This window comes from Corylus avellana, chromosome 5 (genome assembly GCF_965113065.1).
Source record: "Corylus avellana chromosome 5, dhCorAvel1.hap1.2, whole genome shotgun sequence".
NCBI classification, from domain to species: Eukaryota; Viridiplantae; Streptophyta; class Magnoliopsida; order Fagales; family Betulaceae; genus Corylus; species Corylus avellana.
This window is the reverse complement of record NC_142494.1, coordinates 2,828,578-2,900,666: the sequence shown is the minus strand read 5'-3', so window position 1 is coordinate 2,900,666 and position 72,089 is coordinate 2,828,578. Positions and strand designations below refer to the sequence as shown.

The following is a 72,089-nucleotide window of genomic DNA, read 5'->3' as shown; positions in this document are numbered from 1 at the left end:
AATCAAATCCAAAAAGTAGCATTAAAAAAATAACCCTAACAAAATTATCACATAGTCTATAGTGCCTTATTAACAAAAACATATATAGGATATGGACATTCTTTTCATTTAAAAGAAAGAAAACATTCTCAAGGCCAAGGGAATGTGGATTAATTGTACATCTAGAGAAGGGAATTCACATTCCTAGTAAAGGCAATTAGGAAGGAATCCAAATTCACATTCCTAGCAAAACAGCACACTAAAAAAAAGGATTTTGTGACGTTTAAATAGTAAGTTTTTTTTTTTTAAAAAAAAAAAGGTCACCAATTGGTGACATTTACAAAAAGTAAAACGTCACCCCTTATAAGGGTGACGTTTTACGAATGACACGTCATCCCTCGTGACGACATGTCACTGTTTACACGTCGTTGGTTACTTGACCAATGATGTGTAAAAATTTTTCACACATCACCTGTAGGGGTGACGTGTGACTTTGTTCACACGTCACCACCAGGGGGTGACATGTGAAAATGGGCCATGCGTCACTAATGGGTAGTCACAAAAATCTTGTTTTTTTTTTTTTTTTTTTGTAGTGGCATTCCAGTCTTGAGATGCTAGGACAACATGGGCTTCATTGATGACAGCATAATATAAAAGACATTTGGTGGCAGCATGGATAATTTTACCATTAGAAAATCTAATAAGCATAACTGGGACTGATAAATCCCTCTCAACCTCAACAACAAAGCACTATAGTGGAAAACGCATCAAAGGAGTCTGAAACTGATCCGAAAACAACGTCTCCACCCAATAATGATACAATAGGAGATCAGGGAGACTTGTTCTAAAGCTTACACAAAACAAGAAGAAAACAAAAAAACAAAAAACCCAACTATAAGAACCGATACTAAAGCGGGATGGGCGGGCTGATGGTGCTGGATGGCGCGTGGCCGGCTGAATCTAATGGGGAGGCGAGAGGGCACCTATTGTATTATTATTGGGTGGAGACTTTGTTTTTGGATCAGTTTCAGTTTCCTGACGTTGCATTTTCCACTGCAATGCTTTGTTTTTTAGGTTGAGAGGGATTTATCAGTCGAGATGGCACCTACGTGCCTATTAGGCACCAATCTAACAATCACCAACCACATGGAAGGCAAGCAATAAACATGGGAAGGAAATGGACACGAAAATCCTCATGAATAGAATGTCTCTAATGCTTACTTTCCCGACAAAACTAGTCTCAAGTCAACTTAACAAGATAGAATAAGCCAAATAAATGGTCGATTATGCCCTTTTGTACAATCACAATCAGCTTACTATATATGTACGATCGAGTGAAATAAATCATCAAAGCAATAACAATTCAACATTTCCTTAGTTTAGTTCTTGAGTTACCTTGTGGTTGAAAAAGTTTGAGATTCAATTATTTGTATTGATGAATGCAAAGTAAATCTCATCTATATATTCTTGCCAGTCTAGCCAACAATAGTGCCACTTTTACAAAAGGGTCCAGCTGTACTGTTGTTGATAAGTAAGACAGGTAACAATCCTTTGTTCAGAGCCATGGAAACTCGAATGTCAGACAATTGGTTCGGTTTGCCACTTGCAAATTTGCAATTACTAGCTAGGTTTTATGGGACTTTCCAATCCTAGATCACATAATTGCTATTAAGGCCGAGTAGCCTTAAGCTCATAAATGGATTTATCTTTATTTAAAATGAAATGAAGATATATCCATTTTAGAGTAATGTTATATATCAAGTATTTCATAAATATTTTATAAAGTTAATGTATCTAGTAGTATATGGATCAACTATTACTAAAAAGAAAAAAAATTAATGACCACTAGATCTTACCACATCAGCAATTTGTTGGATATTTGTAAAATGTTTGTGTTATGTAGCATTAATTTCTATTTTATAGTACATATTAGATTTGAGAAATGTTATAAATTACATTTTTATCCCACAAGTATTATATTTTCTTTTAATATGGCAGTACTAATCAACTTTTGGATCAACACTTAAAAAAATAAAATAAAATATAAAAAATAAAATAAAATCAAAAGGCTGATTGATATTGCCACTTCAGCAACTAGCCACCAAAGAAAGAAAACAAGGATAACCATTATAGGAGGAAGTAAGAAATTCATTTCTTCCCTCCTCCTCCCCAACTTCTTCATTTTTTTGTAAAACACAGCAATGAGTTTAGTGACGCTCAAGTTATTGCAGTGGTTATTGTTTGTCTTTTTCTATAGATTTGCTCTTTGCAGCGATCTATGGGGTGAATTTTTTCCTGGTGTCTTGGGTTTCGATTACCTTGAATCAGTTTCTAAGGTTTTATTTGTATGAAACCCTCAAAGTAGCAGTTTTATATCTTCGATATGTCTTCCATTTTTCTCTCTAGTTCTTTTTTGAGAACTAATAACTGATTGATTGGTAGATGAATTATCAGACATCTAGAAGAATTTTTCATTGATGGTACAGGCTTAGAGGAAGTAAAGATGATTGTAATTGGGAATGGACTTTGTAGCGGAGATGGATAAAAGAGGAAATTATTGTCTAGTTGAAAAATTTATGATGGATCGGGTAGTGGACAGAAACTTGATTTGTCTGAATATGCTGCAGATCTAGAAACTGATTGGGATGGTGACATTCAAATAATTAGATATAAACTTGTTTCTCATGTAGTTATATATGATTGGGTTTAATTCTATCTTCTTTCCTTGGCTTGTATGACCCGTGATATGAGATCTAGCAAAAAAAGTTGTTAAACAAAGCATAGATCAAGTTTGAATGAAAGAAATTCCTCATTGTATTTATAATCATATTTTGTTAGAACAACATGCTCTCTTTTTATGAAATGAATGAAGAAAAAATAATTGTTATAAAAAAAATAAAAAGAAAGAAAAAAGAAAAAAAAATAAAATAAAAGAAAATAAAAGAAAAGCAAAGCAAAGTGAGATACTTGTAAGATTAAATTATGATTTCTGGCATTAATTATTAGATTTTAGACTTTGCCATTTCAGCATAGTAAAATAAAAATGTAGTATATAGTCTTGAGAGCGTCTTGGGTACTGAGGTTGCACGAAAGTGGGCTTTTGTGCCGCCAATTAAAAGGTGACATCTAAGTCAATCTTACCAAACTTAATTTTAGAAAAAAAAAAAAAAAAAAAAAAAAACCTGCTGCACCAGATTATACCAAGTTTGAGGAAATAAAAACTTCAAAAATTAATTTTTTTAAAAAAAAATTAGAAGTGGTGGCTCCCAACCGGCAGCCACCACAAGTGGGCGATGGGGGTGGTTTGCGTGGCCACCCCTGCAAGCCATCCCCCGCCCAGGGAGAGAGTTCTAGCGAAGAGAGGGAGAGTTCCGGCAGAGAGAGAGAGATCTGGCCGAGAGAGAGAGAAGGGAGAGATCCATGCCACAGGGGGCGGCTCGCGGCCACCCCCAAGGCCACATGGTGTGGCTTGTGTTGCCGCCCCTGGGCCGGGGGTGGCAGGAAGGCTACCCTTGATGGCCCGCCACTAGGAGTGTAAACGAGCCGAGCTTGAGCGAACTTCCCTTGTTCAGGCTTGGCTTGTTTAGATTTTACTCGAGCTCAAGGGCGAGCCAAAAAAATCGAGCTCGAGCTAATAATAAGTCGAGCCGAGTCAACTCGCGAGTTGGCTCTTATATTTAATGTTTTTGTTTTTTTTTTAAAAAAAAATTTAACTTTAAGTACTCTTAAACAGCTTAAGAAGTTAGTTTATATATGAGTATTTGCTTAATCTGGCTAGTCGAGTATGAAACCTGAGTCAATACAGCAAAGCATTTGGTTTCAAAGAGAGATGATATGCATCCTTTTATAGATAAACAAACTTAGAGATTAATATTTTCTTAACAATGTAGGACAAGTTAACAGGTTGCATTTAGACTGCATTGGGACAACGCCCCCTACAAAAAACTATCTTTTCAATGTCTCTCTCTCTCAATCCCCCTCACCAGTCACAGCACATCTTCTACCTGAACTCTCATTTCCCACTCTCTCACTCTCGCTCATCAAACAGGTAGTGATAGTGTTTGAGTCTGTATGATTCTTCAATAGTTTATACCTTTTGCAATCTCCCTCAATAGTTTCTGCTTGATTCTTCTTCCTTTCGTTTGGGTCTGCTCTAATTGAATCGAGGTCTTTTTAATAATTGCTCTCTCTCTCTCTCTCTCTTTGATCACGGAAGGTTTAGAATTTTTCATTCTCTAACGCTTAAATATTAATGCAATTTTAAGATTTTAGTAATTATGAGATTTATAATTAATTATGTATTACTTAGTATATATATATATATATATATATATATATACACACACACACACACGAGCTTGCTCACGAGCCTAGTCGAGTCGAGCCGAGCTTACTTCGTTTAATATTCGAGCTAGGATTTGTGTTCATGAAGTGTTTCATTTAATATTCGAGTCGAGCACGAGCTGAGCTTATTCGAGCCAAGCCCGAGCTTGCTTGCGAGACGCTTCGCTCACTTAACAGCCCTACCCGCCACCCCTCTCCATTGCAAAACCTTTTTTAATTTTTTTTTTTTTTTAAATGATTAAACCTGATATAATCAGGTGGTTTGGTTTTATTTTGGTAATGTGTTCCATGTTAATGTGTTAGATGGTGAATGGTGGGCATAAAAGAGCACTTTTGTGCAACCTCCTTATCTAAGTTTTCTCTATAGTCTTTCTCTAGATTTAATTGTATATCATGAAGCAAAGGTCACTAGTTCGAATCTTCCCTCCCCCTTTCCTTATGTGGACATGTAAAAAATAAAAAATAAAAAAAAAGATTTAATTGTATATATGTTGCCACTATATCATAGACACAGTTAAAAATAGGAAAATGTTAAGGTCACAATATAAATCTAACTTATGGCCAACTTCTCTCCTACTTGTCATTTAAAAAAAAAAAAAAAATTTTGATAGAGAGGATTTTGGGATTCTGAAAATTTGTGAAAAAAGACAATTTGTTTGGTTTGGTTTAAAATTCAAATTTTTTTTACACGTATGAGAGAAGTTGGCCATGAGTTAGGTTGTGTTGTGTCCGTATCAAACCTCGAAAAATTTTTTTTTTCCAAATTTTCAGAATCTCAAAATCATCTCTATCAATTTTTTTTTATTTAAATGACACATAGGAGAGAAGTTGGCCATAAGTTGGATTTATGTTGTGACCTTAACATTTTTCAAATCTGAATTGAGAGGATCGTGATCCGAGCTGATAACAATTTTCTTTAGACACTTTGTTAGCAAAAAGAAATAAATAAATTATAGCATTTTTTTTTTTGTTTAATTAAATGGGTCAAGTCTTCAATAATGCTAGGAGCCATTGTTTTTTTTTTAAAAAAAAAAAAAAAAAAAAAAATTCTCTTTTTATTTTTTTAAAATTGATGTGGTTTTTAAAATTACAATTGAATTTAAAATTGATCATTATTAAATTAATGATAATCTTAAAAACCATATTAACTTAAGACGATAAAAATAAAAATTAAAGATATAGTCCTCAACAGTCAACATTAGAATTCCTTCCTTGCGGTATACTTATATCGAAACCAAATCTTCTACTATTGAAGCTATGTGATGATAGGCAAGCTCAAGGTTTTTTGGGAAGCCCAAAGCTCAAGTCTAATTGCTGTCCAATAAGCCTCAAGTTGGGTTTGCTTGATTTTCATGAATAGCATGGTGTCCAAAAAAAAAAACCCATGATGGTTGAGGCTTATGATTTTCTTGTTTAATGGGTTATACATTTTTTGGCAACATATCAAACCCAGTTAATTTTTTAAAAATTTGTTTTCTATTCATCAAACCCAGTTAATTAGTCCAATGGCACCCTTATGATAGTCGTTGGATTTCACCACTGCTTTGCTAGCTATGATAATTGTATTAAAAATATGAGAATGTTATTTAATAGAATCTTGTAACAATGTTATATAATTATGATGATGTGATAATGAAAATCAACATTTAGATTAACAAGACGACTTACGGTCTACATAGGGTTCCAAACTCAACAATGGCAACTACATACGAGAGTTGAGTTTGTTGCGGGACTTAACCCAACACCTTACAGCACGAGTTGACGAAAGCCATGCACCACATGTGTTCACGTTCTTGAAGGCAACCCTCTTTTAAGAGAATTCACGGCATGGCAAGCTTTAGGTTCTTCGTTTTGCATCGAATTAAACCGCTTGTAAAAAAAGAAGTACCCCAATTTTTTTTTTTAAAAAAAAAACTTTTATAACCCTTTCAAAATCAAATTTTTACTCCAAAAAAAAAATCTTTTTTAATTTTACCTAATGATGTGAAATATTGAAGTGCAGTTACTATTGCTATGTGACACTTTCAGTTGACACATAACATGTCAAACGTGAATTCTGTGATAATAATTAATTGAGTTGATATGACATATTATTAATTAATTGAAAGATAGATTGATGGAGTACTGGCCTACTTAAAACTAGAGAAAAATCTAAGAATTAAATTGAAATCAGAAAAAAAAAAAAAAAAACTAATGACAAATTTTGATTTTTGCTTTCATATTTGTGTTGGTGGCTTTTTTTTTTTTTTTTTTTTAAGAAAAAAAAAAAAAAAAAAAACATTCAGAGGCAGACCCACGTTGAAGCTAGGGGGGTCCTGGCAACCCCAAAACTTTTGAAATCTTTTGAAAAAAAAAAAAAGAAAAAGAAAAAAAGCCTTGCAAAAAATGACTTCAAACCCCCCAAAGACAAATTCCTGGGTCCGCTTCTGCAAACATTGCATAACAAACCGAGAACAATAAAACAACCCATGGAACAGTTTAAGGTGGGAACATAACCCGAGTCAGTTCTTGATGCGGTCCAATAAACTACATGATGGATACATAAATTAACACTTTTTATAAATTTTTCTAGCCCTCCAAAAAAAAAAAAAAAAAAAGCTGGAATAAGTAACAACGAGTCGGTCATCACTTTTTCAATGTGCCAATCTTGAGTGACAACTGTTTGATTGAGGTTGTAATTGATGGTGTTATTTTTGTCCACTTCCTTGGCTAGCAAGGCCCATTGAGGTGTCTACATCGTGAACAACTCATGAATAATATGTCTTCTGTCATTTGGTTGTGTTTTTTTTTTTTTCTTTCTTTCTTTCTTTCAAATTTTGACTCTATCACTTACTGTTAATGTTGAAGAAAAAATTGACACTAGATATTAAAGCTGCCAACTACCACAAAGAAACTGACATAGTAGCACGAGGCAACTCCACCAAACAAGTTTAGAAAATGACATAGTCGCACGTGGCAACTCCACCAAACAAGTTTCAATCCAAGGTGGGTGGCTCATAGATTTTGTTTTTATTAAAAAAAAATTTAATTATATTGCATTGGTGAGCGGTGAGCCACCATTAGAAACCACCACACCACTTTGACTAGAATCAAAGTTTAATTTGCCATTGGACTAGGTAGTGTGGTTGGTGGTGGCTCAGAAGTTTCTCACGTAATCCGACTCTTATTTTGTTTTGGATTTTGTTTTGGTTTTTTTATTTTTTATTTTTTAGGTGATCCGAATCTTGTTGTTATCTTCATTATGAACTCAATGGCACATATCCTCAAAACAACGTTCCAAAGTATTAGGGCTGCATGTAAGAGTAACTATTAAATCCATACTAATTGCTAACTGTATAGTATGGGTGAGCGGTTTCCTTTTTCAAACTAACCACCTATGATGATAGTTAGCAGTGGTAAGATAGGCCGATGCTGTTAAATAGCCTCAGAGTCGTCTAAACACATGACCTAAAAAATGCCAAAAAGGTTAAAAACAACAAAATAGGCTCAAAAGGCTCATACTTGACATGTGGTTACTGTGGTGCGGTTTGGACATTAATAACCGCTAACCGGCGGTGAGGACAGTTGGTAAACCCCGCCCTAGATAGGCAGTGCTGTTACTCAACACTACTAACCACCTGAGGTGGTGTGTTAAAGGTGTGGTTAGCGGTTAGAAGCAATAACTGACTAAAAAGTACCAATACAATGAATCCAATCCCCTCAAATTCGTTTTCCTACGAAATTTGGACAACTCTATGTAAAGGACAAGTGTAGGCTTCACCTTTTCAATTGCTTGAGACAGGCGAGTTTCACATTTCTCTTTCTTATATAATGGTCTAAATTACACACAATTCAAATAACAAATTTGAGAAGATCATTTTTTGCAATGTAGCAATCATAACCACCCGATCAGATGGTCCTTATCACCCCCACAATCCACATGGTGGTTGAGGGCGGCACCAACTATGAGAGAGTTTGCAATTCAAACAACAAATTTGAATAAATTTTTTTGCAATGTAGCAGTCACAACTATCCAATCAGATGGTCCTGATCACCCCCACGTTGTAACACCCCGATCCCATATTGGAAAGTTGAGAAAAAGCCCACATAGAATGGGTGGTTTATAAAGATAGTCATGAGTGCTAAGTCACACATTGCCTAGTTAATATGTGAAAGTGGGCTTTATAATGAATTCTAGAGAAGCTCCAAATTGACAGTTATTTTGGAGTAATAGCAAAGATGTGGCTAGCGTTTTTTCCTGGGTCGTTACAAATGATATCAAAGCCACCTAGTAACGCCAGGTCATATAGTACTGCACCCTGGTCCCATATTGGAAAGTTCAGAAGAAGCCCACATAGAGTGAGTGGTTTATAAAGATAATCATTGATGCTAAGTCTCACATTGCCTAGTTACTAGGTGAAACTAGGCTTTATAATAAATTCTAGAAAAGCTCCAAATTGACTAATCATTTTGTGGTGATAGCGCAGATGTGGCTAGCGCTTTTTTCTGGGTCTTTATAAACGTGGTGATTAAGGGTGGCACCAACTATGAGAGAGTTCACAAATATTGTTTTGTTGACATGGCATTTCCAATTAGGAAGTAATGGAGATGTGAATATGGGTAGCATTACTCTTCACATAAACATTTTTAGGGAGAAGGAAAAAAATTTCCCTCAATTTAACACCCAATTTGCAATGTACTTCTTTTTGTTTGGTAAAAAGAGAAAGACCAAAATACCCCTATAAATTAAAAGAAATAACAAAAAAAAAAGGGCAATAACAAGGGGTTGCTGAACCATTCCAAGGCCATGCGAGTAGTTCGATCACCCTCAACTAAAGTTGGGGCTGGTTCACCATTAGAGTGGTTGGATGGTCATTACGAATGATATGATCACCCCTACATGGCCAAAAACTTCTTTTGAGGAGGTGGCTGAATCACCCAAATATGGGCGAAGGAGGTGACTTAACCACTTTTTGGCCATTTGGGGGTGATTCAGCCACCCTAGGCCGGTTAGGACGGGAGAGGTCAATCACCTATTGTTCTAGCATTCTTTTATTTATTTTTTTAGTTTTCTTTAAAAAAATTTATGGTATTTTTGTCATTTGGGGATAGATTATATCCGGAGACATTGATGCAATCTTTAGTTTGGAATAACATTGCAAATGAGTGTTATATTTTTTGAAAAAATACTTAAGATGTCTCAAAAGTACAATTTAAGTGGGTTTATAAATTATAACTAACATAAACTAATTAAGTGTCCAAATTAAATCACAATGATCTTAAAACTGTAAGATATATATTGTTACAATGAAAACTTTTTTTTTTTTTTTTTTTTTTTTGAAGCGAATATCAACAAAGTTGACATGTGCATGTAGAAGCATTCAACTGTCTCAGCCTCAGGGATAAGGTCCCCACACAATATGAGTCCACGTTTAACGCGCAGGCTGCTCAGCTAGTGAGGCCGCGGTTCAGTGTTCGAACTTCGGACCTATAAACGTGGAAAATTTTGATTTACTTGATGCATTTTGAGCAGTTGTTTCTCGAATTTTTAACGTCTCTATCTGACTTCACAGAGTATACAATCCAAGATTGAACAAGTCTTACAGAGGAGGCGTGTTGCACGACCTTAATTTTTTCACCTAATTTTCACGCGCAGTGCTTCTCATCTGCTCGACGAAAGTCCTCACCAACACTCTTAATCTTAAAACACAAGCTCCGTTTCAGTTTTTCTTGCTTTCCGCAGCATGCGCGACAAATTCCTGTTTTCAACACCATTTCTCATGGTTCTGGAATATAGCAAACGTTTTGAGGAAACATAATTGTTTTGAAGTTTTGATGGCTTTGGAGTCCGTGGTTGTCTTCGGGGGCGTTATTCCGCAATTGGGTTTGAAAGATTTGGGGTGTAAGCCATCTGGGTTTGCATTGAATTGGGTAAATGCGTCAGAGAAAGTGTGCAAGCGGATGCGTTCTGGTGGGTTTTCAGGTTTCTCAGCTTGCCGGTCAATGCGGTCTGTGGAAGACGAGAACAAGTCCAAGCGGGGAACGAAGTTGCAACGAGTAGTTGATCAGACGGAGAACAATGTTTCAAGGAGATTGCAGAAAGATTTGAGCTCGTTGCCAAGTGGGTTATTTAATAGCATTTAATCTAATTTATGGATTTTGTTTCGTTTCGTATTGATGATGTTAATACTGGATACAGATTTGAGCTCTTTTCAAGTGGGTTATTTCTTTGCAGTTTGGGTAATGCATGAATTAAGAATATTTGAATTATTCATATTGTGATGAAGTGAGGCTTAATTTTATTGGTAACTTGTGGGAGAAGTAGGTTTGAGCATCCTTGCAATGTACTTCTCATTTAGTTATGTAAAGCTGGTTTTTTTACAAGCGTTGGAGGCTAGGGTAGAATTTTAAGAACTTATGATCGATCTCAAAGATATAGAATGTTGTAAGTCAATATGGAAAAAGAGAGAACAGTTTTCTTCTTGTTTTCATAATCTTTTAATCTTAAGGAGGATGTGATGTTTTCATGTTATTTACCACATAGAGGATCTATGAGTTGCACGGGAGTAGTTTGGAAACTAGGTGAGGGGACTAAAGCCTAGCTGTTGAAGTAGGTTTGTCTCTGAAAGAAGGGAGATCTTTTACTGAAATGGTAATAGTAAGGAGCGGAAAGAAGTGTCCATCAAATAAAGATGAATTCTAGCTTTTTGAAAAAGTGTCTCTAATACAGATGAGATATTAGAAACAATACTTGATTCATTTTTCTTTTTTTTCTTTTTTTTTTTCACATGATAAATTAGGAACTGGATAAGCATACTGTACTTTATGTGTAAGGCATGCTAACTTTGTGCAACTACTTTTCAATATGTTGACAAGTGCAGAACCATTATCTGTATCTGATCTTTCTGCTACTCCTAATGATGGTTCAAAGATGCTAGTAGCATTCAAGGTATGGTGTATAGTCGTAGTCGCTGGTTTGTAAATCCAATCAATAAGATCAATATTACTAGCTGCTAAAGATTAAGTCAACTGTTATTCCTAATGTGGTTGTTTGCATTTTGTAGGGGTTCCTGGGGTCGTACAGTGAGGATGCTGCACTAAAAGCCTACCCTAAATGTGAACCTGTTCCTTGTAACGAGTTTGAAGATGCATTTAAGGTTTAGTATGACATATTGTAATATTCCATAGGCTAAAATTAGGACATCAAAACAGAAATGCAATCATCTATACTTTCTTATACAACTTCTAAAAGCACAACATTACTTACCATAACGTGTGGATTCAACATCCTTGTGATGACTCAAATCCCAAATGGGAATTGTTATGGAAATATTCAGGCAAAAACATAGCTAGTGCAGACACCTTCAAATACGAGTTCAGACTAATTTTTGCTTCATTTATTTTTGTGCTTTATTTGCAGGCGGTTGAACTATGGCTGGCTGATAAAGCGGTTCTCCCAATTGAGAGTTCTTCAGGTGGAAGTATCCATCGCAATTACGATTTACTCCTTCGTCATAGGCTTCACATTGTAGGTGAGGTGCAATTGGCTACTACTCTCTGCCTTCTTGCTCTACCAGGTGTCAGAGCAGAGCAGTTGAAACGTGTTCTAAGCCATCCACAGGTCAAGCTTTTAATTCCTCTCTCTCTCTCTCTCTCTCTCTCTCTCTCTCTCTTCTGTTTCTGCGAGGAGAGGAATTTTTTCCATATTAAAACTAGTTATACTGGCATACTTATTTGTTATCCAATCTGCATAGCCCAAATGTTTGACCTTTCCTCATTTATAGCTAAAATAATTCTTGCTTGCAGGCACTTGCCTTAAGTGATATTCTCCTGAGTAAGTTAGGTGTTGCCAGGGAAAATGTTGATGATACAGCTGAGGCTGCTCAGGTGATTGATAGATGTCTTTAGTACTTGTTATGATTTCTTCTAAATCATGCCATTGAATGATTTTAATTTGACACGCTTAACTTTGGTTTTAGTATGTAGCCTTAAATGGCCTGAGGGATGCTGGCGTTATTGCAAGTGCTCGAGCTGCAGAAATGTATGGGCTTAACATACTTGAAAAAGGAATCCAGGTAATTTACTCCTCCCCCAACCCCTATTTACTTTATGTCTAATTTTATCCCCCACTTTGTTGTCAAAAAAGTGGATAAGTAGAAAGCTTGGAGATCTTTTTTTTTTTTTTTTTTTTTTTTCTTGGTCGGTAACTTACATAATATTCAACTAAGTTCTGACTTAAACCGCAACTGTGCCTCGCCTCACTCGAGTTTAGGTAATCATCATCAGAAGCCTTGACTTCTCAAGCTGTCTCTACTCTACATATATTGCCATAAACAAACCAATAAATGGTTTATTGCGAAAGAGAGTAGGTGACAGTGCTATAAGTAAGTGTAATACTGCAGGCAACTATTTACCCATTCGTAACATTGTGCAGCAGTGATGCCAGTGATGTTCCTACTTGTGGTGTGGTGATGGTGCAGGAAATGCTGCTGCAGGGGCAGCAGTACTGACCTCCTGTGCTGCTCATTATATCCTTGTTTAATGAAGATTGAACGCTCAAAATCTTATCACCATATTTTCTTTCATTTTTTAGTCCGTTTTAGTAATGTTTGCATTTTCAATGGGCAAAAGGAACAAAAAATTTCTGCGTAAGTTATACGTTTAGTCCTCCAATTTCTATTAATGTTTCTTTTGTTTCTTTATTCATCTAGTTGCAGCAATGTTATCCTCCATAAATTTGCTTCAGTTTTGTCTTTCTTCTGTTGAAAGTGAGTCCAAAGAGTCAGTAGCATGCTAAAATTGTTGTCATGACCGACTCATGTCGCATATCTAAATTAATAAATATCCATGTGGAACATATATATTTCCATTTAAAGGTAATATGTAAACTAAAAAAAAAAAAATTCTCTTGTTATATATATTACAAGAACAACTTTTTTTTTTTGTTTATCTCTCCATTTTCCTCCAAACCTTAACTAACCCTGTGAGACACTGCCACCCCACCATTCTCTACACCACACAACAATCACAGCCCAACATTTCAGACACACCTAAAATGATGCCACAATCACTCTACTACCCCCAAATCATCTGCTTATCTTGATCATTGTCAAACAATCTGGTGTTGTCCTTCATGGTGCAAAGGAAGACTTGGTCATCAATCTAGTTAGCTAGGAAATTGAGGGATGATCAATGGATGGATACTTGTGGATGTTTGCGTCTGGGTGATTTGGGGGAGGTTGACGGTGCTGCAACAACTGACTGATTGTGGGTGATGCAATGACTATGTAGTTTAATAGGTTATGCTTTATAACTAGTTGTCAGGTTGCGGGTAATTTGATGGTGGGTTTGGATTTGGTGATGAAAGGGTTTTAGTTGACATGGCTATGCCACTGCCATGTAAACTAGCCACATCCACAATTTTAATCACATGGTTGGTTCTGTGAAATAATATTAAGAGTTGCTCTCCAACATTGCTATAGTTAGAAGAATACTGATGAAATAGAAACATTAATGCAAATTGAAGGACCAAAAATGTAAGTTACCCAATTTTTCTGTTTAAGCCTCGTATAACTGGGGCTAACACTTTAAGAATTTAAACCTGTGTATAACTTGTGTGTAATCATTTGCTTCTTTGAAGCCGAAGGGTGTAAATCAGGATCCAATAGAGCTAGCATATCTCTTGGAGAATACTATGTGCTGACCATCAGTTTAGTGGACTAGCTCTTTGGAGAATTCCCAATGTCATGATGATCATGACCCCTCCTTCAATTGATTTTTTTTTTTTTAATATCTTCAGAGGGGCAAAAGCTTACAAGGGAGACTAGCACTACTGCAGTCTATGTATGTGATTTAAGATCCATGTAGTATTAATCCAGAATTTCTATGCTACTTTAAATATGTGAATTTCTTTACACCATTTACTCTTGAAGAAGTTTTTTCTATTTGAGGCGACACACATTATTTTCAGAATTTTCTCATTGAAGCAAATGATACTTGATTATTATGTTATTTTAGTCATTAGAAATGCCACTTATTTGATTCAATTCCATGGCTTATAAAGGATGACTTTGATACTATCACTCGTTATCTGGTACTTGCAAGGGATCCAATAATTCCAAGAGCTACTAAGCCCTTCAAGGTACAAGATATATTTACCATAAAGATTTTGCTTCATATATTTGCTAAATAATTTTTCAATGTTGAATATTATCGTCCTTAATTTCAGACAAGCATTGTATTTACTTTGGATGAAGGCCCTGGAGTTTTGTTTAAAGCCTTGGCAGTGTTTGCACTGAGGGACATAAATTTGACTAAGGTGTGTGGGAAAATGAGTTTGTTTTAATTAGTCTTTTGCTTTATAAAAAAGCTTTGGCCATGAAATTTGATCTCTATGCAATTACAGATTGAAAGTCGGCCGCAGAGAAAACGGCCATTAAGAGTAGTTGATGATTCCAACACTGGGAGTGCCAAGTGAGTCTTGTCTTAATGAGTTATTAGGACCAGATAGACATCAAGTTCTGCATTAGATAATACATGTAATCTGTTAGTTTTTTTTTTAATTTTTTTTTTTATCAGTAAGAGTACATTGGAGTGACTTTCATCAAAACTATGTTGCGTTGTAACACATAATTATTATACTTTAGGCATGCTTAACTTTGAAAACCTAGGAGATAGGTGCAGCAACCAATCCCAATATTTGTAAACACTCTAAACCAATAATATTATTATGCTGTTGCATTGAATTTTTAATTTACTTTCATCTCTTAAGTTGTCCTTATTTTGGCTCTCTCCAAATTAGAATATTTGAAGCCTTGAAATATTTTAGGACCAGCTCATCTTTAGTACCAAACTTTCTGGATTCGTTTTTCCTACTATGATCCCTGATCTCAAAAGTAAATAATCTCTAACAAGTAAATATCTCACGGTTGCTCCACTGTCAATCCCTTTTCTAAATGTTAGCTTCCTTTGGCAACTGTCACTAATGAAGTAAAAGATGCTGTTATCACAACCGTAGCGTAGTAGCAATGTTTCATAAACCTTAAAAGAAGTCAATGGTAAGGGAGTATAAGGGTGCTGCACTGCCTTTCTTCCGTTTATGGCAGAAGTCGTATCATACATGTAAAAATTTACTGTCTTAATCCTAGTTTCTGGTCCCGATTTGTTCAAACTGTCAATATTTGGTTCAAGTGTATCAAAATCCCTGTTGAATATCTTTTACGGTGTGCTTTTCTTAACTTTACAAATTGCGGTTTTTTTTTTTCGTATGGATTGAGTATGAGATTCCCGTTGCTTTATGATTAGCTCATTTGTGGCTGCAGATATTTTGACTACCTTTTCTATATTGATTTTGAGGCTTCTATGGCAGAGCCCCGTGCACAAAATGCTTTAGAACATATGCAGGTTTTTTCTTTATCACTCTCCACTATGCAAATTATGCCCTTCTAATAGTACTTCTGTCTTCTCATCACACGAAATTCCTTGTAATGATTACTCAAAATTTTGGAATGGCTTAATTGAAATTTTTGAGCATTCTCCGTTTTGATGATGAAATTTTGAAGCAGAATGTTTCTCAAAATTGCAACTGTACATCTCTCTCTTTCTCTCTCTATATTTGTATTATGTTATATATACACATAAACATTGCACCCCCCCCTGCCTTGAGCTCCTGCATGTCACTTTCAGTTTTACTGTCTTTTTAGAACTCTTGTAATGCACAACATTGTTGCATGAACATGTCCAATCTGTCCTACGTTTGACTTTTGCTAGAAAAAAAAATGTTCATCCTTAGTTCTCTATCTTGTTGTTAGAGGTCAAGAGCACTGCAACAGAAGCTGCATTGCATACTTTAGGAAATGACGTTGTTGACTGTTCTTGGGAACTGAGAGAATGGACACATGATTCTTAACCATGTCCAAAGAGTTTTTTCTCATCAATATCCAATTCATTATGTTTCTAACCCTTCATGAATATAGTCCGTTTCAAACATTTGATTTAAACCTTTCACTCCATTTTTAGTTGTTTGATGGCTTAAGTAGTTAAGTATCTCAAGGTCAATGCTAATTCTACACCGTGCACCGCTTTTTATCACTGACCGATACTGAAGCCCTATGCTGCTGTCTTGCCTGGAGTTTTCTGAACATAAGATCATTCTTTTATGCTGTCAGTGATTATTTCATAATGATTTTTCACATTGATGATATACCATTATCGTTCTATATCATGCAAACATACTGCTGTTCTTGAGCTAATGTTATTTCTTTTGCAGGAATTTGCAACATTCCTTCGCATACTTGGTTGCTATCCCATGGATACAACAATATAATTTCTGGTTGCTTTGCAGTCCACGCATACCTGTTCAAGCGAGTGGCAGTGGGGAATTTGTCCAATTTATGAATGGTAAATGGGATCTTCGAATAGACAAGGTTGCATCACTACCAGACCGTGGTTGAATGATTGGTCTCAGATCCCACATCACACTTTATTTAAGCAATTTAGATTTGTGTAGCATGTTCATGAGCAATTTGAATACCATGGTGGTACTTCCTTGTTCTTTTTTCTCCTTATAGCTAAGTGCTTTTTCTTATATACTTCCTGCGCATCTGAGGACGCTTTACACTTTTTATATACATCTTGATTACTTTTATATATATATATATATATATATATAGAGAGAGAGAGAGAGAGAGAGAGAGAGAGAGGTGGGACTGGGGATGGATTGATTTGTTTGGTTGTTTTCAGGATAATGATGGATTCTACCAAGAATATAATTTCAGATGCTTGCAAACTATTCCATACTTATGTGGGAGATATTGACTGTAATCAAGAGAGGACATTAAAGTGTTGTATGTGTCATTTTCTCAAAGAAACTTGAAAATTTTCTGTTTAGAGCTTCTAGAAATAAGCTAACTGAAGACACTTTGAATCTTTCATACCGTGCATTTTGTCAAAATCATCTTTCTGTGTATAGGGATGCCTTTGCCAATGGGCAAAGCTTAAGTTGTGGCCATAGCTATAAAAATATTAGGTATAAATACATTTTACCCTTCCAAAGTGTCACTACTTTGATATTTTAGCTACCAAAGTTGAAAAGTGACATTCGAACCCCACAAACTACTAAATTGTGACAATTTAGCCCATGTGTTAGGTATTTGTTTGTTTTTTTGAGAGTTTAGAGGTTAAAAAGTCACGTGCACTTGTCCAAACAAATGGAAAAATTTAACGAACGAGCTAAATTGTCCTAGTTTGGTTGTTTATGAGGTTTGAGTGACTTTTAAACTATGGAAGCTAAAATGCCAAAGTTGTGATAGTTTGGGAGGGTAAAGTGTACTTTTCCCAAAATATTAAGTGTTGGTGGCCATGGATGAAGACAAGAGGGGAGCATGGTGGTGTTGGTTAGGGCAATAGTCGAGTCAAGTATTGCATATTTGGGCTTGGCTCAGCTCAATCACATATGTATTTGAACTTGAGTTGAATTTTAGATTCATGTTTAAACTTGGCTCACCAAGACCATTGCTCTGTTCGAGCTTGGCCGAAACTCGGCAAGGGTCCAAAGCCGAGCCCCAATTGACTCAATTTTAGACAAAATGTCTCACATATGTTACGCATGTACAAAGAGCTAACAACTTAAGCCGAGCTCATATGATTTACGTTCACGATCATTAACTAATTCAAACCATGTTTATATGAGTATGTCTCATTTAATAATCGAGCATATTTCTATATTTGTGACTAGCTTATTTATTAAACGAACCAAGACCAAATTGAGCTCGAATCTATTCACAAGTGAATCTGTTCATTTGAGAGCCCTAGTGGTGGCGATGATAGCCATGGAGGAAAAGGAGGTGATGGTGACAGCAGTAATGGAGACACTCGTGCAATTAGCCTAGTTGCTTGCTTTTAGTGTTGTAATATCTACTTTTTCCCCAAGCTGGATTGAATTACGTTGGGCCATATAAATTAACGTTCCACATCATCCATGGCCACAGGAGAGCAACCCTAACGCTGTGGAATCTCAAAAACCAAGTGAATCATGTCATCAGCATATTGAAACGATCTCAGCAAATTACATAGAAACAAAAAGAGAAGCTTTGATTGAATTAGGTGTAACCACTAAACTTAAATACTCTTTTCTAAGAAGACTCTCACTTATTCAAATATTCAAAAGTTTGAAGAAAAAAGTGAACACCCAAAAAAAAAAATATATATTTATAAACATAAATTAAATAGGATGAATTTATGTCTAATTAGCTCTTCTTCTTATTTTACATTTCATTGCTTTTAAAACGAATTTTATGTCACGAAAGATATTGGTTGAACAACCATCAACCACATTCATAACAATAACAATAGCATCAGAACACCATTGAGGCATTGAGATAAGATAGCTCTAATAAATGGTCTTATATTATATGTCAGTCATATTGCAAGTTAAAAACTTAGAACTCTCTCTTTCTAGCAATTGTCGACCCTTATTGGCACCCTCACCGTCACTATCCAGTCTTCCACCACCACCACTACTAGAGATGGCCAATCACTCATTTGTTTACTCTGGAACTAACTGAACCTTCCATGTTACCACAAAGATGGTTTGGTCACCTTCAACTATTAGGTCAGGTAGTTCGCCTACTAGCGAATTGGGGTAACCAAGCCATCCTTGTTATCAAATAGGTGTGGTTTAATCACTTTTAGTTGACCTTTGAGAGTAGTAAAATTACGCATTGATTCAACCACTCAAAACATTTAAAGAAGTGATCTGTCACCTCCAATAATAATAATAATAATGGTGGTGGTGGAAAAGTAATAGTGCCGTCTAGGGTTACGAAAATAGCCAAGGCGGAAAGTTCAAAAAATTTAACCTAAGCTAAACCTTTTATTTTAGTGTAAAATCTAAATCCAAGTTAGGTTGTAAAATTTATGGTCTTGTATTGTATTTGTCCCCACCGAGTTGTCCACTTTACAGAGGTCACATCATGCCTTAACCTTTAATTGAACATTGATTAATTAATTAAGAAAGTTAGTAAAGAAAGAAAATAAATTATAAAAAAATATACACATTGAATAAAAGAAAAGTAGTCTATTTAGTGTTGTAACTTTTGGTCCCGTCCCAATAAAGGTCATACGGCCTTTATAAAAGTTGGCCACGGGCAGGTGTGTACTGAGTAGGCTCACATGTGGCATAACTCTTCTCTTGTGGCATGATTGGTATTTTTTTAATGGGTGCTCCCTCAGTGATGTGATTCGTGTTTGGGGTGATTCCATTTGGGTCTTAGGAGTGATTCCATTTTCTGACTTTTAATTTCTTTAATGTTGTACTTTTTTGTCTTCGAATGTTTTGCATCGATCTCATGAACATGATGAACATGCCGATGATTTAGGTTGTGTTCAATCTCTCTTTCTTTTTTCTTTTTTTCTTTTTTTTTTTTTTAAAAAAAAAAAAAGAAAAATGTTATTTTACTTTTGACTGAATATAGACAAATTAATAGAGCCATTTTTTTTTTTTTTTTTGGTATCAATTTATCAAAATAAAAGTAGCATTATTATTGTCATCATTAATTACCATTGTTTGTTAATTGTTATCCTTAAGACCCGTCACACTTGACCTCCTTCAATTATCAATTGTTAGTAGTCCAAATCGTTAAAATAGATGGAATCTCGACTAGATTCATTTTCATTTTTTAAATCTCACCTAACTCTTTTGCCCTCAAAAAAAAAAAAAAAAAAAAAAAAAAAATCACCAAAAAGGGATGATCATCAAGCCATTAAGGATATTTTCATTATTTCACATTGAAAATGAGCATAGGTGTATCAAGTCTGTGTTTTTCTATATGATTTAACAATCTCAAGATTTTTCTGTCAACGATTAGTAGTTGAAGGGGATTGAGTGTGACTGGTGGCCGTTTGTGGGGATAGTGTGTAAATTAGTGGTATTTGAGAGGCATTATAGGTAATTAATTCCCTTATTTTTAAATTGTTATTTTATCTTTAACTATATATTATCAATAATAGCATCATACCATTATCATCATCAAACTAACCCTCTATCACTCATATTATCTTTATTTAAACCATCACTATAATCAATTAATCAAGTTTTGTTTCCCTCTCTTACTAAACTCAATATTATTGATCTAAACTCAAATTGGAATATATATATATCCTAGGTAACAAAAGGACAAACAAAAACATCATCTTTTCGCCATATGACATTGAACCCCTAATAGATGGATTTATGCCTTGGAATATTACTTAAAACAAATTCTCAAAATGAAATAGTACATGATAAAAGCTTTTCTTTAAATTGAGTTGGAGGAAATTCTTTCAATTCATTTTATTAAACAAATATTTGTTGTCGGAGCATATAATTCTCAATTTATCACATGCATTTTGAATAAGATTAATAGAGCATGTAATTCCCACATGTATTTTATAAGAATAATGGTATGAACCATCTTCTTATCTTCTTAAAGTTTATGTGGCTTTCAAAATCACTATTGGATCAAAATTCCAGTATAATTTATCTAAAATTTAATAGTGATTTTAAAAGTCACATCAACTTTAGGATGATAAAAAGAGGATCAAAAGATGGTCTATAACATTACTCATTTTTTAAAATGTATAGGAGAATCACGTACTCTAAGGACAAATGTCAATTTAATAAACTGAGTTGAAAGAAAACTACTTTGTTCAATTCGGGTGAGACTTTGAACATCTCTTTTATTTTTCGTAACATGAGAATCTCCAATTTTAAATAATTGGAGGGGATCTGAATCTGAGATTCTCATATTACGAACTCGTAACCCTTCATTTTAAATCCAATAATCTATAAAATGGCAGCTGCTTTTGTATATTCGAGGCATTAAATTATGATTTTAAGCTGGTTTTCGTTTTATCGAGGTTTAAATGATTTTATAGACCATTAGATTTAAAATGAATGATCACGATTTCGTAACATGAGAATTTCCAATTTTGTGTAATTGGAGGAGATCTCAATCCATAGAGGTGGGAATCTACATTCATTTCACCTTCAGAAATTTTTTTCTTTTAAATGACAAAAATTAATGCCCACATTGTTCAATTTGGTTGAGACTTCGAACATCTTTTTTATTGGGATCTGGATCCACTGAAATTCTCCTAGTTTCTAAAATTTCAGACCTAGATCGTTCATTTTCTATTTACGGGTCATTGTTCTATCACGTGTCTCACTACTAATAAAATAATAAATATTTATTATTTTATTAGTAGTGAAACACGTAATAGAACAATGATCCTTCGATAAAAAATTGACGATTTAGATATGAAATTTCAGAAACTGAAATTCTTAAGGAATTTCAGTAAATCCTCATCCATTTTGGAGGTATTGTGGCGTTTAGATGGAGGTAATCTTTTAACATTTCTGGGACTTTTAATTGTTTTTTGTTGGGATTATGGATTCCACATTCCTTTCACCTCGAGCAAAGTTTTTTCCATTTAAATGACAAAAATTAATGCCCACATTCTCTTGCCCATACTTTTTATTAACAAGGCGTGCTAAACATCAATCTGATCTAGCTGACGAACAATATAGACAATTTATATATCGAAAAATGAAAGAAAAATTACGGTTTATATATAGTTTTTCTTCCTTGTCTTTTTTTTTTAATTATTTTTTTAATTATTATTATTTTAATTTTCAAATACTTTTGTATCAGCCTTATGCCCTTCAAGAGGAAAACAAAACGATATATATTTTGGAAATAATAAATATTTTTTACTTAATGCTTAGGAACAAACCAAACATTGGAATAGAACGCGTGAAAATTCAAATTTTCAGACATCACATTATTAAATACGTGAACACTAAAAAAAAAGTGTTAAATTCTTCAAACTAAATGCCACGTAAGTGTGTAAAAATAAGTATTTTCTTTTTTCTCTTTTTTGTGTGTTTGAGCTTTAGTTTTTTAGGCCAGAAGTAGAAGTAGAGAAATTTTAATAATACGCATCACCAAAACCGCTGAAAGGCCGGCATATTAGAGTAATGTTAGGGATTATCTTTTTATCCTTGTAAAGATGATGTGGCTTTTAGAATTACCATTGGATCAAAATTCAAGTATAATTCATCTAAAATTTAATGGTTATTTTAAAAGTCATATCAGCTTTAGGAGGATAAAAGAATAGTCCCTAGCATTACTCGACATATTATATTTGGAAAACAGGAAAGCAACTGACAACCATTGAGGTTTGAGAGATCCAATCATCCAATATATATATATATATTCTATGATCTAATGCATAATTATTGAGGGACCCCTAATTTTCAAAAAATGTGAATATAATTTGATCATACTTCTTGTTACCCTGTGGCTTATGTCAAACATGTTTCTTTTAAGTGCTATCAAACTCATTGAACTTGCTTTATCATTACCCCCAATTGCCAATTTTTCAATTTTGTGCTGATTTGTTGCATCCCTTTATTGATTTTCTTCCTTTGATTTGAACAATAAGATTCAAATCAGACACCAACTATTTCTGGTGTTGGTAATTCTAATCTGTGGTCTGCCTCCCTTGACGAAGGTGGCATCAGAATTATTCAAAAATCATGTGAAACCTATTAAAGTATTTAATTAAGGACATAAATTCCCTCAAACCAGTTTGGAAGAAATATCTTTCAACCCATATAAAATGGTGCCAAGTGTCTAAGCAATTAACATGAACATTAAATATTAAAGGTCATTAATAGCAGTTTACTAACTAAGGTTAAACTTTTTTTTTTTTTTTTGGTTAAACGTTATACTAACGTTTTGTTTTTTCACCAAGGTTAGAACTAACGTTAAAAAGTGAGGACCTAACGTTGGATTAGATAAAAAAAACCCCCAAAAAAGGGTTAGAACTAACGTTTAAAAGAAGAAGAGCTAACGTTGGCTTAGAGGAAAAAAAAAATCACATCTAAACAAGGTTAGAAAATTTTAGTAAACCTAAACAATGTGAAGTTGATGAGTCATATCATAAGCATACATTTTTCTCCATTCTCTGTTTCTCAAGTTCTCTGTATATGCGGCTAAAAGACTGTTGCTTTAGGAGAAGAAGGCATATGTGATCGGGATTTTTTGGCATATACGTGAAAACTGCTATCATATTAAGGTACTCTTCCTGATATTTTAACAATTGAGTCTTCATGTTTTGGAATCCAATAATTTGATTAATTTTAATCTTTATTAGTTATCCCATTAACAGAGAGTTATCTAACGTTGTTGTATTTTTTTTTACACTTCGATTTTTTTTTTTTTCATCACTTTTATTTTTAATGGATGTTTAGATGTGATTTTTTTTTTCCTTTCTAAGCCAACGTTACCTCTTCTTCTTTTAAACACTAGTTCTAACCCCCCCCCCCCCCCCTCTTCTTTTTTTTTTTTTGGTTTTTTATCTAATCCGACATTAGGTCTTCACTTTTTTAACGTTAGTTCTAACCTTGGTGACAAAACAAAATATTAGTCTAACGTTTAACAAAGGAAAGAAAAAAAATTAACCTTAGTTTTTTTTTTTTTGAGAAAAAAAGCAGACTTCATTCATCATTGAGATGCTTGCTCAGCAGTTACAAATTCATGAATACATGACGGGAAATTGTTCAGCCAGAGTTGTTCTTAACATAATGAAAGAGCTAACTTTGCTAAACAATGAGCCACTGCATTACCTTGTCGTGAAATGTGGAGTGCCCTCCAGTCCAGCATATAGGACAGTAAATGTTTTATCTCCTGCACCACTACCCCGTAGCTCCCCATCCAAGGGTCTTCATTATTGATCAGGTTTATTACAGCCAGTGCATCTCCTTCCAAAACCACATTCCTCCACCCCAACTGATGTCCTATTTCCACTGCCTTACGAGCAGCGGTGGCCTCTGCTATGGCTGGGTCCATGATGTACCTTTGTGTTGAACAATAAACGGCTAACATTTTCCCCTCAGAGTCCCGAGCTATGATCCCCATGCCCATCCTCTTGCCACTTACATCAACAGCCACATCCTAGTTTATCTTAACATAGCCAGCAAGGGTTTTTTTCCAAATAATTTCTATTGGTCTCCCTCGGGGGATAAACCCTTTCTGTCGATCCTCCTCTGCTTGCTTGTAAGCTTGGACCTGCTCCCTTGCTATGCGTAAAACTGTTGATGGAGACGTCAGTTCTCCCCTATGGATCACATTGTTTCTGCAAAACCAAATCTATCTTGCAGTGGCCTAAAAGAGCTACAACTCCTCAGGGTCCAGTTTGTTTGTGAGGTTCTCGAATATTTCTGCAAAATTCTCCCCTGTACTGGCGCACTTTTGAATCTTGGGACAACACTCAAGCCATACATCTTGCGCATACGCACAACTCCATAAAATGTGGCCCAGCGTTTCCATCTCTGCACCGCAGATGGGACAAACTGGGTCCTATTCAATCCCCCGCCTATGGAGATTCTCCCTAGTGGGCAAAATATTCTGGCATGCCTTCCATAAGAACATGAGCACCACACCCGGAGCTCGAACATTCCACACTTTTCTCTAAAGCTGGCTGGTACGGCTAGGATTGGAGCAGGTTCCTTCTTTCTGTTCCAGCATGGCTGAGGCAAGATGGTACCCACTGCAAACAGAATATACACCACTAGTAGTCCCCAGCCAGACCAATTGATCTTCGCTTCCCACGAGACTAATCGCCATGCCACAAATTTGTTCAACCTCCTCCGTAGAGAAGATTTCCTGAATAAGTGGAATATTTCATCCTTTAGTTGCTCCATCAATCAGTGCACTAACCGTTGAATCTCGTGGGATTAGATGAGGAGGAGTTTGGATTTTATAGTTGCTTGGAGTCCTGACCCAGCGGTCTTCCTAGATTCTAATGGAGCGCCTATTTCCCACCCTCCAGATCATTTCCTCTTGGAGTAATTTTCTAGCCTGCCATATGCTCCGCCACGCATAACTGGGCTTGTTGCCCAAGGATGAACACAGAAACGTTCCATGTGGGTAATACTTCTGCCGAAAATTTTTTGCTACCATAGAATGTGGGTTCTGAAAAAGTCTCCACCCCTATTTTGCTAGAAGGGCCTCATTAAAAATTTCAATGTCTCTGAATCCCAATCCACCCTTGTCTTTGGCCTTTCCCAACTTTTTCCAGCTCAACCAAGAGATCCGAGAGGTGTTTTCCTTGTGTCCCCACCAAAACCGGGACATCATAGAATTAATACGATTGCACAGCGTTTTGGGGAGCTTGAACACACTCATTGTGTAAGTGGGAATAGCTTAAACCACTACCTTGAGAAGTAGCTCCTTCCCTGCGGGGGACAAAATTTTTTCCTTCCATCCATTGAGACGCTTCCAAATTCTCCCTTATATTCCTTTAAAGGAACAGGTACGGGATTTGCCTATTAGAGCCGGGAGGCCGAGATACTTCTCATAAGAGTTTGTGGAATTTACTCCTGCAATTGAGAGAATATGGGCTCTTGTTTGTTCCTTTGTGTTTTTGCTGAAGAAAATAGAGGTCTTCTCTCTATTAATTTTTTGTCCCGAAGCTTGCTCATACGCATCAAGAAGCCCCTGTATTTTAAGCCATTCCATGACATTTGCCTTACAAAAAAGTAAGCTATCATCTGCAAAGAACAGGTGATTCAATCTTGTACCTCCTCTAGTAATAGGTAACCCCGTGATACCCTTGTTTTGTTCCGCCCTAAAGAGTAAATTGCTAAGCCCTTCAGCACAAAGAATAAAAAAATAGGGGGACAAGGGATCACCTTCACGCAATCCTCGTGAAGGAGTAATTGGGCCTTGGGGCTGTCCATTCACCAATATAGAGTAAGAGACTGTACTAACACAGGTCATAGCCAAATTAACCCATCTAGGGGCAAAACCCATTCGATACATAATTTCCTCCAGAAATTGTCACTCCACCCTATCATAAGCCTTACTCATATCCAATTTTAAGGCTATAAACCCCTGCTTACCATGCATTCTCCCATTCATTGTATGAAGTGCTTCAAAAGCCACTAATAAGTTATCTGTGATAAGCCTTCCAGGAACAAAAGCACTTTGGGTTGGAGATATAATAAGGGGTAATATCTTTTTTAGCCGATTGCCTAAAATTTTTGCACAGATTTTATACAAGACATTACACAAACTTATTGGCCGAAATTCAGAGACATTACGTGGGTGTTTCTTTTTTGCTATAAGGGCTACATATGTTTTATTTATTGAGGGATCAAACAAATCAGCATTGAAAAAACCAAGGACTGCTTCACATACCTCCTTCTTCACTGTGGGCCATGCTTTTTGATAGAATCTTGCAGTAAAGCCATCTGGGCCGGGGGACTTCAAATGATGCATCTGACTAAGTGCTATCTCCACGTCGGTTACTGTAAATTCAGCCAGCAACGAATTATTCAGCTCCATAGTGACCCGTGGCTCCACTCCAGAAAGGCATTCCTCCATATCATTTGAGCCATATGTGGTGTAGAGGTTCTGGTAGTACTGGGTAAAAGCAACGTTCACATCTACCGTGTTGATACACTCCCGTCTAGCTTCATCCAGAATGGACTGGATTTTGTTGGTCCTCCGACGATGAGATGCCCATGCATGAAAAAATGTGGTGTTCCGATCTCCCCTTTGATACCATGTCTGTTTTACACGCTGCCGCCACCTAACATCATCTTTTTCTAAGGGCAAATCAAGCTCAGTTTTTAGCCGGCTAATTTCCTCCCTGTCACTGGGAATCTCGTCACGTTGGACCTTTTCAAGTCTTTCACGTGTCTTTTTAATATTATGCCCCATGCACCCCAACTTCTCTTTACTCCACCTTTCGAGTGCAAACTGACACCTGTTTAGCTTTTCACCTACGTCATGCATCCCCGCTTTAGCCCGTGCCTCCCCATTCCATGCCTCCCTAACTACCGATTGAAAGTCCTCTTCCATTGCCCAACATTCTTCGAATCTGAAGCTTTTTTTTCCATCTCCTTGCTGGTGCATGTTTTGCAAACCGAATCAATAATGGCTTATGGTCAGAGGATAGTGCCGCCAGCACCTGAGATTCCACCATTTGGAACATCCTACACCATTATATATTAGCCAGAGCTCTGTCTAGCCATTCTTTAATGAATTCAGCTCCATCTCTGCCATTGGCCCAAGTGAATTTAGATCAAACAAACCCCAAAGCGCTCAGAGCGCATTCACTGATAGCATCCTGAAATCCCTCCATTTGGCTTTCACGTCTCAGCATCTTGCCCCATTTTTCAGATTGATCTACAATCTCGTTAAAATCCCCCATACAAAGCCAAGGTTCCGGTGAGAAATTTATGAGATACTTGAGAAGAGCCCACGATTCATGCTTCTTTGATGCCTGCGGATGTCCGTAAAACCCTGTGAATTTCCACACAGTACCATCCTCTTGGGAGGTAATCATAGCATTGATGTGCCTCCTAGAATAGTTTTGTATAGAAATTGCACAGTCGTCCTGCCACATAAGTGCTAATCCCCCACTCCGTCCCACAGGTTCCACTGTAAACAGTCCCACATAGCCCAGCTTTATTCGAACTTGTTCCATTGAAGATAAAAAGCTTTTTGTTTCAATGAAAAACAAAAAGTTGGGTCGCTTTTCCTTTACCAGTTGGCAAAGGTCCTGAACTGCCTTTGAGTTCCCAAGCTCTCGGCAGTTCCAACTGAGGAGACTCATTAGTGCTGGGAGGCTGCATTGCAGCCACCACCATGTCTTAGGTTATTTTCTCTGATACTCCATCGGTCTTCCTTCCCGGCTTCATACTTCCCCCCTCATGTGCTTCCTGTTCGAATAAATCAGAATTCTGTTTATTATTCTCTTCACCTTCAGCCCCTGCCGACAAGCCCATATTTGACGTGGTACGGGCCTTCCTCTTCCAAGTTCACAAGTTACTTTCTGTTATAACCCCTCGCTGGGCTGTATTGCTCTCAGACCCACCCTGAAAATGGGCCTTGGTCACGTGCACTCCGCTTGCGTCACCAATTGTAACATCCCCAGCCCGTTAAGGCTGAGTTTGCCACTTTTCTTCTTTTACAACAAAAGTTATTGCAAAGATCTATAAGGTCTATCAGAGTACTTGATTTTAAAGGATACGAAAAAATGTATAAAACATTATTCAAGAGATTTTATTACAAGCGAAATTAGAAAACATTAAACTTTAGTTGCGGAATATCATATCATTACAATAACTTATATGAAAAGACTTTGAAAATTAATAATTATTCCCACCCCATTCCGGCCTCCTATTCCAGCATCCTTTCTACCTGAAAACAAGAAATAAAACTGAATGAGCTCAAAGGGGGCCCAGCAAGTAAAATCCACCACCATAAATAGTTTTACTCCTTGTTCTCAGTTTTGAAAATCGTTTTCGCAAATAAATATAATTCTAGCCATAATAATATCTGTATGTACGGTTGCATCTCCCGTAACATATACATACTATTACATCTAGTAATAGATCATCGTTGTAAATCATCTTTATAAATCATCATCATAATGCATCATTATAAATAATCTTTGTAAATCATCATAGCATATCATCGTTGAAAATATAGTATCATTTTCTCATAATAGGGCCCATGTACACTATTACCCCTGTGCACGAGGGTTGCGGGTCCTTGTGACCATGGCACTGAACTGTGGCCACAGCCATGCCCGACCGTCAATTAACTCTTTCTTGGTGCACTCAACGGTCTAGTTGATGGAATACCACCTTCTGGCATAGCCTCCTTCAGTGGGTTCGCCTCCATCCGAGTATCGGTACCGAACTCTCATCTTTACTTATCTTGGGGCCAAAAATACTCTCCTCCATACATGTGCCCTCATTTCATAAACATTTATCTCATCTCTTGTACTTTTCTTTGTACTTCTTTTGATGCATCTTAGGGCAACATGTAGGAGGGTTTATCATCATTTTTCTTTCTTATAATCATCATCATTTCTCAACTTTCTTTTCTCAAATTAAAAACCTTTTCAAATATAAACTTGTTTGTACTTTAGAAAGCGTTTAAATAAATAGAAACTTTCTAAATAATTCTTTTAGAAATCCTTCATGCATGCAACATAACTTCATAATACATAAATAAAATAATCATTTACAGTTTGATACAAGAATAAATAAATAGCATGACATGAAGTAACTTTAAAAGGGGTAGTGAATTTACTTACCTCTAGACTGAAGCTAAAAGTGGTATGAAGGAATCTAGTTGCTCCAATATGACTAACACCACTAGTATATCTTTTGAAACTAATTTCTAAAGTCCGCTATCTCTTGTGTTCTTTCTTTCTTGTAGCGCTTGGTCTCGCCCTTTCTCTCTCTGTTCTGAGTAAACACTCTTAGAAAGAAGAAAGACCGAGTAAAAAGCGGAAGAAGGAAGAATATATGCAAGAGATGGGAGAGGAGATGAGTGGTGAAAATTGTGAAGGAGAAGAGCTCTATTTATAGGAGAAAATCAAACACTATTCTACCTTTAATTTACAATTATACCCTCATTTTACTATTTCACCAACCCTATACTATTTCACCAACCCTATACTATTCTACATACCCTATACTATTCTACCTTCTTATTCTACCATCCTTATACCTACCATTTACTATCCTATTATTTTACCAATTACCATTCTCTAATTACCACTCTCATAAATTTCCCAAGAATTAAAATCCTTAGCTACAATGGATATTAAAATAACATCATTATCAAAATAATATATTTAAATAGCTTTGAAAATTCTGGGGCACTACACCAATCTTGGGCCCCTGCTTTCGAACTTGTTTTCCTTCAAGGTCCGGTTCCAAAGAGCCTTTAGAAGCCCTTCTACTGAAACCTGGCTGTCCACTAGATTTCTCCTTAAAGGACCGTTGATTGGTTTTTTTTGAAACAGGGGCAGTATCCCGCTCATCCCGTGCTTTCCTCCACCTCAAATAATCCGTTGGATTCTCAATATGGCAGGTTTTGGGTTCGCTACAGTTATTTTCCTTCCCTGGAGTGCTTGATTTCCTAGGGTTTCCTGAGAAACCGCTACTTGCCAATCCTTGAAAGACAGCTGTGTTCTGTTTGCCGTCCGAGGAAAGAGAGTCCACCGGCGTTTGGCACCGACCTGTGTCTTCTTTCTTTACTCTGGTATCCTCCATTCTCCATCGGGGGTCTTCTGCTCGCAACCAAACCCCCCACCCCTTGACACCCTCCCCGTGATTCAGTCGACGTCTTTGCATGACTGGACAACCCCTCCCACCATGGATGATCCTTCCGCAAAAGAAACAAAAGGATGATAGTTTCTCGTACTTAAAATCCACCTAGATGGATTTGCCACCCACTTGTAATGCTCTACCTCGTTCGAGGGGTTTTGTCAGGTCGAGATTTACTCGTATACGTAAGTACCTTCCCCATCCCATCCCTTCTCCATCCACATCCACATCCTCCAGTTCCCCAGTGTCTTCCTAATTTTGGTACCCACCACCTTCGTCATACAGAAGAGAGGCATTTTGTGGATCTGGATCCAACAGTTCGAGTGGTTAAATTCCATCTGAGGCGGCGGAGTGTGTCCATCCAGTTCTTTGAGCACCAGGACTTGTTTCTCGAACGACCATGGGCGTCCCTCTAATACTCTGTACTTGTCGGGTACGGTTGAGAATTCAAAACACCAAATGTTGTCTTGCAATTCCTTAAACGTAACCCTTCCTGTAATGCGCCACAGTTTCATCCACACCGATTTAAAGGCTTCCTTGTTGAATTTCTTATCAGTCCAAAGTTTACTGATCAGACATTTAGACCCTTTCTCCCGGACAACTTCAATCTCATCATCCGTGATTGTAATACCTTCCTGCTCCCCTGTAGACAAAGAGAACTTCGGGGCCATGTGCTTTGTATCCATGTATTCGCGTACAAACTCCTCCTCCATTGTGATAGGAGACTTGAACTTACAGCCAGTTTCTCTCAAGAAAACCCTACAGAGAGCTTAGCGTAAGACTTGTATTTCCCTCTTTTTAACCTTAGTTAATAAATTGCTATTAATGACCTTTAATATTTAATGTGCATGTTAAATGCTTAGACACTTGGCACTATTTTATATAGGTTAAACGATATTTCTCCCAAACTGGTTTGGAGGAAATTTCTGTCCTGGCCGGTCTTACCTCACGAAAAATGAAAATTTACAAATAATACGTATTTTAATGAAACAAATACTCTTATTAAATTATATTTAGATTGAATAAAAAATAAGATTCAATTTTAGAAAGAAGAAAAAAGTGCAAGACAAATCGCTAAAAAAGATTTTAGACAGGTTAGAGTCTAACGGTTAGACCGCCAAAAGTCCAACTCAATTAACCACAATCCACATACCAAAAAAAAACCTTGAATAAGAATCCTGAGTAATCCGTAACTAATAAAAGTAGTGACAATTTAATTGGGTGAAAAGATCGATTAATTCTCATTGAAAAGGTATATCTATATATACAAAAATGTTTACACTTTACAGAATAATAGTAAAGAATATGGAACACGAAAGAATATAGAAAATTAGGAAAGAATACAGAACATTTGGAAAGAATAAAACAAAGAAGGAATACATAATATTTGGAAAGAATATTTGCCATAATAGTAGTATGCTAGGTGGGCAGGAACCTTTTAGAGGTGTTTCGGTGTACGACTTCTACAAATTTAATGGTGGATTCACCTATTCACGGTATAAAGATGACGAAAAATAGGATGGTAAATAATTTTTAGGAGAAACTTCACTTTAAATCACTGAACTATCGCGTGTTTTGAGAAGACCCTTCCAAAATTCTAAAGCCCTTAATTTACACCTATGAACTTTTAATTTCTATCAATTTACCCCCTCCATTAGTTTTAGTCATTAACTTCTAACGGAAATGCCTAAAATGACCAAATTACTCTTCAATATATATATATATATATATAAATTAAGGATAAATTTAAAATTTTTTTTAAAAAAAAAAAGCAGGAGTATAAATATCATTTTATTACTTTTAACGTTCAAAATCTGACGGAATGAGGTTAATTAAATCAAATTAAAAATTCAGGGAGTTAAATTGAGAGTTTTTTAAATTTATAGAAGTCTTATCAAAATGCATAGTAATTTAATGGTGTAAAGTAAAGTTTCCTCTAATTTTTATAATTTCTTTTTGGTCTAACCCCCAATGTTACACATCAACCATGATAATATATCTTGATGGCGTGCAATTCTTTTTTGTAAGAGACGAAGATAAAAGTAAAAATATATATATTATATGTAACAATATAAATATGCGCATCCAGCTCACTGCAGCGTGACTAGTTATACAAAAATGAACGACTCCACTTTATATTAGTTTAGAATATGTATGTTATTAATTACTCTTGCCAAAAAGGAAAAGACAATGCTGTTTGAGACGGTGAGTGATTTCGACCATCCAACATAAATTAAACTTTCTTTATTCTTTTTCCTTTTAAAAAAAAAATAATTTTTTGGTTAATGCGCTCAGGGACAATGAGGACAGCCTACGAGGAAGAGTGCATGAGAGAATTGGACTTATCAACATGCGTGTCCATGGCTCCCACAGTACTGTTTTTTGGGACTCGTACGGCCTTAATTAGCAAGTGACCAGGTTCAATGAACCTAGGCGAACCACTCTCCAACCTCATTTACATATAATGCTTCTCCATGGGTCAGGGTCACGGACAGAAAGATACTGAGAGAAATCGTGTTCCAACTCCTTTTTTATGTCTTTGGCTGTTCCTGCGTCTTTCAGGTGTCTTCCTTCCACTAAAGCTTCAACCTTTGAGCCAAATGGTATTTTTTTTTTCTATTTTCTTGATATATATAATATGTTCATCTTTTGTTATGGAATTTAGCTTTTTATAGTGGAATTCAGCTTTATTGTTTAGAAGGGGTTTTTGTTTCCAACAAAGATGCATCATATATATCTATATACTTTCTTCAAACCCCATAAATGGGTCTCAAGTTAATGAAGTTTTTCAGGATTGTGAAGAATTTCTCATATAAACAAACCCGGGTATTAGAATTTTTCTTTGATTTTATTGTTTTAATTATGTAGTTCATAATTGCCTTATATATATATATATATATATATATATATATATATATATGTATATATATATATATATATTCCGATTGTCTATTTCTTGATGCATATATCTATCTATATATATGTGTGTGTTATATATATATGTATATATAGCTCAACAAAGCGGCTCTTTCCGACCATTGGATTCATAATTTTTTCCAGCAACTTTGGCAGGCACTATCAATGGAGGATATTGGGTGAGGCCCGCACATGTGGAGTCAAAGAGGAGCGAGCCACACGTTCCTCTAGCAGCAACATTTGCTGCTCCTGGTATGTTTAATGGCTTCTTCAATTCATGATGGGATTTAAGGAGCATATATGATGAACAATATTTATGTGGGATGTGATGATGAAATTGCACTATGGTTTTTCTTATATGTCATGTTTGCAGTGGTGGTTGATGGAAGTATTGAAGATGACTATGAAAAGCTGACTAAGGATCTTGGAAATACTTCAACGTTGGAGATTACAACAAAAGCCCATGAAAAGCTCGGTGACAATTTTATTGCTCTAGCTTTCAGGTATTTTTTGCCCCTTTCTTTATGGATATTCTTTATTTATATGCCAATTCCAATTAGTAGATTAAGTCTTTTGTTTAGTTTATCTCGCAGAACTTTTTCCTTTTTTGTATATTATTCTTGATTGTAAAATCAATAATTTGTACTCGATCAAGATAAAATAGAGACACTAGATCTGAACGTACAGTTTACACAAAATCATAGATCTGCCTCCATCCACATGGTCCTTAATTTCTTCAATAAACTTGCATTCCTATGTAGATGATTTGCAGGTTACTTCCCAACTTGCCTAGCCTCAGCTAGCGCGTGACATGGCTAATGTTTCCATAACATGACAAAGTTGGATGGCTCAGGTATGCTCTTGCAGTTATTCAGTTCACCTTCAAAACATTATGATGCAGCCATATCCACGGCTAGCTAGTCTCACTACTTGCAATCCCCCCGCGATCAAAACGTCTTTCTTCTGTCTCCGTCAAAATCCCCTCTGTTTTTAGTCTACTCGGTATCAGAGCACCCTAATAATTGTGGTCTCATAAAATTATTCGGATTGAGATCGCGTGCAATACGTAAGGTGTTGCATGTTGTACAAAAACTCTAATTTGACCCATTAATTTAAAATAAATATTCGAGACATCATACTAATAAAAAATTAAAACTCTCTTTTTCTAGCAATCTCGTTGTTACCCTCACTCCCACACCGCAACTATCAGTCTCTCACCACTACCACCATATCATTGGGAGTGGCCAATCGAATCACCACAATGGCCACATGGGTGGTTCGGCCACCACCTAGTGGGTGCTTTGACCACCCTCAATTGACCTTTGGGGGAGGACAGACAACTTTATGTGGTGGTGGTGGGAGACTGGTAATGGTCGATAAAACCACTTTAGTGGCCATAAGGTTGGTTCGGCCACCTCCAACTAGTCTTTGGGGGAGGCCGAACCACCTTTTTTGGCCACAGAAGCGGTTTGACCACCTCTTGGGGGGTGGTTCGACAACCCAACTGGCCTTTGGAGTGGTTGGTGGGAGACTGGTAATGGCTTATCGAACTACCCTGATAGCCATCGAGTTGGTTTAGCCACCCTCAACTAGTCTTTAGAGGTGGCAGAACCATTCTCGTTGGCAATAGAAGTTGTTTGACCATCACCTAGGGTGGCTCGACCACTTCCAACTGGCCTTTGGAGTGGCCAAGCCACTCTCAGTGGTTGTGGTGGGAGACTAATAATGGCTGATCGAATCACCTCAGTGGCCACATGGTGGTTTGGCCACCCCCAACTAGTCTTTATAGGTGGTAGAACCATCTTCTTTGGCCATAGGAGTGGTTCAACTACCTCTGAGGGAATGATTCAACCATCCCAATTGGCATTTGGGGCGGCTAGCCACTCTCAATGTTAGTGGTTGGAGGCTAGTAATGGTAGTGCAGCGGTGAGGTTGCTGAAACGAAAGAAAACAAGGCGCAATGCCCTAGATCTCAATCCAAATTATTCTACCATCATGACTGTACATGCATGCGTTGGTCAAGGCTGTTCCAAATTTACTAATTAATTTGTTTCTTTCTAAGCCTTTTTCAAGATTAATTACTCCTTAATTATTAATAGTGACTATGTAGGCGTCTCACCCAAATGTTTGCTTTGCCAATTCCAAATTTAATCAATAAAATATGATGGATCAGCAAGCAAGTAGTCAATATATAATTAAACATTGTGAGTGAGGCAAGAATTTGGAAACAAGTGTACGGCGCTTATAAACAAAAAAGAGAAAGAAAAAGAGCATGAAGAGGAGCCTGGATTTGCTAGAAACGGAAAGTCATTACTCACTAGATGATAGCTAATATATAAATTCCAGTTTTCCTCATATAATTAAGCTACATGTTGGCGTCACTCAACTTCTGCTGTCATTTTCCTATATAACTTAATAACTTTGACTTCCAATTAAGAGGATGATTACTGCAACATGCAGATTCCAAAAGTAACCATTAGTTTGCAAGAGAAATAATGATATTGAAAAGATAAAAAAGGAGAAATAAAATAAATAAATAAAGGAATTTTCTTGATGCAATAGAGTGTATGTCGGTGAATTTTGTCCATATGTTTTTTTTCTGTTATTTAGTACTTTCACAATAATTAATGTGGAACCTTCATCGATCTGGTTTGTGTTGTAGTGGAGCCGAGGATGTCACTTGGATGGAATCATGGTTAACTGGTTGCCTTCTTTCGGTGTTCATTGATGCTCTTAAGGAGGTGAGGGCTATGGAAGGATCATCAGATGGCTTTTTGATTATGATTTCTAAAGCCAAATTATACCTATCTTCTTGTACGGAACTGGGATTACTGAGCAGCAGTAATATGCATTTGCTGCAGCAATGTGCTTGGTAGAGAGATCCTATCTTCTCGTACTTACAAGAGAAGAGTTCCCCTTTGCAACTTCAAAGTTTGTAAGCTTTTGTGGTCATGAATTTGCTGCTGCTGCTGCAGTAAACATGGTCCAAAAGGCCATCTCTCCCTTTGTTCTTACGTTTTCAGTAGTGGAAAGGCGAACACAGGGAGCACTATATATATATATATATATCGTGGTAGTGATGTGCTTAACACATTCTATCGCTTCTTGCAGTACTACTGGAATAATCTGCTTGTTAATTAGAAGTTTCATGTACTAGCATAATATTGTGAATTTTCTTTTCTTCGTGGTGAGAAAGACCTAATTCCCAGTTGAATTTTAAACTTCATGATTTATATATATATATATATATATATATATATATATATATATATATATATATATATTCTAGCATATTGTGTGTTTTTTCCAAGTCAAACAAAGTCTTGTTCTTTCTCTTTCCGATTGTCTACTTAATTTTAAAGTTCATTAGCCTAGCTAGTGAGCCAAGGGAAGCTCAAGCTAGCTAGCTCAAACCCTTCACATTGCCTGTAAATTAAGGATAATTCTCAACCAACCTCTTAACTGCAAGTTTTGAATTCATCACAGCATTCATAAAGTTCTGTACCTCTACTCAATTGAGTAAGACAGCAAACCACATTTCCATTTATTTGTATTTTACATGGTATCAGAGCTATTGTAGCGTGCACCACCGCACCTTCATCCAACCCACACACAGATCTCCACAACCTCTACAATTGCTTTCCAATCAAACTCACAAAGACAACTATCTCTTGTGGAAAGCTCAAGTGGTCCCTCAATGCTCAATTGGTCCCTCAATTAAAGGGAGTTAGCCTTTTCCGATATGTGGATGACTCTATCTATCCACCAACAAAAACTATCACCACTCACCCTAGCATGGGTACCACTACCTTTGCTCCCATTCCTGATTTTCTGCATTGGCACCTACATGATTAATTAAACCTCGGTGCCCTAATTGTTTTTCTTTCAGAAAACATTATCACCCACGTGGTCAAATGCCTTGCCTCTCGAGATGCCTCGGATGACACTCGAACACATGTTTACCTCTCAATCAAGAGCTCGGACAATGCAAATCCACTATCAATTATTCCACAAATCCACCTAAAAAAAACAAAAAAATTTAATAAATAACCACAAATCCACCTTAAATAGGAATCCTGAGTAATCCGTAACTAATAAAAGTAGTGACAATTTGGGTGAAAAGATTGATTCTCATTGAAAAGGTATATCTATATATATAAAGATGTTTACACTTTACAGAATAATAGTAAAGAATATAGAACATTAAGAAAGAATATAGAAAATTAGGAAAGAATATAATACAGAACATTTGGAAAGAATACAAGAAAGAAGGAATACATAATATATGGAAAGAATATTTGCCATAATAGTGGTATTAGGGGTGAAATAGCGGTTGCGGTTAGCGGTTAGTGGCTAAAACCGCTAACCGCAACCGCCTAGGCGGTTAGTAAATTTTACTAACCGCCTCCGCTAACCGGGTAGCGGTTAACCGCCTAGGCGGTTAACCGCCCGGTTAGCGGTTAACCGCTTTGGAATAACCGCTTTTTTTCTAACCGCTTTTTTTGGGCTTTTTTCTTTGGACCGATTTTGGGCCGGGTTTGGGCAGGTTTTGGGCTCACTTTAAACATTTTTTTCTCATTTTAAACATTTTTTTTTTCCCTTTCCATGGCCATTTTAGCATTAAAAATTGCTATATACCAAAATCTTGTTGGCCACCTTCTACAAATCTACACATCATATAATATACAAATAAAATTACAACAAAATCATCACTTCACTTGTAGTCTTATACATAAACTCACAAGCAAGTTCATAAACTCACACATAGAAATAAAATAAAACACAAACAAATTCATAAACTCACAGGCAACCAAAAAAACCAACATATATGGTTAAACTTGAAGCTTGAGGCTCATTTCAATCAACCAAAAAAAGTTCATAAACTCACAACTTATTGTTATTATATATATATAATATATAAATATATATTATATTTAAAAAAAAACGGTTAGCGGGTAGCGGTTAGCGGTTAGCGAATTTCCAAAACCCACTAACCGCTAACCGCAACCGCCTAGACGGTTAGCGGTTTTTACTAACCGCTTTCAAAGCGGTTAGGCGGTTAGACGGTTAGCGGTTAACGGTTATAACGGTTAGCGGTTAGCGGTTGCAGTTAGGCGGTTTTAAATTTCACCCCTAAGTGGTATGCTAGGTGGGCAGGAACCTTTTACAGGTGTTTCGGTTTATGACTTCCACAAATTTAATGGTGAATTTACCTATTCACTGTACATAGATGATGAAAAATAGGAAGGTAAATAATTTTTAGGAAAAATTTCACTTTAGACCCCTAAACTACCGCGCGTTTTGAGAAGACTCCTCCAAAATTCAAAAACTCTCAATTTATACCTATGAACTTTCAATTTCAATCAATTTACCCTCTCTGTTAGTTTTAGCTGTTAACTTCTAACGAAAATGCCTAAAACGACCAAATTACCCTTTGATTTTCGTTTTTTTTTTTTTTTAATTTGAAAATAAGGGTAAATTTGAAATTTTATAAAAAAATTTCAGGGGTATAAACATCATTTTATCAACTTTAACGTTCAAAATCTGATGAATGGGGTCAATTAAAACAAATTAAAAGTTCATGGGTTAAATTGAGAGTTTTTAAAATTTATGGGGGTCTTCTCAAACGCGCGATAGTTTAGGGATCTAAAGTGAGGTTTCTTCTAATTTTTATCATTTGTTTTTGGTCTAACCCCCAATGTTACACATCAACCATGATGATCTATCTTAATCGAGTGCAATTTTTTTTTGTAAGAGCTACCACAAAGGTAAAAGTAGAAATAAATAAATATATTGGGAAAAATATAAAAAGGCCTCCCAAACTAACAGTCATTTGCGAGTTGGCCCCCAATGTTCAAAAGGTACTAAAGTAGCCTAACAAAGTACCAAAATGTGTCAAAGTGGCCACTCCGTTTGTAACACCCTAAAAATTAGCTTTGACTAACCTAGCAGGGTTACTGGCAATTACCCAATTTTAACCAACTTGTGGCTAAATGAGGAATCGTCCCTCTAAGCATTATCAGAGTTAATATATATGAAGGTGAAATAAAATTTAAGAAACTACTAAATCATCAAATGGATAAATAAAATCCTCAAACTCAAAGACATGGAGCAACTAATAATAATGTAAAACAAACATGAGAGCAGCATGAAGATTCTAAAGCAAGGTACGTAGTGGCAACCGTGCCACTCCTGGGTTCTAGTGACAAACTTCCTAAAAGGGTAATAACAGCGTAAGTCTAATAACTTAGTAAGTAAACCTCACAATTTGGTATGACATGAATCTATTTAAGCAGAAATAAACGTGCAGTTTTAGTAAACATTTAAAAGATGTGATGTCTCTGTTAATATACCATAAAAGTATTGTTTGGTTAATAAAATAGTGGTGTGCTCCCGACGACAATCGCCTAAGTATTTTAATGCAGAAAAAACTAATGTTTAATAGGTCATAACTTTCATGTATGATCTACCCGAGATATTATCCCTTCTCAGCAGGGTTGGCGCTATCCCGAGGGACCTGTAATACAATGCCGGTACCAGGACCATTGTACGCTACCATCCATCCCATTAGTGGCACGACCGAGTCCGACCTCGAGTGACCCACACCACTAATGATGTTCGTCCAATAGTGACCATCCATTAGGGAATGACTGTGCCTGGTCACGAAACCATTGGATCCAAAAACACACACACACATTTGACCATAGAATAAAGTCCATATAGTAAGCCCATGGCCATTATTCCGCAAGTACCAGTGTCCATGTCATACAATGCATCTTATCAACTAATTATTAAAGTAGTTACCAAGTTATTACGAAAAGTAGACATGCTCATATCATACTCGTGGTCAGTCAACTGGCAAATCCCAGTTTTTAAGGAAAGAGATCGTAAGTGTTTATTTACCTCGTACACTTGCTTGAATCCTCCGACTTTGCTAAATCTTGCTATAACGAAATACGACACGCCGTTATACGCGGTTCTAGAGGTCCTTTACAAGTAAGATATTAAGCCTTATTTAACAAAAGGATTGCTAGACTCTAAATACACGAGAGTTGGGCTTAAGGGCGGGTGCCTGGCTTTCTGGCCATACATCCGGGCTCGAGGGCGTACGTCCGGTCAGTGAGTTAGGCAATCTCTCAAAAGCTCCAAACGGTGTTTTAAGGTTTGTACAAAATCTATAGGCTACTGTATCCCTTCTAGGCTATTGAATAAACGTAAAAACTCAATCATCATGCAATACAAGGAATCAATGAAGCTTTTGAAACTCTTCTGAAAACATTCTTGATTCGTAAGGAAAGGAGTAAAAAGCTTGACATAGTTTCTTTTGAAAACTTATAACATTAATAAAACAATAAGAACAATTTTGAGAGTATAAAAAGGGGCAAGGGTTTACCTTGAGAGGTGGCAAGAACACCAAGTTTTCTTCCTTCTCTCTCTCAAATCAAAAACTCACAAAAACACTCACATTAGGTTGTTACAGAGAGCCTAGGGGCAGAAAATGAGTTCAAGGGACGAAGAGGGGGTTGGTATTTATAGGCCAAAAAAGCCAAGGGCATTACCAACTACTCTAAAAAGCAGCGTACATCCGGTACAATTGGGGCATTTGTCCGGTATTGTTTATTCAACGGTCCAAAGGATGCATCGGACGTACAGTCGTTAACCAATGGTCAACCCAAAAGTAGCATACGTTTGGTGGTCTTCCTGCATGCGTCCGATACTAAAGACAAGAGTGTAAGTCCAGTGGTCCCCTATGTATGTCGGGTACTAGAGACAAGAGCGTACGTACTGTACTACTGGGCGTACGTAAGGTCAATAAGGGTGGGGTCTGGTTTTGCTTCAAGGAGTTTTGGTTAAGTGTGAGGGCTTTGAGTTATGCTGAGATAAGTTATGTTTTTTGTTTATGGCTGATTTAGAGAACTATTAACTTGTTGAATAAGGGTTTAAAACTCTTCTTAAAACGATTTAAAAAGTTGGGGTATTACACTGTTAGTCAACCCCGTCAATTTGGATGGAGAATGCATCACGTGCTTTTTTTTACTAGTTACTAAAATGCCTGTTTGTGAAACAGAAGATTTCTCCCCCTCAAGCCACACCGTTTGGCCTAACTTATAATAGGTTATTATACAATTACCAAAATGACGTCGTTTTGGCTATTGTATAATAACCTAAGTCAAACACCACAACTCACTTGTCTTCTCCACGCCTATCCCTAGTTTTCTCCACCCATCCCTATCACTCCTCACCCCTCATGTTGAGAAATCTCAAACTGTAAGCATGTAGCGTGTGGATCATGGTCCCAAACAATGTCGTCCACTAAAGGTTTCAGCCACTAAAGGTAAAGCACTAAAATTAATTGAGATTTTTGTACTATTTAGGGTTTGTGGCTCTTCTTTGGTTTCTGTTGCAATCACCACAATGGGTTTCCATAGTTCAAAATGAGATAGACTCAATGTCGTTTTGGAGTTCTCTTTCTCGATGTTTTGATTTAGGTGAAGGAAAATGACTTTCTGGTGGAGGAAGAAGAGCGACTTGAGAGAGAGAAAGAGAGAGAGGGAGAGAGAGAGAGAGAGAGAGAGAAAAGTGAGATATAAAAGCAATACTGGGTCTTTTCTTTCTTTTTTTTGTAAAATTTTATTGGGGGTTTGTGTGCACACATACTGGGTCTCTTCTTCTTTTTTTCTTTTTTTTTTTTTGGTATTTTGTTTGCTTGTTTGCTTATTGGGGGGTTTGTTTGCTTGTTTATCTGTCTATTATACATACGTTTGTTTGCTTGTTTGTTTATTGGGGGTTTGTTTGCTTTCACGCATATTGGGGGTTTGAGTTGCTTGTCTATTATATGTCTGGTATATTTGTTTCATGTATGTCTTTATACACAGCCAACCCATTTCATAATGTAGTTTTGTTGGTTTATGGTTGATAAGTGTCAAATATTACATATTTGTATTTGGACCCCTTTATTTACATTAGTCAATCATTTAGCTGTGTCGTTACTTAATGTTTTGTGTTAGTTTTATGTTTTTAGTGTTTTGTAGGTCGTTAAAGAAAAACTACAGCTTTAAAGGAAAAAATACAAAGTTTGGAAGAAAGCACACTTAGAGAAGACCTAGATGATGTGGTTAAGTTTAACCAAATCCAAGAAAAGGTTAAATAAGATAAAATATCAAATTGGATAAAATTTCGGATTGGATTCAAATTCAGATTCTACACACGTCTCAGTATTTTGACCATAACTTTTCGCTCAAGTATCGGATTGAGGTGATTCAAGTGACATTGGAAAGCTAACTCAAAATACTACAGTTCAATATGGATTTTCCTAATTTGAATGGTTACTATGCCAAAATCGCCCCGCAATAAAAGGACACAAATCTGGATGAATCCTATTCCGATTTCAGACTTCTATTTGGAATAAGAGACAGACCTCCTAATTATCTAGGTTACTAGGGCTTCTAGGACTCTCCTAAGCCTTAAAATAGACCATTTTAAATTCAAGAAAATATATACAATTTCAGATACTAGTTTTGGGATATAATTTTGGAGACAGAATGTAATCCAACTTTTCTTTTTAGTTTAGTTTTTCTTTAGGTTTAGGTTTAGGTTTTAGTTTCATAGTCATGTGGAGCTAAATTCTCAACTAAGGTTGGGGATAAAGTCTCACCAATGAAGAACAACATCGCTTTATTGTAAGTCTTTATTATTTTGATTTTATTGGGTTTATTATTTCAATTGTTTTACTTCTTCTCAATATGTGGCATGATTTTTGGATATCTTGTTGTGATTCAATAATACACTTGATGATTTAGGCTTATTTCACATAATTGATTGCTTGGTTTTTAACTCATAAAAATTGGATATCCCTTGTGACTTGTTCTACGAATACATCTGGTGTTTCAATTAAATTTGGATTCCTTTTGTGATTTTGTCAATGAATGGATACATGTGATGATTTTGATTAATTCTTTGAAGCATAGTAAAACATATCTAAGATTTAAATTGTAAGAACTTCGGATTAATATTAATGAACATACAGTATGTTATTATGATTTGGTGAGTGTGGATTCTACATCCTTAGTGCATTTATCTATTGATTTGCTTAGGTTATTTATTTTGTGTTTAGTCTTTTAATTTTCAAAAACAAATTCAAAACCCTTTTAGAACTAGGTTAAGATTTAATTAGTTTAGTCTTTCAAGAATACAATTCTCTGTGGGATCGACCTTACACTTGCAATCCATTAACTACAATCGATTTGTGCACTTACGAGTTAAATAAATTTGCATAACAATGGTTGATGGGTTGTGTGGTCCCTACAGATGTTATATGCTTTGGGAAGTTGTTTTCTGTTTTGAAAATGATGCACTGAGGCATCATATTTCTAATGTGGTCCTTGGATGTGCCCCAACTTTTTAGACTAATTACTTGCACTTTTGTGTACATAATTAATGACATTTGACCGTTTATCGATCTCATTGGCTGCATGTACATGCTACACTAAAAACAACATAAACAACATATCTTACCACAAATAATTGATGATGTCCTATGTGAAAACTTATTCAAATTAATTTAAGTTCATATGTGTGGTACGTTGAGTGTTTGAAATAGAGGTCAATCTTATTGATTTAACTTAAATTAATTAATTATCATATATGTGAAACATGTTAATATTTAATTAATAACTAATATTTACTTAAGTTTGATTGGTGGTCAATTACACATCCACTTTCTTGGTTGCATTCGTATGCTATACCGAATCTTTATTTATTGGTAGTAGGAAAAAAGATGTTAATATTTTATTGATTTTTTTATTTTCTTTATTTCTTTTATTGTTATGATGACTATACGGGAGTTTGTATTCTAGGTGCATTATGGGGGTAAGATAAATAGGAGGTTTATGTGCATATATGTGGGTGGTGATGTAGATGTGTATGATGAGAAGTTTGACGAGGACAAGTTTTCTTTTTTTGAGATTGATGGTATAGTTAAAAAGTATGGATACAAGTCCGGGGATCTAGTGTATTACTTACACCCAGGTAATACTATCCAAAATGGTCTGAAATTAATTTCATCAAACCATGATATGTTAGAAATGGTTGCAAATCATCTAGGGGTCGTAGTTATTGAGTTGCACCTTGTTTCATTTGATGAGCCTCCTGTCAATGTTGAAGAATATGAGGAAGATAATGATGATGATGATGATGATGGTGAAGATGGTGAAGATGGTGGGCATAGTAGGATTAATCGAGATGCTCCTTATTGGGACAAGGTGTTAGAACTCGACTTGTTTGATGAGGATAACAACGTTCTTGAGCCATCAATGGAAGGGGGCAATGTTGAGGATGGTGGTGTTAAGGGTGATGGGGAGGGTAATGAGTCTGAGAATGAGGAGGATAATGATGATGTTGAGGAGAATGATGATGAGGAGGAGGAGGAGGAGGAGGATTTCAGGTGATAATCAAAATGCAAATGCAGAGGGAGTTGAAGAAGTTCGTGCAAGGGCTAATTGCTATGGTGATGAGGTTGATGATGATGCAAACTCAGACATGGCACGAAGTGACGTTCTTGTATCCCCTCCCATAAGTGATGAGGAGATTGAGGTTTCATCTCTTGCCACATGTGTAACTAGGCAAACAGAGTTTCAACAAACTGACATGCAAAACCCACAGTTGAGTTCTGGGCAGAAATTTTCCTCAATCAAAGTCTTTAGAGAAGCTATTAGAGAGAACAATTTAAGAAAGGTGAAGGACATAAGGTTTAAAAAGAATTATCTTGCCAAATGTATTGTGGTATGCAGGGATCCAGGTTGTAGGTATAGGATATACGTTCGTAAATGTAAGGATGATGACTCATTTGAAATTAGATTATTACGGCACAAATACAGTTGTACAAGGAAGCATAAGAATTCTAATGTCAAATCTGCATGGATTGCTGGCAAATTGATTAACAAGTTTAGAGTACAACCTAACATGCCTTTAAAGGCAATCCTTGGGGAAGTAAAAAATAAGTGAGGTGTTGATGTTAATAATTTCCATATGTATAGGGCTAGAAGAATTGTAAAAGATATGATTTTTGGTAAAGTTAAGCTTCAATACAATAGGCTTTGGGATTATTGTGAAATAATTAGGCAAGCAAGCCGGGGTAGTTGTATGATGATGAAGGTTGATAGACATTTACCTGACCATCCAACATGTTTTCATAGGTTGTACTTCTCTATGGCTGCCAAAAATAAAGGTTTTCAAGCTGGTTGTAGGCATACCATTGGGTTAGATAGATGTTTTTAAAATGAGCCTTATAAGGGACAGCTTTTATCTGCCATTTTGAGGGATCGCAATAATAACATGTACACAGTGGCCCTTGCAGTTGTTGAGGCAGAAACCAAAGACAGTTGGATCTGGTTTCTTGAGACTTTGCTATCAGATCTTGGCACCCCTTTGCACAAGAATGGACATTTATTTTTGATCATCAAAAGGTAACCATAATTTAAGTTCATTATATTTCTTTGTTTTTGTTTTTATTTTTATTTTTTCGTTAAAAGGTAACCAATTTTTGTTTATTATTGTGACTGAGTGTAGGGGCTGCAATCAGCTTTTGATGTAGTGCTTCCCAAGGGTGACAGCCGGTTTTGTGTAAAACATTTGTATGCGAACTATAGAGACATAGGTCATCGTGGTCTGGCATTGAAGGACAAGTTATAGGTTGTAGCTGCAGCATACACTGAAGCTAAATTCCATAATTTAGCTTCAGTGCCAGAACATGTCCACAAAAAAGAAGAGAGACAATGAATTACAGGGAATAAAGCAAGAGTGCAAGCCAACATGAGGTGAGCTACTACTAGTAATGTTTATACAAGTTTTGTTTTTATTTTATTTTTATTTTTTGTTGGTTATACTATGTTAATGTTTGACAAATTTGTTATCATAGGTAGAAGATGATAGTGGTCCAAGTTTACATGGTCAGAACCCAACTCCCCAGCCAACCACTGATGCTGAAACAGTAAGTTCCAAAATGTTAATATGTCATTACTCATTGCCCTAATTTCATTACATTTAATTTTCAAATTCTGCATCACCTTTGCAGATTCCGCACACTACTAATGCGTCTTCTAGAGATAAAGGGAGTAGTAGGGGTAAGGGTAGAGGTAGGGGTCAACCTACCCCAGAAGGGTCTGCTAGATTGCAAAGAGGTGGGCCCAGGATTAGGAGAAGGCTTCCTGGACTGCATAGATGTGAGTAGGGGTGTCAAAAATTACCGGGGAACTGGAACCGGAAAACCGGAAAACCGGAAACCGGGAAACCGGGGTCCCGGTTCCGGTTCCGGTTTGAAAAATCTAAAAACCAGGTACCCCGGTTCCGGTACCGGTTTTTGGTACCCGGTTTTTACCGGGAATACCGGAACCGGGTTTCCATTTTATTTAATAATATTTATATATTATTATATTTATATATTAATATATATATATATTATATATATTAATATTTTTTACACTTAGGTTTAGGTTTAGGGTATTTTAAAAAATTAAATTTTTATTTCTAAGGCCCAAATAGGCAAAAACAATGATTTTTTAGGATTTTTGGACTTTTTAAGGTTTATTTTTTAATTATTTGGAACAATCACAACAAAGCCCCTTTAATTTAGACAAAGAAACTAATAGATTTTTTAAAAAATGGGCCAACTTATGAAAAAAAAAATTGGCTTATTTTAGGCCCAATACTTAAAATAAGCCCAAAAATCAATTTTTTTAAAAAACCGGTTACCGGACCGGGTAATACCGGAACCGGCCGGAAACCGGGACCCCGGTTAACCGGGGTCCCGGTTCTGGTTCCGGTTTCTCAAAATTGAGAACTGGGGTACCCCGGTTCCGGTTCCGGTTCCGGTTTTGGCCAAAAACCGGGAAACCGGACCAGGTTGACACCCCTAGATGTGAGCCAAGGACTAGGAGTGGAGATAGAGGTCAATTTCAGGGTACAATCCACATAGTCAGATTGTATGGACCTCCTCAATCTCAAACACGACAGTCTCATAGCAATGCTAGTGTGAGCAATACATACAATCATATTTAATTGTTTTCCATTTAATTTAATGTGTATTTTACTTTTTAATGAAATTTCATAAATGTTGCATAATTTCAGGGTACTGTCAATACAATACGGTTGTATAGACATCCTCAAACACAATCACAACAATCTCAGAGCAATGCTAGTGTGAGCACTACATGCACTGTATTGCATTTTTTTTAAATTTAATTCATTACATATTTAATGAATTTTCAATTTTTCATGTTACCTAGTCCCAAGGTATTGTCCACACAGTAAGGTTGTATGGACTTCCTCAAGCACATCAGTAGCAGCCTCATGCTTGTGCTACTGTGAATACTTCATGCACTAAGTGTTTCTTTTCGTTTCTTTTAATTTGCTAGTTGGTTAATGTGAGCATACACTTGTCTACTCAAGAACATGGGTCATCTCAACCAATTGGGTCTTCTCAGTCTCCTCAACCACTAATGGAGCGATTTAAGGGGTGGAATAGAGGTTCATCCCCAACCCAAACTATGGGAGGTGGGATTGCAACAAGGCTAAGGGCATCAGATCCGTTGAAGACCCAATATGGTACTGGGAATAAAGGCCAAACTTTTATTGATCTAGAGGGAGATACTACTGCATATACATCAAAGCCTACCATAAGAGATAAAACTATTATACCAACCGTGGAGAAGGCAATTGCAGTAATGGAGGCTAACAAAAAAAAGAAGAAGAAGCTGGATTGGCAAAAATATTAGATCATACATTTTGTGGTTTCAAAAGAAATGGATTGTGGAAGCAACCAAATTTACATTTTGGATATGTAACATAATGGTTAATGGTTATGTATATGCTTTTGATAATTTTGTTCAAGTCTTAATGGTTATCATGTAGAAGAATATGGGAAAAACAAGATTATGTTTAAACTATGTATTTAAGGTGAAAACAATATTATGTACATTGTCTTTGCATTTAGGGTGAAGACAATATTATGTTACATTTACATTGTTTTGGTTAACTTGTGTTACAAATTGTTATATGAATGTGGAATTGTTAAGTTTTCAAATATCAAGGTGTTCGATACTATACTGACAAATTCCAATTCAAATTCAAATTTAAGACAAGTCACCGAATAAAAAGTCCATAAAGTAATAGCTGCAACAACAAGAAAAGTTCAACCAAATTTACATTATAATATGTGCTTCACTAACAGCACAACAGTAGTACATTAGATAAGGAAATGGACATTTAGGCAACATTTTTTTTTTTTTTTTCACTTTAAGACAAGCCATTAAATAAAAGTTCTTAAACTACATATGTTTCTCACTCTCACGGCAACATTGCCCTACCAATAGTGCAATGATGTTTCTCTCTATCACTAAAACAACAAGATAACAACAAAAATGCTAAAATCAAACAAATGGTTAATGACATCCTTAAGTTTTTTTTTCCATGCTATTGTTTTTGCACTTTTCAACATTAATCCGCAACGTCAATTTCGCCAGTTCAATTTTAAAACCCTTCTTCTGATCAACTATTTGGGCATTGAACTATGACATAGGGAGCATAGCTTCTTCGTCAACCCATATAAAATAATCACAACTACGATCACCTTGTTTCTGCATATTTCACAAATGAAAATTAGTCACCAACTATGCAAATATACTACCATAAATTTCCATCTTCGCATACATTTTCAAGCAATCCATTAGGGTTTCTTTCAGTTATACCCAAGAGAAAGGTATCTGATCTTCTTCTTCCTGATGAGAAAAATATTCCATGATGATTTACTCTCTCTACCATTTTACGTGTTTATATTAGGCTTCTTTTGCGGTGTGTTCTTGATATTATGATCAATTTTTTGTTAGGGTTTTGAGTGACAGTTTTTTTATAATTGTGTTTGGTTAAAATTATATATGTTTCATAAATACTCATGATATCTTCTGATCCATGCATATTTTTGTACTTCTTTTGTCATAAACTGGGATTGAATCCTCACTCATGCATATTATCCATGAGCAATTAAGAAATTAATAAAAATCTTTCACGACTTAAATCTGCTCAATCTAGCTAGATTGATTAAGCAAAATGCCTAAGGGAGCAGACTTCATGTTACAATAGATAAACAAAAAATATTGCCTTAATTAGTTAGGCCTCATAGAATTATGTACCAATGAAGTTGTGGATCCGTTTGGAGGATAGAAAGCCTTTTATTGTGGTTTTCATTTTCATGACACTTAGTTAGGAAATCAAATCACAAGTCATTAGGTCATGCTTTTTCCAAGGAAGACCACTCCGTTTTTATTTTCCTTTTCTTTTTTTGAGAAATTCCCCAAGTATATTTTATATAGAATAATTAATTAAATTGATGGATTTATCTTTTGAAAATAGCATGCGAAGCTCTCTTTATGTTCACTTTTTTTTTTTTTTTTTCCTTTGAAAATTGGGATCCGGCCACAACATGCATACAGCAGGCCTTTGAACCTTTGACACTTTTTTTTTTTTTCAAAAGAAAAATAGCCGGCAAAATGCAGTTCGTATCAAAGGTTGTATCTCATAAAAGTCGATCAAATGGTCCAACATGACAACATTTGATGTAGTTTCATAATTTTACACAAATGTATAAGAAGATTCCTAAGTTTCTTACATCCTATTAAATTAAGTAGAAAAAGCCTTTTTAAAAGTCCAATAGACTCATGAATCTTAACACAAATAAATGAACAAAAAAGATAAAGATCATTTCCCTGCAATAATAAACGAAAACCAGTATCTATTTTCCATCAAACAGAAAAATTAAGTTCTGAAACAAAAACACTTCATACCTTTCAAGCAAAAAAAAATTGTTTTTCGTAAAACCCCTAAATTTGCAAAACTTAATTTTGAAACCCTAAATTTTCCAAAAAAAATTTCCCATCGTCACTGCAAGATTGCTTTTTGTACCTTGTATTTACCGCATCCAATAAATCTTCTACTAAGATTTTCCTTCGTGCATGAAGTCATCACTGGTGATTCAATTTCGCATAGGCATTTTGTACGCGCAGGACTACTAGTGGTAGACAAATTAGACGAACTTCCCACCGACAGTCCACAGGCCCTCATATCATCGTCATGAACGTCGCTTGAAAACTTCTCCATCGTTGACGAGCTACAAGAAATGGGATGGGTTTGAGATTTACAGGTGAAGACGAGTTTTATAGTTGTGGGGCGTGAGGAGCTATGAGGTGTGAGAGGAGAAGACTAGGGTGAGGAGTGGAGAAGAAGACGAGTTAGCTGTGGTGTTTGACCTAACTTATATACAATAGCCAAAACGACATCGTTTTGGTAATTGTATATAAGTTAGGCCAAACGACGTTGCTTAAGGGGTAGAAATTTTCTGCTTCACAAAATGGCATTTTAGTAACTTCAAGTAAAAAAAAAGCACGTGGATGGCATGTGATGCATTTTCCACCCAAGTTGACGGGGTTGACTAACAGAGTGGCCACTTTGATACATTTTGGTACTTTGTTGGTTGCTTTAGTACCTTTTGAACATTGGGAGATCAACTCGCAAATAATTGTCAGTTTGGAGGGCTTTTTTATATTTTTTTCATATATATATATATACATATGCATCCGGCTCACTGCAGCATGACTAGTTATACCAAAATGAACAACTCCACTTTATATTGAGAAGTGTTAGAGAGCCAAACAAATAAATTCAGAAAAAAAATTTTAAACTGACGTAGCAAGGGTTTTTAAATGGGGAGTGCTAGGCTTACAAACAAATTTTACAGAAAAACTTTTACAAGCTGATGTGGGACAATATGATTAGATTTTTAAAAATTTGAACTTATCTTATATCCAATCAGTTTGTAAAAGTTTTTAAGTAAAATTTGTTTGTAAGCTTAGCACTCCCCTTTGTAAATTTTAAAAAAAAAAAATGAAATTTTTTCTCCCTTGTCTGCCACTCACGATTTGTCACCTCAGTTTAAAAATTTTTCTAAGTTCATTTATTTGGCTAGCTCCCTGTCACTTCTCCTTTATATTTGTTTAGAATATATATGTGATTAATTACTCTTGCCAAAAAGGAAAAGACAATAACGGTTGAGACGTTGAGTGATCTCTACCATCCAACATAAATTAAACTTTCTTTATTCTTTTTCCTTTTAAAAAAAATAAGTTTTTGGTTAATGCTCAGGGAGGACAATGAAGACAGCCTACGAGAAAGAGTGCATGGTTGGACTTATCAACATGCGTGTCCAAGGCTCCCACAGTACTGTTTTTTGGGTCTCGTACGGCCTTAATTAGCAAGTGACCAGGTTCAATGAACCTAGGCGAACCACTCTCCCACCCCAGTTACATATAATGCTTCTCCATGGGCCACAGACAGAAAGATACTGAGAGAAATCGTGTTCCAACTCCTTTTTTATGTCTTTGGCTGTTCCTGCGTCTTTCAGCTGTCTGCCTTCCACTAAAGCTTCAACCTTTGAGCCAAATGGTATTTGTTTTTCTATTTTCTTGATATATATAATATGTTCATCTTTTGTTATGGAATTTAGCTCTTTATAGTGGAATTCAGCTTTATTGTGTAGAAGGGGTTTTGGTTTCCAACAAAGATGCATCATATCATATATATCTATATACTTTCTTCAAACCCCATAAATGGGTCTCGAGTTAATAAAGTTTTTCAGGATTGTGAAGAATTTCTCATCTAAACAAGCCCGGGTATTAGAATTTTTCTTTGTTTTTATTGTTTTATTATGTAGTTCATAATTGCCTTTATATATATATTCCGATTGTCTATTTCTTGATGCATATATCTATCTATACATGTGTGTGTTATACATATGTATATATAGCTCAACAAAGCGGCTCTTTTCGACCGTTGGATTCATAATTTTTTCGAGCAACTTTGGCAGGCACTATTAATGGACGATATTGGGTGAGACCCGCACATGTGGAGTCAAAGAGGAGCGAGCCACACGTTCCTCTAGCAGCAACATTTGCTGCTTCTGGTATGTTTAATGGCTTCTTCAATTCATGATGGGATTTAAGGAGCATATATGATGAACAATATTTATGTGGGATGTGATGATGAAATTGCACTATGGTTTTCCTTATATGTCATGTTTGCAGTGGTGGTTAATGGAAGTATTGAAGATGATTATGAAAAGCTAACTAAGGATCTTGGAAAAACTTCAACGTTGGAGATTACAACAAAAGCCCATGAAAAGCTCGGTGACAATATTATTGCTCTAGCTTTCAGGTATTTTTTGTTCCTTTCTTTATGGATATTCTTTATTGATATGCCAATTCCAAGTAGTAGATTAAGTCTTTTGTTTAGTTTATCTCGCAGAACTTTTTCCTTTTTTGTACATTATCCTTGATTGTAAAATCAATAACTTGTACTCGATCAAGATAAAATAGAGACACTAGATCTGAACGTACAGTTTACACAATCATAGATCTCCCTCCATCCACATGGTCCTCAATTTCTTCAATAAACTTGCATTCCTATGTAGATGATTTGCAGGTTACTTCCCAACTTGCCTAGCCTCAGCTAGTGCGTGACATGGCTAATGTTTCCATACATGACAAAGTTGGATGGCTCAGGTATGCTCTTGCAGTTATTCAGTTCACCTTCAAACATTATGATGCAGCCATATCCATGGCTAGCTAGTCTCACTCCTTGCAATCCCCCCAATCAAAACGTCTTTCTTCTGTCTCCGTCAAAATCTCCTCCCTTTGTAGTCTACTCGGTATCAGAGCACCCTAATAATTGTGGTCTCATAAAATTATTCGGATTGAGATCGCGTGCAATACGTAAGGTGTTGCATATTGTACAATAGCTCTAATCTGACCCATTAATTTAAAATATGTTGTACAATAGCTCTAATCTGACCCATTAATTTAAAATAACGATTCGAGATTCTGCTACGTCATACTAATAAAAAACTAAAACTTTCTCTTTTTCTAGTAATCTCGTTGTTACCCTCACTCCCACACTGCGACTATCAGTCTCTCACTACCACCATCATTGGGAGTGGCCAATCCAAATCAGTTCAGTGGACACATGGGTGGTTCGGCCACCTCCTAGTGGGTGCTTCAACCACCCTCTACTGACCTTTGGGGGCGGCCAAACACCTTCTTTAGTGGTGGTGGGAGACTGGTAATGGTCGATCAAACCACTTTAGTGGCCACAAGGTTGGTTCATCCACCCCCATCTAGTCTTTCGGGGTACCGAACCACCCTTTTTGGCCACAGAAGTGGTTTGACCACCTCTTAGGGGGTGGTTCGACAACCCAACTAGCCTTTGGGGTGGTTGGTAGTTGACTGGTAATGGCTGATCGAACCATTCTGATAGCCATTGAGGTGGTTTGGCCACCTCAACTTGTTTTTGGAGGTGGTAGAACCATCCCCATTGGCCATAGAAGTTGTTTGACCATCACCTAGGGGTGGCTCGACCAGTACTTCCAACTGGCCTTTGGGGTGGCCAAGCCACTCTCAGTGGTGCTGGTGATGGGAGACTAATAATGGCTGATCGAATCACCTCAGTGGCCACATAGTGGTTTGGCCACCCCCAACTAGTTTTTGTAGGAGGCAAAACCACCTCCTTTGGCCATAGGAGTGGTTCAACTACCTCTGAGGGGATGATTCAACCATCCCAACTGGCCTTTGGAATAGCCAGCCACTCTCAATGGTAGTGGTGGGAGGCTATTAATGGCAGTGCAGCGGTGAGGTTGCTGAAAAGAAAGAAAACAAGGCCCAATACCCTAGATCTCAATCCAAATTATTCTACCATCATGACTGTACATGCATGCGTTGGTTAAGGTTGTTCCAAATTTACTAATTAATTTGTTTCTTTCTAAGCCTTTTTCAAGATTAATTACTCCTTCATTATTAATAGTGACTTTGTAGGCGTCTCACCCAAATGTTTGCTTTGTCAATTCCAAATTTAATCAATAAAATATGATGGATCAGCAAGCAAGTAGTCAATATATAAATTAAACATGGTGATTGAGGCAAGAATTTGGAAACAACTGTACGGCGCTTATAAACAAAAAAGAGAGAAAAAGAGCATGAAGAGGAGCCTGGATTTGCTAGGAACGGAAAGTCTTTACTCATTTGATGATAGCTAATATATAAATTCCAGTTTTCATCATATAATTAAGCCACATGGTGGCGTCACTCAACTTCTGCTGTCATTTTCCTATATAACTTAATAACTTTGACTACCAATTAAGAGGATGATTACTGCCACATGCAGATTCCAAAAGTAACCATTAGTTTGCAAGAGAAATAATGATATTGAAAAGATAAAAAAGGAGAAATAAAATAAATAAATAAAGGAATTTTCTTGATGCAATAGGGTGTATGTCGGTGAATTTTGTCCATATGTTTTTGTCTGTTATTGAGTACTTTCACAATAATTAATGTGGAACCTTCATCGAACTGGTTTGTATTGTAGTGGAGCCGAGGATGTCACTTGGATGGAATCATGGTTAACTGGTTGCCGTTTGTCGGTGTTCATTGATGCTCTTAAGGAGGTGAGGGCTATGGAAGGATCATCAGATGGCTTTTTGATTATGATTTCTAAAGCCAAATTCTACCAATCTTCTTGTACGGAACTGGGATTACTGAGCAGCAGTAATATGCTTTTGCTGCAGCAATGTGCTTGGTAGAGAGATCCCTATCTTCTCGTACTTACAAGAGAAGAGTTCCCCTTTGCAACTTCAAAGTTTCTAAGCTTTTGTGGTCATGAATTTGCTGCTGCTGCTGCTGCTGTAAACATGGTCCAAAAGGCTATCTCTCCCTTTGTTCTTGCGTTTTCAGTAGTGGAAAGGCGAACACAGGGAGCGCTATATATATATGGTGGTAGTGATGTGCTTAACACATTCTATCGCTTCTTGCAGTACTACCAGAATAATCTGCTTGTTAATTAGAAGTTTCATGTCCTAGCATAATATTGTGAGTTTTCTTTTCTTCGTTGTGAGAAAGACTTAACTCCCAGTTGAATTTAAACTTCATGATGTATTATATATATATTCTAGCATATTGTGTGTTTTTTCCAAGTCAAATAAAGTTTTGTTCTTTCTCTTTCCGATTGTCTACTTAATTTTAAAGTTCATTAGCCTAGCCAAGGGAAGCTTAAGCTAGCTAGCTCAAACCCTTCACATTGCCTGTAAATTAAGGATAATTCTCAACCAACCTCTTAACTGGAAGTTTTGAATTCATCACAGCATTCATAAAGTTCTGTACCTCTACTCAATTGAGTAAGACAGCAAACCACATTTCCATTTATTTGTATTTTACATGGTATTAGAGCTATTCCTACGCATAGCGTGCACCACCGCACCTTCCTCCAACCCACACACAGCTCTCCACAACCTCTACAATTGCGCGCTTTCCAATCAAACTCACAAAGACTACTATCTCTTTTGGAAAGCTCAAGTGGTCCCTCAATTAAAGGGAGTTGGCCTTTTTCCGATATGTGGATGGCTCTATCTATCCACCACTCACCTTAGCATTGGTACCACTACCTTTGCTCCCATTCCTGATTTTCTGCATTGGCACCTACATGATTAATTAAACCTCGGTGCTCTCATTTCTTCTTTCAGAAAACATTATCACCCATGTGGTCAAATCCCTAAATTCACAAAATTTAGGGATCACTAATCGTCTCCCTTGTCCTCACACATACCAATAAAATGGTACGGTGAAACGTAAACACCACCATATAGTCGAGACAGACTTGGCTTTACTCTCTCATACACATGTACCTCTGAATTATTGGGATGATGCGTTTTAGATGGCTTGTTATCTTATAAATCATCCGCCTACGCCTATTCTATACAATTCATCACCTTATGAGATTCTTGTTTGCTCTTCACCAGATTATTTTTTATTATGTGTCTTTGGGAGTTCTCTTTGGTCAAATTTACGTCCATATAATTCTTAGGATTTCCAGCCTCGTTTAACTTAATGCGTTTTCTTGCAATATAGTACCCTTAGACACGAAGGGTACACGTCTTAATCTTGATACTTGTCGTCTTCATATATCTCACGATGTCATTTTTAATTTCGGAAAATGTTTTTCCGTTTCAATCCAGTTTGTATCTCAATCCCGCCGTCCATCTTCGAATACTATTATGTTACAGCCCATGTTCATTTCCACGGCTCCTTCTAGTCAATCTCTTCATCCAACCCACATTGTACGTTCCTCATCCTCTCACATCTACGTCTTCTTCATCTCAGCACATTGATGATCAACTTGAGTTCATTTCCATTGCAATTTCTTAGCTGGTCTATCAAACAAATAGATATAACAAATGTATTTATTGAAGAAGTTTAAATGTCTCGACCATAGGGATTTTCTCATTCTCAATTCCTACATCACGTCTGTCGACTTCAAAGTCGACTACAGCTGAAATCTCATGGTTAAAGTCGTTATTAACTGAACTTGGTGTTTCTATATCAATGCCTCCCGTGTTATGGTGCGACAACATAGGTGCCACCTACCTCTCATCAAATATCTAATTTTTCATGCTCGTGCCAAATATGTGCAAATTGATTTTCATTTTGTTCGTGACATGATGGCCTCCAAGACTCTTGATATTCGGTTCATTTCCAGTAAAGATCAAGTAAACGACATCTTCACAAAGCCATCTTTTCTTCGGTTCACTAATTAGCTTCGAGACAAGCTTCTAATTGTTTCACTTCCTCTGAGCTTGAAGGGGTGGCGTGTAATGGATAATTCTTAACCAACCTCTTAACTACAAGTTTTGAATTCTTCACAACATTTGGATATATACCTTAGGATAAACTCTCATATGCTATTTGAATCATTTTAGATAATCCTTATCATAGATTCATAATAGATGATTTTGTAAAGTTCAAATTTTGAAAATATGTAACAACTTCTTCTATATATATAATAAGAAGTGTTAGAGAGTTAAAGTGAAGGAGCCAGAATTCTTTCCAAACTGACATGGCAAAAATTTTAAAATGAAAAAAAAATTCTAAATAACCAGTATGGGGTGTTTAAAATTCTTGCCACCCGCGTTAGTTTGGAAAGAATTATGGCTCCTACCCTTTGACTTTCTAACACTTCTCACATACAATAGCCTCTACTCAATTGAGTTAGGCAGCAAAACATTTCCGTATTATTTGCATTTTACATCCACTCTGCACATCTTCTTGATCAGTTACTGCATAATGCCATTTTTTTTAAAATGCATAACATATTGATGCAAGAGAATCAGTAGACATTGAGTTGTCTAATAATGAGTTAATGGCACTAGAATATTTTGAAAGAGAAAATCAACACAAGAATGACAAGAATCAATAAAGCCAGACATAAATGGGGGAATAATATTGCGCATTAGGTAGTAAATCAGGCATAACTTTGGCTATGAGTATCGTAATCGCGTATATGAACCAAATCTGAAAAGCTCTTTTTGGCATGTACATCGTGGCCATTGAGCAATGCTAAATGAGCACCGTTTAGGCCCAAAATCCATTGTTTTTCCTTAAAAATCATTATTTTAAGTTATTTTTTGTCATATTATGAAATATTTATTTTCTCCTTTTTGTAGTGATTTTATTATTGGATTTTGCCAAAAAAAAAAATGCAGAATCTTTATTTTATTTCGTATTTTGATTTTATGTAATAATTAAACCTTTTTTTTTTTTTTTTTGCTAAAAATCTTTTGCAATGGTGAAATCAGGATTTTAGATGAAGGAGACAACTAAAAGATGATGATTTTTTAGGATAAAAAAATAATTTTGGGGATCCAAGTCATAAAAGAAACCATACAATTTAAAGATATTTTTAAAAGTCAACCCCCCCCCCCCCCCCCCCCCCCCCCCCCAACGCAACGGGTAGTTTTGCCCCTATTTGTCTGCTTCAGCTATACATGTGAGCTTAATTCTTCATTCTATAATATTATTTTGAGAGCTAACCTCCATGGTATTTTCTCAAACCTCAAACTTATTCATTATTTTATTTCTTCTTGAATTATCTTGACAGTCTTCAAATTCTTAATTTTTGCTTACTATCATATGTTGTCCGAACGATTTTAGTTCTACTCGACCTCACATGCATATATACTCTTAATTGACGATTGTTTCTTAAGCTATAATGAAAATATTGAATTTAATTATAGCAACATTTCCCTCAATAGTAAAACCTAGCTAACACCTGATATTTATAACTCCCGAAATCAAGGTAAAGTAGGGGTAGGGTTCGAATTCAACATTAATATATGCTTTGATGCAACTAATGAGAAAGAGCAAATTTATTCACTTTACTATTGAGAATAAAAAAGAAAAAACTTCTTATCTAAATATTGCTTCTTCATCAGGCTTTCTTCTGCTTGATTGGTAGAATAAAGAGAAACCGATAGATCCAACCAGCCAAAGTTGCTCCAGTGAAGGAACCAATCCAATAAACATAAAAATGTTCCCAAGTATTATGCTGATTATTCACAAATGCCCACCCAAAGGCGTTGGCAGGGTTCATGGATGGCCCTGTGTAACCAGACCCTGCAACAACCATTCCCACAGTTGCCACAGCAATCAACCACACCTTTAGCAGTGGATTTTTAGGACCCTTGAGCACAATGAAAAGGATGGCAAAGCTAAGCCCAAGGCTCAACGCCGCCTCCGCCACGACTCCGGTAAGCAAATCCACTTTCAGGGATGGTCCCTTAAGCCTGTGCTTGTATTGGGTCGGAATCACCTGTATTAAAATATTAATTAAATGATTAAATTTAAAATTAAATGAGTAGTAATTTAATTATGGATAGAAATTTTTTTAAAATTGATTTGGTTTGGAAGAAATTTTCTTTCAACCTACTCTAATAAGAACATTTTTTTAGTTTCTAAAAAATTAATATTTGGGTTTTTAAATTAGTAGAATAACAGTTAAGATATTAAATAAAACATGTGAGAGATGACATTTATTACTTATTAGAATAGGTCGAAGGAAATTTCGATCATAAGTTTGGAGGAAATTTATGTCCTTTAACAATTACCTGCAATATAGCTTTGGCACCAACCAATCCGCCAGCAGCCTGAGCTGGAAATTGCACGGCCATGGAGACGAGAGACGAGTCGGGTTTAAGGCCGGCGGCGTAGAAGGAGACGGTGGTGGAGGGATTGAAGCTGGCACCACCCAAGGCCTTGTCAATCAGCCTGAATATAAGTACAAGAGTGGTGGCAAGGAGGGTGGTGATGAAGAGGCCCGCCAGTGACTTGGGTTGAACGCCGACGTATGTAGCAATGATGGGTGTGAGGATTCCCATCATCGGCGTGCTAAAAACCCACAAGGATGTCAATATTGCATCTCCGATCGCCGCCCTCATCACACCCATCGATCCCCACTTTCTCTCTTTGCTCTCAATCTTCTGATCCTTTTACTTGTATAACGAGCAGCAACAAAGTAACCAAGCAGTACTGGAATTTCAGCATCCCTCCAAAAGAAACAAAAATTAATGGAGATGCCGGCCACCAAACCTGTAATTAATAATTTAATCTATCTATATCTGTATTTTTGTGGGTTTGTAGAGTAGTAGAATAAGCTTAACTTTTACGCCATTTTTGTGTGCTTGAGAAGGACCGCTGCTTCATCAAACCTTTTTCACGTGGTTACCTAATGCTTACCAGTTCCCAAAAAAACAAAGCATGTGAGAGGTGCGTGTAGATATCTTAGTCGTTGGGGCTTTTTTTAAAGATATTTTTAGAGCTAATGCTGGACCTAAAGTGACGGTCACTATCTTGGATACTCAGCGCCGGCAACTTTTATAAAGCCGATAGCCAGTAGCCAATAACCAATAGCAATCAAATGTGTCATTGAAATAGACGTTTGAGACAAAAATAAAAAAACAATCCTCAGGTGAAATGAGATGGACAACAGCCATTTTATGATATTTACCATTGTTATATTTAACCCATAAATGATGTTACACTATTTGAATTTTTTTAATGGTGTGCTAGTAGTAATGCCAAACTATTTTTTTTTTTTTTACAATTTTTTCTTTCGCTTGTTTTTTTTATGAACTAAAGACTACCCAGACTATAACTATCGAATAAAAATATAAATATATATATATATATATAGTCTACAATTAAATTATAGTTATTAAAGAACAACAAAATAGCTATAATTTCTTATTAATTAAATACCAATACAAAGAGCAAACCCAATGTACAAACTCTTTAGCATGCCCATTTAGCAACTCATTCTTTTTTTTTTTCTTTTTTTTTTTTCTTTCTATCCATTAAAGTCACTCATTTTTTTCACATTTACAAATAACTTTCTTCATTTTTTATTCATAGAAAATTCAAAACTCATTTTACTCACATCATCCCACCTTTGTGTCTTATTAATCTATTTCTTTCTCATTTCTATTCGACTGACCTATTTGCTTGTGGTAGCCAATACTGGTAGGGACTACAAATTTTTTATACAATTAAGGCTTCTAGATGTGAATGGGTAAGGATCAAAAGATTTATTGGGTAAGGATTACAAAACTTTTATACAATTAAGACTTCTAAGTTTGAATGGGTAAGGGCCAAACGATTTATTGAGTGGGCCAAATGAACTAGTGAGAATCGCATGTGTTTTATAAACAGAGATAAAAGAATTTTTTTCAACCAAATTGAAAAAAAAAAAAAAAAAAAAAAAAAAAAAAAAAAAAAAAAAAATCTTTGTGGCTACACTTCGTAAAGTTTTCATTTTGGTTCTTTGATGACTTCGATTCAAGCCATTTAGAAAGAGACTAGCCCACTTTCAGACTAGGCTTGGGCTTCCAAGCGACCTTTCTTGCTTGCTAGGCTACAACTTGATCGAGTTTGGGCTTTTGATGCAGGCCATCAAGCACTAATGAGTCTAAATGGACTTTTGCCCAATCTAATACTTGGGCCATTGGATTCAATCAATGGATGACTACTATAGGGTCGTCTGGCCCCTATCTGGTTAAAAGGGGTAACTTGACCACCCTTTAAAGGTCTTCTTTTTTTTTTTTTTTTTTTTTTATTTTATTTTTTTATTATGAGTGACACTTGTCATAATATAATTGTTGCTTACATGACATTGGAAGGTTTTCCTCAAAAATGAGAATGGAAGTTGAGTGTAGGGACTATTTGTTTTTTGTTTGCTTATTGCAAGGAGCTGTCATCCAACTTTTATATGACAAAGAGCTAATTGCAAATGGATGTACTCACAAGGGCTGATTTTGTTAAATTTATTTTAAATAAATAAATAAAATTATTTATTTTGAGTATTTCAAATAATTATAAATAGATTTTGTATATAAAAGATTTTATGTGCATTTACTTGAAAGATTTACATCTTTTAAGTCAATCAAAAAATAAATAATAATAATAATAATAATAATTAAAAAAAAAAAAAAAAAACCAAAATTTTGAAGTGTAGGGAGAAAAGTTTTATCTTACATTGACTAAATACAAAGAAGCCAACTAGTTTATAAGGAACACTCCTTACTTAACATTAACAATAAATTGAGTGATGTAGAAGAGAGCTAGCCAGCTATGACACACACAAGAGCAAGGACTTTGAATGTTATGAGGCCCAATTTCAATTGTAGAAGACTTAAGAGGACTTAAGCAAATTGAGAGTATTTCAAATAATTATAAATATATTTTGTATATAAAATATTTTATGTGCATTTACTTGAAAGATTTACATCTTTTAAGTCAATCAAAAAACTAAAATTTTGAAGTGTAGAGAGAAAAGTTTTATTCTATTTTAGTTAAATACAAAGAAGTCAACTAGTTTATAAGAAATATTCTTCACTTAATATTAACAATAAATTGAGTGATGGAAAAAAGAGCTAGTCAGCCATGACACACGCACGGGCAAGGACTTTAAATGTTATGAGGCCCGATTTTAATTGTAGAATACTTGAGAGAACTTCGGCCAATTGAGCCATTTTCATGTGCAAAATGATTTTGGAGGTTAAATGTGCCAAAAATCATTATAAATATGACCATTTGGTTATATGTATGGACACATAATCATATAACTTTTCTATTTCTCCTACAACTCTCTTTTGTGCAAATTTTATTTTAAGGGGGTTTTCGTTTACTCTAAAAAAATACTAATTCTAAAGTGACTATAGGATTTCATTGTATTTCGGAACAATTTTGTTCAAATTTCTTTTTCTTTGCCTTCATAATAATTTGCTGTAGTAAGAAATTTTTTTACGGTTTTCCAGGCAGGTTTATGTATTTTGCTCCTTTTTAGTTGATGAAATATAATCTTGCTCTTTATAATAATAATAAAATATAAAATAAAAAGAAAGAAGAGGGGTGTCCTACGAAGTAGGCCCAACTAATGCTATAAGCCTAAAATGCTGAGGTCTGACTGCCTGAGAGCCATAGATATAGTCCGTATATGGGCCGCTGTAACGCAATTAAGGATGTTGTCATTTTCAACCAAAGTAATGTCAGACAAATATTCTAATTAAAAACAAATAACCCTCGATTGCTTCCGTTGCTTTGCATATAGATATGCTAATACATTTTTCTTTCGTTATTTTCTCATTCTTTCATGCTTGGTTGTATTAAAATGTTCATGTTTTAGCTATATAAATTTTAGGTGACAAAGAGTACATGATCCTATTTTAATTTTTTATTGTTTAAAATCTTTTAATTTTAAAATCAAAATTAAAAATGAGAAAAACTTAATAAAAAAATTAAAATAAAAAATAGGAAGGGGTGGTTAGCCACCCCAGTTGAGCCTTGGGGTAGCTAAACAACCCCCAAGGACCGGTTGGAGGTGACCAAAGGGCCATGAGGTGGCTTCGGCCACTCCCAAGCGGTTGGTGGGGGTGGTCGAAGCAACCCCCATGGCTCTTGGCCATCCCTAAGTACCAAATTCACTAAACTCATTAATTTATTTATTTATTATTTTTTTTTTTTTCTCTTTTTGGCTCTTGAATGTAGCTAATTCACTCCTAATGGCCATGAGAGTGGCTTCAACCACCTCTAACCGGCCCTTGGGGGTGGTTCGGCCACCCCCAAGGCTCAACTGGGAATAGGAGGTGGCCAACCACTCCTTCTTCTTTTTTTTTAAAATTTTTTTTTTTATCATTTTAATTTTGATTTTAAAATTAAAATATTTTAAACAATAAAAAAATTAAAATGGGGCCATGTTGCCCCTAGAATTTATATGGCTAAAACATAAATTTTTTAATGTAGCCAAGCATTTATCTTTTAAAAAAAAGAAATACTATGATTAGTGTTTTTCTAATCTTTGTAAATACTATTTACACTTATTTACACAATAGCGTGATGGTGTTTGCTTAGAGTTTTTATGTCAATCTAAAGAAGAAAAAAAGAAGAGTTTTTTTTTTATGCCTCTTTGGCTCTTTCTCCAAAACTTTGTCCGATTAACATTGTTTTGATGCCTCTGGTCGTTAATTAATTATATCAAGTGGGATCATAAGAAGCTTAGGTGCTATTAAATCTCTATATATCCTCTATCTATAAACTAAAAAGATTATACCGAAACATGTTTTTAAGTAATTTAATTAAAGTTTAAGATTATTCGTGTCGGTGTCTACTATTTTAAATCATTAAAAAGCAAAAGAGAAAAAAGAAATGGTACGTGGAACCAAAGTCGTTCCTAATGCAGGAAGAGTTGAGGCAAATTATTAATGCACATGACCCACCCATTTTCTTATTGGGCCAGCACCGACTCCTACAATTATTCAAATCTGAAAAGTGCAGAGGACTTCAAATCACTAAATAAAATGTCAGCAGATCTGAGACAAGCTTCATGGTTGAATACCATCCTCCAACCCACTCGATTGGAGCAATTTTTTTTGATTATGATATATTATTTTTGTAATATAATATAATATTATTTACACCGTTACCGTTAGATCAAATAACATTAAATCTTAATCATAAAATGACTTATTTAAATAGATTGGAACTTGTCCGTTCAAGGTAATCTAGACTCAGACTTAATTTTCACTTCAAATATTGTGTGGTTTTTTCTTTTGTTGAAATCAATATATTACATTGATAAATATTTGTGCCTTTTGAAAAAATAAAGATGCGAAAATATTAAGCGGAAGCAAGAGCGAAAATGAATACAAAGAACTTACGGGTGGTTCGGTATTAAACACTTACGTCTACCACTCGGAATATCCTTAAGGGCTAGATTTTGCTCATTAACTTGATTTGTCTATAATACAAAGGTTTCTATTTATAGGGTAATGTTTAAATACAATTGTACTAATCAAATCTCTTTGATTTTTTGATTACAATCAATTCATAAATAGAGAATATTTGATATAAACATACTTATGAAATATACAAAAAATATTATATATTTTTCATATATTCTAACAGTACCACTACTATTTTGGAAAAGAAAAAAAATCAAACTTAGTATTTAATTTAGTTCTTGAATTTTTAATTTTGATAATTAGGTTCCTACACTTTCTATGGGTATTAACTAGGTTTTTGTCAACCTACTCTCAAATTAATTAATAGTATGCTAATATACTTGCCGCGTGAAATAATTACTTTAAATTACAAATATACAAAATAAAAATTTTAAAAAGTTTTGAAAGTGTGATCGACCACTCCTAATGACAACTAACTGATGAGGAGGGCCAACCCTCTCCAGCGAGGGGCACTGACCCCTCACAGGGGGGTGGTCGCACCTCTAAGCTGCTCCCTCAATCATTAAGGGTGGTCAGTCACTTGCAATCCATATACATATATATAATTTTATTTAAGATATATTTATAATTTAATAATTATGTCATGTTGTACATATAAGATATATTAAACGAGAGCTATAAGATATTAATTTATTAATCTAATATGACATACCATTAATTAAAAAAAAAATTTATATATTACACTTTTATTTTATTATTCTAACATGACTATTAAATCGGTCATTGTTAAAAAAAAAATAATAATTATAATATCCATTGGCTATTACACCCAAGCAAATCGGCATCAGCAATGCATAATGCATAATGAGATAAATGCATAACGCGTGGTATTCTATTAATTAAATAGACAGTAGATTCACATAAAACTTACTTAAAATAAAAGAAAAAACTAAATTTAAGTTTTTTTTTTTTTTTTTGAAGTATTAAAAATTTAATTATCATATCTTTACACTGCTAAAGTCAATCCGACATTAATTACCTTTTAATAGACGAATAGATGACAAATTACGTCGTTTTAAGAGTACTGCACCAACCATGGCCATGCATATTAATTGTTTAATCCAGTACTACTGACGTCACACACAGAATCCAAGGGACGCGGTGTGGTCTGAGGAAAAACACGGCTTTTTTTTAATCTGGATGCTGCAGAAACAGCTCATGATGATCTGACCATTGCCTGCTGCACTTCTTAGAAAGGGAGCCACAACTATACGCTTCTTCTTGATGCTTTCACAACACCGACATTTTATCCCGCCGAAGAAAGAGACTCTCAACAAAGCATAAAAAGATAAAGAAGAGATAGAGACTAGTGTATTTAAGCTTTACAGAAAGAAAGAAAGAAAAGACAGAAGAGAAAGGAAAGAGAGATTTGAGTTTCTCTCTTTCAAGCTTTTTCTTTCTACATTACTCCATATCAATCCCACTTCTCCATTCTCCTGAAGAAACCCATTTGGTTCTAGAGAGAGAGATGGGAGAGCATACGAGTTTTTGCTCACTCATTTTGGTGGTCTTGCTAGTGGCCTGCGCAAGTGGAGAAGACCCTTACAGGTTCTACAACTGGAATGTCACCTATGGTGACATCTACCCTCTTGGAGTAAAACAGCAGGTGCCTTCCTTTCCTTATTGTTTTTACTTTTGCTCCCTTTTATTTCTGTTTTGTATGTTTTTAGTTTTTGAAATCATTTCAATGGTCAGTAAAATATGATTTTTGATAAAATGGCAGGGTATATTGATCAACGGGCAATTTCCAGGGCCACAAATCGATTCTGTCACCAATGATAACTTGATTATCAATGTGTACAATAGCTTGGACGAGCCTTTCCTCCTCTCTTGGTTAGTGCTTTTCTTTTTCTTTCTTTCTTATATGTATTATATGCTTGGGTCTGTTTGTATATACATTTTCTCACTGTGAACTGTTCTTTCCGCTACATTTAGACTTATTTTTATCCATTTTCTGGATGTATTGCAGCAAAGAGTCGATTTCAGTTTTCATTTGGCCTATGTGAAAAGCTTGAAAATTTTCAAGGCAAATTCTTTCTTTAGACCCCCATTGGTTGTGTGTGGTCATGTTGAATGAGTGAAGTAGTTGTCCAAATGGGAGGATTGGATATGCCTGTAAATGGGAGACCTGGGATCATATTCTTGTATTGTTCCATACTTTCTGAAGATGCAAATTTTTGAACCGCACATTGTATAGTGCTCCAATTCTTTCACTATCAGATTCTGCCTTTGTTCCCTAGCTGCTCTGCTTCTAAACTTGGGAGATGTGCTAATTCTAGGACGCACCTTATTGCCAAATGGGTCACCACCCATAGGCCATGTTTGCCATTGGCCTTAAAAAAGGAAGTGGTGTGTGAAAAAAAGTAAAAATGTTTTGTGAAAAAGTGAAAAAAAAAAAAAAAAAAAAAAGTTTTGTAGTAGTAATAAAAAGTGATTGATGTGGTATAAAAATTAAGAATGGTAGGAGTTGATTTTTAGAGGAATAGAATAAGGATTCTTTTTGGGCCATTGGCAAACAGGGCGTCAAGTTTTTGGAAGCATCACACCCCCCCCCCCCCCCCCCCCGCGCATTGTAATCCTGTTTCCCCTGTATTGCTCAGGAAAAAAAAAAGCGAGATCCATTTAATCCATTGTGAAATCCACGTGTATTTATGCAATTTTAAGTTCTTAACAGTATATTATAGAACATATAGTCGTATTGTAATGGAATCAATTTCTAGAGCATGTTGATTCTGGCATATTGGAACAGGCAAATGATGGTATTAGTCCCTTTCTTTTGAATTGTGGGCATGAAACAAGTCTAAAGGTTATCCTTACCAAGCAGGGCAAACAGAAATCTTTAGAGGCCAAATTGTCTATCTGCTTCAAATTCAATTGAACTGTCTTTTGTAGGACAAGGCCTATTAGATTATATATTTAACTTGCCAAATTGCTCTTGTCAGGGGAAAGTGCCATGATGCTGACCCTATATTTGTTGTAACAAAATTAACTTCACACTAAGTGTAAGGAACTGTGGTTCTTTTTTAGGAATGGTGTACAACAGAGAAGGAACTCATGGCAGGATGGAGTGTATGGCACAAACTGCCCCATCCCACCAGGGCAGAATTTCACTTATGTTCTCCAAGTCAAGGATCAGATTGGAAGCTACTTCTACTGCCCTTCCCTTGCCTTACACAAGGCTGCAGGAGGGTTTGGTGGCTTCAAAATCGCTAGCCGCTCGGTCATTCCTGTACCTTTCCCACCTCCTTCCGGAGATTTCACCATATTGGCTGGTGATTGGTACAAGAAAAATCACACTGTAAGTGCTTGCTTAGAACAAATCTTAACTACCTCATTGTACATTGTGTATTGATATTGCAAAAATTTGAAGATGTAATGGTTTATAATGTTTGATAAATGCTTAGGTGCATATAAGCATGTTATATTTGTTTATTCATAGTCTTGTATCGAATGCTGCAGGATTTGAGAGCGATTTTAGACGGTGGGAGTGATCTTCCCTTCCCTGATGGACTTCTTATCAATGGCCGCAGTTCAAATGGGTACACATTCACAGTTGATCAAGGTAATTAATTTCGATGAGCAGGAATGCAAGAAACTAGCTTAGTTCCTAATTTTATGCATATAACTTTCATATTTATAGAACTTTTATCCAACTTGTTGGGCAGGCAAGACTTACAGGCTCCGGATATCAAATGTGGGGCTTACAACCTCTATCAATTTCAGAATCCAGGGCCACAAGATGCTGCTGGTAGAGGTTGAAGGAATTCACTCGCTCCAGAACACTTATGATTCCCTTGACATCCATTTGGGGCAATCCTACTCTGTATTGGTCACAGCTGATCAGCCAGCACAAGACTACTACATTGTTGTCTCAACTCGTTTTACCTCCCAAGTGCTCACATCAACCTCCATTCTTCATTATAGTAACTCAGCAGGAAGTGTTTCTGGCCCTCCTCCTGGTGGCCCAACTACTCAGATTGATTGGTCTCTAGAACAAGCTCGATCTATTAGGTGTCTATGTCTTTTATTATTTTATATGTTGCATTTTATAGGAAGAAAAACACTCACTTTCTTATATTAGATGTTAAATCACCACTAATTCCAAAAATGTAGAATTCATAACTTTTGGCTCTAATATCATCTCCCCGCTTATCCTAAAAGTTTAAGTTGATAGGAAACTTGAACTGGACTGGAATCGATTCTTGGAACTTAATGAACTGATCTTGTGCATGCAACACTCATAATCTAAAGCAATATGTAATACAAAATAAGCTTGTTTCAACTTATAGCTCTGAGGGTACAGCACTAGTAAAATGGCACAGTGTGGATGTGGTTGTGTTGCCTAATTATTTTGTGTCATGTATCAAACCAGACGGAATCTCACAGCAAGCGGGCCAAGACCTAATCCCCAAGGCTCATACCATTATGGAATGATCAACACCACTCGTACAATCAGACTTGCAAACTCTGCTCAAACTATCAATGGCAAGCAGAGATATGCTGTCAATAGTGTGTCCTTCATCCCAGCTGATACGCCACTTAAGCTTGCCGACTTCTTCAAGATCTCAGGGGTATTTTCTCTTGGAAGCATCTCAGACAGTCCCACTGGTGGTGGTGCTTACCTCCAGACTTCAGTCATGGCTGCCGACTTCAGAGGCTATGTTGAGATTGTGTTTGAGAATTTTGAAGACAGTGTGCAGTCATGGCACATAAATGGCCATAACTTCTTTGTTGTCGGGTAGGTTTACTATATATTTACACATGAGATGTTAAAAAGTTCTACTGCAAGTTGCAAAATCAGATGTGGATATTGCCACTTATCTTTTTTGCTTCTCTGAAGATATATGATCATTTTGATGTGCAGGATGGATGGAGGGCAGTGGACCCCTGCAAGCAGATTAAATTACAATTTAAGAGACACAATTTCTCGTTCCACTGTTCAGGTATATTGAGAAGTCTGCTGTGGGCATCCGTGATTTTGTGAATTTTACCTAATAACACTAGACTCTCTCTGGTGTTTGGAAAAAAGTTAATTCTAAGAATGCTATATAGATGCTTATGTCATGCAACGCTCCGTTTGTTGATGCTTTTTGGAACGTGCTTTATGTTTTTTGATTGAAAATGTATTCTTATGTTATGAAACATAAAGCTAAAGTAGTTTTGAAAATGTGTTGTTTGTCAATGTTTTTATTTTGAAAGAAAAAACAAGAGTGTCATCAAACAAAGCTGTTTTTTACTTCCTCTCAAAAGGACCATGAATTTTCTTCATCTGTACCTATTGAATCACCCAATGAGACTCAAATTTGAAGTGGCAAGACATGTTTCTTTCTTCTAAAGTAGTCTTTCTAAAGACTAATTTTTTTCTTCTTATATATTGTTATTATCACAGGTGTATCCCATGTCATGGACTGCAGTTTACGTGCCTTTGGATAACGTGGGAATGTGGAATATAAGATCTGAGAACTGGGCTCGCCAATATTTAGGGCAGCAATTCTATCTCCGTGTCTACTCCCCTGCAAATTCATGGAGAGATGAATATCCGATCCCAAAGAATGCTCTTCTGTGTGGGAGGGCAGTAGGCCACACAGCACACGCCCTCGGCAGTAGATGAATATTTGGGCGTTTTAGAAACTGTCACAAGGGGGTGCCAGGATCTTGTATGTGAACACTAGGAGAAGGTATCTATCTCTGCAGTAGATGCAGTTGGGGCTTGACTCGAGCCCTTTCTCTCCCTTGTTTTTCTTTTGCACGAGTTTAATGTTAAACCACTATTAGATCACTCTCATTGCAGGAAATGTTTCTTTATTGAATTGTGCAAATTAAACCCATTACAGCTAATTAATTTGTAATAGAACTTGGTATTCTTTTTTTTTCTCTTTCTATTAGAATTTTTTAGCCCAACTTTATGTATTTTTTTTGGCTCTCCCTTTTTTTGGGTTGATTATTTTTGTATGATTAGAGAGAATAGCATATAGAGAGTTTTATTTCAAACTGAGTTGGAGAAAATTCTTTCTTTAAACTAACATCTGTTCTTAAAATATATAATTTTTGCGTTCATTTTAAATAATTGTGGGAATTACATGCTTTAAGCACAAATGTTAGTTTAAATAGACTAACTTGGAGGATTTTCTTCTACTAAAGCAATTTTTGCATGGTTGGACTGGACGATGGGTCAACTGTAAGACAAAAAGAAAACAACTGGAGTGGTGCGGGCCAAAGGGGAGCTTTCGATGTCTAAGAAAAATTTGAATGGGGAGAGTTTTGGATGAGGGAGAGCTTATTAATTGATTTGAGGTGGTAACCCTGTTTAATATGATATGAGAGGCCCCTTGGATGCTTGCCACGTGGGAGCTTGCAGCGGTCAGAATATTGCCATTTAGTGGAATTTTATGTAGGCATGATGCTTGGTCTTATCCCCCATGCTCGTGGCTCAGGTGGAACAATATTTACAAACCTCACAGTATTTTTTTTTAAAAAAAAAAATTTGCTTGCTGGTTTTTGGCTTGGCTTTGCCACAGCTTGTCTTGAGATCAACCAAAACTTCTCGTTGGGTCCTCACTTGGTCTTTGTTGGGGCTAGCCCAAGGGTATTCTATAGGTCTTCATTGAGGTTAACCCTTAAGGGCTTTTATCCTAGGTTCTTATGAGATGATGTTATCTCCTAAGACATTCATCTTATGGTACTTCGTCGGACTGAGGTTTTCCCCAAAAGTTTTCACCTTGGAGTCCTCTAGAGATAAGGTTGTCCTTTTAAGTCTTTTGTATTTGGGTCCTTCATTGGTTTGAGGTTATCCCACAGACTCTTGTTTTGGGGTCATTCGTCGGTATGAAGTTATCCTCGAAGGCTTTAACCTTGGGGTCTTCCCGGGATCTCTCCTATGACTTTGTCATGGGCTCCTTCATTGGTCTAAGGTTGTCCCCGAAAGTTTTCACCATGGGGTTACGAGATGAAGTTATCTCCTAAGACTTTCATCGATCCTTAGGTCCAATTAAGGTATCCCCAATGTCTTAGGGTCATTTGTCGATATGAGGTTATCTTGTAAGGATTTCAGCTTTCAGCTTGGGTCATCTCGAGATACAGTTATCCTCCAAGACTTTCATCTTGGGTCCTTTGTCAGTTTTCATTAAATAACGCCTTTAAGGTTTTTACTCAGGGGTCATCTGTCGATCTAAGCTTAGCCCTAGATAAGATTATCCCCTAAGACTTTCGTCCAGAGTTCTTTCTCGGTCTTCATTGAGGTTAGTCCATAAGGTTTCTCCCTAGAGTCTGCATTCTTAGGGAGCTCTAACATCTCGTCTTCCTTATAGAATTTAGTTACTTCTTTGTAGAAACTTTCAAAGCAAGCACAAAAAGTGAAGTAGTTGTGATTCTTGTCAGTTTGGATGTAGCAAAATATCATTTAGATTCAACTTATTTTGGGTTGTCTTGTAGGCAACAAAAATTAATTTTGAATATCAATTTCAAAAATAAATTCACATA

The 72,089-nt window shown here is 36.0% G+C and overlaps 5 protein-coding genes across 6 annotated transcripts; 4 read left to right on the top strand and 1 right to left on the bottom strand.

The window, feature by feature from the left end:
• Positions 1–9,728: 9,728 nt before the first annotated feature.
• On the top strand, positions 9,729–16,948 carry LOC132180813 (arogenate dehydratase/prephenate dehydratase 1, chloroplastic). Its single transcript, XM_059593776.2, has 11 exons — positions 9,729–10,423; positions 11,184–11,251; positions 11,367–11,459; positions 11,723–11,923; positions 12,109–12,189; positions 12,282–12,377; positions 14,366–14,443; positions 14,531–14,620; positions 14,708–14,775; positions 15,624–15,705; positions 16,571–16,948. Exons 1-11 carry the CDS (start codon positions 10,138–10,140, stop codon positions 16,625–16,627), a joined length of 1,200 nt encoding a protein of 399 aa, XP_059449759.2. The 5' UTR covers positions 9,729–10,137; the 3' UTR covers positions 16,628–16,948.
• Positions 16,949–32,964: 16,016 nt separating this feature from the next.
• LOC132182752 (5'-adenylylsulfate reductase 1, chloroplastic) lies at positions 32,965–36,611 on the top strand. 2 transcript variants are annotated; one of them, XM_088516643.1, is made up of 4 exons: positions 32,965–33,084; positions 33,554–33,649; positions 33,771–33,900; positions 36,060–36,611. In XM_088516643.1, the coding sequence occupies exons 1-4, from the start codon at positions 33,015–33,017 to the stop codon at positions 36,271–36,273; spliced, it is 510 nt and encodes a 169-aa protein (XP_088372769.1). In that variant the 5' UTR covers positions 32,965–33,014; the 3' UTR covers positions 36,274–36,611. The 2 variants fall into 2 exon arrangements, with proteins under 2 accessions (XP_088372769.1, XP_088372768.1); XM_088516642.1 differs by having other exon boundaries at positions 33,542–33,649.
• Positions 36,612–51,706: 15,095 nt separating this feature from the next.
• On the top strand, positions 51,707–55,460 carry LOC132182817 (5'-adenylylsulfate reductase 1, chloroplastic-like). Its single transcript, XM_059596164.2, has 4 exons — positions 51,707–51,886; positions 52,308–52,403; positions 52,525–52,654; positions 54,857–55,460. The coding sequence occupies exons 1-4, from the start codon at positions 51,817–51,819 to the stop codon at positions 55,068–55,070; spliced, it is 510 nt and encodes a 169-aa protein (XP_059452147.2). The 5' UTR covers positions 51,707–51,816; the 3' UTR covers positions 55,071–55,460.
• A 3,170-nt stretch (positions 55,461–58,630) lies between these two features.
• LOC132182739 (aquaporin SIP1-1) lies at positions 58,631–59,996 on the bottom strand. Its single transcript, XM_059596069.2, has 2 exons — positions 59,424–59,996; positions 58,631–59,128 (listed from the first exon to the last, which is right to left on the bottom strand). The coding sequence occupies exons 1-2, from the start codon at positions 59,760–59,762 to the stop codon at positions 58,748–58,750; spliced, it is 720 nt and encodes a 239-aa protein (XP_059452052.2). The 5' UTR covers positions 59,763–59,996; the 3' UTR covers positions 58,631–58,747.
• Positions 59,997–65,855: 5,859 nt separating this feature from the next.
• On the top strand, positions 65,856–70,480 carry LOC132180909 (L-ascorbate oxidase homolog). Its single transcript, XM_059593900.2, is given in 9 exon segments — positions 65,856–66,216; positions 66,334–66,443; positions 67,638–67,908; positions 68,070–68,172; positions 68,276–68,621; positions 68,983–69,348; positions 69,475–69,553; positions 70,000–70,191; positions 70,194–70,480. Coding segments are annotated over 9 exon segments (1,629 nt in total). The 5' UTR covers positions 65,856–66,078; the 3' UTR covers positions 70,218–70,480.
• The last annotated feature ends 1,609 nt before the right edge of the window (positions 70,481–72,089 follow it).

Coding starts and splice junctions, on each gene's coding strand:
- LOC132180813 (XM_059593776.2), top strand. CDS start 10,138: ATGGCTTTGGAGTCCGTGGTTGTCTTCGGGGGCGTTATTCCGCAATTG. Junction 14,444..14,530: donor GAGCTACTAAGCCCTTCAAG/GTACAAGATATA, acceptor CCTTAATTTCAG/ACAAGCATTGTATTTACTTT. Junction 14,776..15,623: donor TCCAACACTGGGAGTGCCAA/GTGAGTCTTGTC, acceptor TTGTGGCTGCAG/ATATTTTGACTACCTTTTCT.
- LOC132182752 (XM_088516642.1), top strand. CDS start 33,015: ATGTCTTTGGCTGTTCCTGCGTCTTTCAGGTGTCTTCCTTCCACTAAA. Junction 33,650..33,770: donor AGCAACATTTGCTGCTCCTG/GTATGTTTAATG, acceptor TCATGTTTGCAG/TGGTGGTTGATGGAAGTATT. Junction 33,901..36,059: donor TTTATTGCTCTAGCTTTCAG/GTATTTTTTGCC, acceptor TTTGTGTTGTAG/TGGAGCCGAGGATGTCACTT.
- LOC132182817 (XM_059596164.2), top strand. CDS start 51,817: ATGTCTTTGGCTGTTCCTGCGTCTTTCAGCTGTCTGCCTTCCACTAAA. Junction 51,887..52,307: donor TTCAACCTTTGAGCCAAATG/GTATTTGTTTTT, acceptor CAACTTTGGCAG/GCACTATTAATGGACGATAT. Junction 52,404..52,524: donor AGCAACATTTGCTGCTTCTG/GTATGTTTAATG, acceptor TCATGTTTGCAG/TGGTGGTTAATGGAAGTATT.
- LOC132182739 (XM_059596069.2), bottom strand. CDS start 59,762: ATGGGTGTGATGAGGGCGGCGATCGGAGATGCAATATTGACATCCTTG. Junction 59,129..59,423: donor GTGCCAAAGCTATATTGCAG/GTAATTGTTAAA, acceptor ATTTTAATACAG/GTGATTCCGACCCAATACAA.